The 72089-nt window shown below is 42.7% G+C and overlaps 2 protein-coding genes and 1 long non-coding RNA gene across 3 annotated transcripts; 2 read left to right on the top strand and 1 right to left on the bottom strand.

The window, feature by feature from the left end:
• Nucleotides 1-41154: 41154 nt before the first annotated feature.
• On the top strand, nucleotides 41155-41808 carry LOC121810581. The gene has a single exon (XM_042211343.1). The coding sequence runs from the start codon at nucleotides 41155-41157 to the stop codon at nucleotides 41806-41808; it is 654 nt and encodes a 217-aa protein (XP_042067277.1).
• A 5072-nt stretch (nucleotides 41809-46880) lies between these two features.
• LOC121741946 lies at nucleotides 46881-49120 on the top strand. Its single transcript, XR_006037949.1, has 2 exons — nucleotides 46881-47302; nucleotides 48449-49120. It is a non-coding gene; the product is annotated as an uncharacterized LOC121741946 (long non-coding RNA).
• Nucleotides 49121-49876: 756 nt separating this feature from the next.
• LOC121741945 (actin-7) lies at nucleotides 49877-52778 on the bottom strand. Its single transcript, XM_042134928.1, has 5 exons — nucleotides 52642-52778; nucleotides 51665-51737; nucleotides 51164-51557; nucleotides 50390-51003; nucleotides 49877-50295 (listed from the first exon to the last, which is right to left on the bottom strand). The coding sequence occupies exons 2-5, from the start codon at nucleotides 51722-51724 to the stop codon at nucleotides 50230-50232; spliced, it is 1134 nt and encodes a 377-aa protein (XP_041990862.1). The 5' UTR covers nucleotides 51725-51737; nucleotides 52642-52778; the 3' UTR covers nucleotides 49877-50229.
• Between the last annotated feature and the right edge of the window lie 19311 nt (nucleotides 52779-72089).

The raw sequence follows: 72089 nt of genomic DNA, 5'->3' as shown, positions 1-72089 counted from the left end.
GACGTGATTTGCAATATTATCGCGACCCACCTTAGTGGGAGCTTTAATCCTAAGAAATTGCAGAGTTCAGAAGATTAAATTAACTTGTGAGATAACTGTAGAATTTTGTTTGTGGCGTGCGACCTTCCCTAGAAGGAGTATCAATACGGAAACGAAATCCTTGGGGTGAATATTCAATGGTACAGGCTTAGGCAACGTTTGGCGGCCATGCCACCTTAGTGGTCTCTGGACTATTCGTCGATGTTGTGACCAGAATTTTGTTAAATATGAATCGTTTACTTGACCTCCCTAGAGGCGTACTTAATTCTATTTAACTGTTGTGAGGATCTAAACTGTTTTAATGGTTTTTACTCTTTAGAATCTTACATAGTTTGTAACAATAAGCTATTCATTTTCTCAGCTAAATCCAAATCAACATGTCGTTCAATCCTCTTTCCGCCATTCTTAAAGAACACAAACTCGAAGGTCATAACTATATCGTATGGAAACAAAACTTGGATATCGTTCTCACTGCCGAAGAGTACAAATATGTGCTCACTACGGAATGTCCACCCGAACCTGCTGCAAATGCTTCTGCAGCAGTGAAAGAAACATACAGAAAGTGGTGTAAAGCCAATGAGATGGCGAAGTGCTACATGTTGGCTTCTATGTCAACAGTACTTCAACATCAGCATCAAGGCATGAACACTGCTACTGAGATTATGAATAATCTTAATAACCTTTTTGGTACTCAGAATCGAGCGGCTAAATCTTTAGCCTTTCGGAGCATCATGACTAAGGTTATGAAGGAGGGCACATCTGTGAGGGACCATGTCCTCGAGATGATGAGCCACCTCAATCAAATTGAGGTTTTGGGAGGGATCATTGATCCCGAGTCCCAAGTCACTATAATCCTTCAGAGTTTGCCAGCTAGCTATCAGCAGTTCAAGCTCAATTTCGAGATGAACAAGAGGGCTTACACCCTAGCTGAACTGTTGACTGAGTTGCAGTCAGCGGAGGATCTTATGGTCCAGACAAAGGCTGCTATGATGAGTTCTAGGCCGTCTTCCTCAGGCTCTAAGCCAGGTAAGGGGAAGAAGAAAGCCCAGAATGTTATAGCACCAAAGATAGCTAAGGGCAAAAAGAAACGGGTGAACACGAACAAGAAGCAAAGTGGCAAGTGTTTCAAATGCGGCGAAAAGGGGCATTGGAAGCCGGATTGTCCTAAAAACGCCAATGGCTCAGGTATGCACCAAGCTTTCGTTGTTGAATCATGTTTAGCAGTTGTATCTGCTCAGCAATGGGTGGTTGATACTGGAGCTACTGATCATGTTTGCTTTGATCCTGATTTAATGCAGGTAACAAGGCAGTTGAATGAAGCAGAGACCGAGATCCAGCTGGGCGATGCTACGAGAGTGGCAGCCGTTGCAGTGGGAGACGTTTATTTACGTTTTTCTAGTGATAGAGTTTTAGTGTTGAACAATGTTTTGTTGATACCTTCGTTTAGAAGAAATTTAATTTCAGTTTCTAAACTTGTTTCTGATGGATATTCGATTTCATTTGATGATTCATGCATTATCAAGAAATGTGGTTCTTATATCTGTCGTGGTATCATGGAAAACAACCTTTACACTATAATGTCTACACAGTATATGCAACATAAAACTGAATCTAACTCAACATCGAAAGTTTCTCGAAAAAGAAAATCTCCTTCGGTTTCAATGAACGAAACGTACTTATGGCACCTTAGACTTGGTCATGCTAACCCTACTAGAATTCAAGCGTTGGTAGACCAAGGTCTACTTAAGGATCTAGAAATAGAACCTTATACTACTTGTGAATCATGTTTGGAAGGCAAGATGACTACGAGACCATTTAAGGTCAAGGGTAATAGGGCCAAGGAAGTACTTGAGCTCGTTCATTCTGATGTGTGTGGTCCAATGACTACTCAAGCTAGAGGCGGCTTTCAGTATTTCATCACCTTCATTGATGACTACTCCAAAGTTGGATATGTCTATTTGATGCGTCACAAGTCAGAATCTTATGAAAAGTTCAAAGAATTCAGGGCACTTGTGGAGACGCGACATGGTAAGACAATCAAGTCTCTACGGTCTGACTGTGGAGGCGAGTACCTTAGGAGTGAGTTCTTGGACTACTTATCAGAGGCGGGAATTGAATCCTAATTGACTGCGCCTGGCACACCCCAGCAGAACGGCGTAGCTGAACGAAGGAATATAACCCTCTTAGAAATGGTTCGATCGATGATGAGTTATGCTAAGTTACCTATTTCGTTCTGGGGACATGCGTTGCTCACAGCAAGCTATACCTTGAACAACTTACCATCCAAATCAGTACCTACAACACCACATGAGTTGTGGACTGGACGAAAATCTAGTCTAAGACATCTCAGAGTGTGGGGTTGTCCAGCACACGTGTTGGAGAAAGATCCAACGAAGTTGGAGTCTCGTACTGAGGTATGTTTGTTTGTAGGGTATCCTAGTGGAACGAAAGGCTATGAATTCTATAGTCTACGAGATAAGAAGGTATTTGTTAGCACAAATGCTAAGTTCTTAGAAGAAGACTACGTGATGAATCATAAGCCCAGCAGTGAAGTAGCTCTTGAGGAACTAAGAGATAATTCAGTTTCCACAAGCAAAGAACCAATAACACAAGTACAATCTATACCTGAGATATCAACGTCTGTACCACAAATTGTAGAGCCTCGTCGTAGTGGGAGGGTTCCTCGTGAACCAGAAAGGTACATTGGTTTGGGTGAGTCGTCTGACTTAGACCCAGATGGCAATGTATCAGACCCATGGAACTTTAAAGAGGCGATGGCAGATTCAGATAGTCATTCCTGGAAAGAAGGGATGGATTCTGAACTACAATCAATGATAGACAAAGATGTTTATGATTTGTTAGTCCTACCTGAAGGTTGTACTGCCATTGGGAGCAAATGGATTTACAAACGCAAACGAGGACCTGACGGACGAGTTAAAGTCTTCAAAGCAAGACTATTAGCTAAGGGCTATACCCAGAGAGAAGGTATCGATTACGATGAGACCTTTTCGCCAGTAGCTATGCTCAAGTCAATCCGAATTCTTTTGTCTATCGCAGCCTACATGGATTGGGAGGTATGGCAGATGGATGTCAAGACAGCTTTCCTAAATGGAAGTCTTGAGGAGACTATCTACATGGAACAACCCGAGGGATATGTAGTCAAGGGCAAAGAACACATGGTGTGGAAGCTTAAGAAGGCCATTTATGGCCTCAAGCAAGCATCCCGATCATGGAATATGTGTTTTGACCAAACCGTTAAGTCTTTTGGCTTTGAGCAGTGCCCAGATGAGAGCTGCGTGTACAAGAAAGTTGAAGGTAAAAATGTAGTGTTTATGGTACTCTACGTAGATGACATACTGTTGATTGGAAACAGTAAGAAAATGTTGTCAGACGTGAGAGATTGGCTATCAACTCAATTTGAGATGAAAGATATGGGAGAAGCTGGACACATCCTAGGCATTAAAGTTCTAAGGAACCGCCAGAAAAGGATGTTGTGCCTATCTCAAGAATCTTACATCGATACGATAGTTAAACGTTTTAGTATGCAAGATTCCAAGAAAGGTTTTCTACCTTTTAGCCATGGAATCACCATGTCTCAGGATATGTGTCCCAAAACACATATTGAGATAGAAGCTATGAGAAGGATCCCTTATGCATCAGCTGTTGGGAGTCTCATGTATGCTATGTTATGCATAAGGCCCAATATTTGCTTTGCCGTTGGCATGGTAGCAAGGTATCAGTCAAACCTTGGTCAAGGACACTGGATTGCGGTAAAGAAAATACTCAAGTATCTGAGGAGAACTAAGGAGTATTCTCTAGTTTACCAGGCATCCGAAATGTATCCTTTGGGTTACACTGATTCAGACTTTCAGTCTAATCGGGATTCGAGAAAATCAACCTCTGGATATGTGTTTACTTTAGGAGGTGGAGCCGTAATTTGGAAGAGTGTGAAGCAGAAATGCATCGCGGACTCTACCATGGAAGCTGAATATGTGGCAGCATCAGAAGCCGCAAAGGAAGCAGTATGGTTCAGAAACTTTCTTATTGATTTGAATGTGATTCCGAGTATGCCCAAGAGCATCAGTGTTTATTGTGATAATTCTGGTGCTGTGGCAAACTCAAGGGAACCACGAGCCCACAAGGCAAGCAAACACATAGAAAGAAAATATCACATCATTCGTGATATAATGCGGAGAGGAGACATTGAAGTGGTCAAGATCGCATCAGAAAACAACTTGGCAGATCCATTCACAAAGGCACTTCCAGCCAGGACGTTTGAACGTCACGTGAAAGGATTAGGTGTTCTATTGACCTAGACCCGCTTTCAGTATAAGTGGGAGGATTTTGCAGTTTTGGTATACTCGAAAGCTGTTTTGAGTATAAGTGGGAGATTGTTAGAGTTTATTATACTGAAAGCATCTTTCGAATGCATGTATATGTAATAACTCTTTTATCCATTTATTACCATTTTATGAGAAATAATATTTTGTTACAATGTATTTTGCTTATGTATGGCTTATGTATTTATGAGATGTTGAAATGTGTTTTCCATTTAAATACATAGTTTAAGCAAAATGAGTCTAAGTCTTCTGCATAGTAGACGAGTTGTGAGCGGCGTTCACAGTAGGTAACTTGTCAGTTCATGCAAAAGAAAAACTGTTTCACAACCTAGATGGCTTTGACTACCTATCGTGAAAGGTTGCGACGTCAGTCTGAAAGTTTCCTTACCTAAGGAAATGAACGACGTCGGTGTGGTATAGCACTGAAAGGATCAAACAGTGAGATAAGTCTTTCTTGACTATTTACTGAAAGACGAGGTCTCGGTGATTGTCGTTTCTTAATCATTGCTGACATAACATTGAGCATACGGTATTAATTGAAAACTCCTTTGACTTATCAAATGGTGAGGGAATTTCGTTGCCCAAGAATCCTGATAGATTGGGTAATGAACATTAATGTCTAAGTGGTGCTAGTATTGTTATTTCAATGAATCGTGTGCTAGGAGAGGCCAGTATGATAATATCCTCAAGAGGTGTTTAGAAAAAGGTTTTATTATTCAGAAAACTGGCCAGTTGGAATTTATTCCATGAATAATAAATAATGTTTCTAAACTAGACCACTCTTGGAAAAAGAAATTAATTAATAATAGTCAGATAGCAAACTTGATATTAATTAATGGATATTTATATCTTTAACACGGGAAATGATTTAATTAAAGAGGAAGTCCCGGAATACTCGTAATTTCAGTTTGGACGGGCAGTCAATATTATATCTATAGTGGATGATAATAATATTTAAGTTTGGGCTTGAATTAAATTGATTTTAATTTAATTAGTGAAAGCCTGAACTGTGGCCCAATCCAATCCTCCACAGATCCCTGGTCTGGCCCAAAATAATTAACTTATTATAAAAGGGAGAAGAAGAGAAGGCAGAAGAACAGAATTGAAGCGTAAAAATTCGTTCTCTGCGTTTTTTTTTCGTAGAGATTTCTGTCTTCAAATTCATCTCCAGCTTTTGAGGGTTTGACAAGCTTTGCCCACACAAAGGTCAATTCCGAGTTAAAGGGAACATATCAGAAGATCCGTGGTAGAGACGGTTGAAGAAGGAGTTCGAATTCAATTACTTGAATTCATACGGTAAATCGTTGTATTTAATTGCATATACATTCAGTATGATCTGTGATTATATGCTTGTTTGAACATGTTTCTAGTTTAGAATCGGATGAAAGCATGTTTAGATGTAAATCGTTCAATCAAACTAAATTGATTTCCGCTGCAATACCAACACGGCTACCCCAAAATATGCATGCCAAATCCACAGCCGATAATCAGCTACGACCTCGAGGATCATCGTGGGATTCTTTCCTTTGTTTCGCCCCGTGCAACTGCATCAGCAGGGCAGTTCTTCCACTCCCAATGCATACAATCTATGCTGCCTAACATACCCGGGAACCCATGTTTCGCCCCGTGCAACTGCATCAGCTCCTGGCAGTCTTCGGGGGTAGGGCTTCGAAGGTACTGATCACCGAATATTTCAACCACGCCCTTACAGAAATACTTCATACATGCAAGGGCAGTTGACTCGCCGATGTGGAGGTACTCGTCCCACATGTCTGTCGCGCCTCCGTATGCCAACTGCCTGATTGCCGCAGTGCACTTTTGAATAGGTGTGTGGCCGGGTCTGCCAGCCTCATCGTGCCTGAAGCGGAAACACAGATATCGATGCTCCAAAGCGTCAACAATACGCATAAACAGGGCCCTGCTCATCCTAAAACGCCGCCTGAAAATGTTGGCGTTAAACAGCGGCTCCGGTGCGAAGTAGTCGTCAAATAGCTGCTGATGTGCAACTACGTGATCCCGATCAATCACTGCTCAACAGTGGACAATGGGTCGAGTTCGAGGTACCGCCGTCTGCAAGGCCCGTTGTATCAGTGATAAGTCGAATTCTAGGCCTTGGTTACTAGTCAGTATAACGTGCATAATTGGAATATATCTGCCAAACAGTTGCTAAAGTGTGCAGGGAAAGGGTTTCAGTCAGAAGGAAAGGCTCGAGATGGAGAAGAAGGATTGCTGGGAAGATCAGCCACAAGTAAGGGTAAAAGGGTCATTTCACGAAGAGAGTCTACCCTAAAAATCAAGGGCATGCCTCCCTATAAAAGGAAGCCACTTGGAGAGAGGAAATAAAAAATCATCATCGAGAATCATCAATTTTTAGGAAAAACACTCTTAGTTAGAGTAGTTCTCTCTCGGCAGATCAGTCCTTCAGCCTAGTCTTTCATATTCTCGTTCCTCGCCACAGCCATGGTCACCTGAGGGTTTCATCAGTTCGTCGGAGTTCCGCCTTCTCTCATTCCAGTCAGCGAGTTGTGTAGTGTCAGCAGTTTCGTCGCCCGGAGTGGAAAAACAATCTTTATTTGCTTTCTTAGTTAATCGCACTTTGTTTTCTTACGTTGGATCGGTTACATTTTCAATATTTGTTACTTTGAAGTCTTAGTTGTGAAACGTTTTTATGATATGAAGTCGTTTTTGTGCATCGGTTCCTGTTTGATTCCGTTTCTTTCTGCCTAGATAGCTTAGATGTAGTTGTTACGGTAATTTTCAAGTGTTGCGAGCATGTTTTCATTTCCGAATTGATAGATCTGAGTTCATGAGTTTAGATAGCTGTTAGATTTTAGATCTGAAATGGTTAAGTATGAAAGCCTAGTTTACGTGATTTCTGCCACCTTGCATGTCACCCAGTAAGCTTAATTTCAGTTCCAATAGTTAATCTTTAGATTTGGAGTTTTAATCGTAGATATGTTTTTGTGAAGTTGTTAATCTGCAATTCTCGTTCCTAAATTGTGAGTTTGTTGATCTGATTTAATTCATGTTGAAGAAGATAACATCTACATCCAAGTTTGGGACCACTTTTGCTTTTTAACTACTTTTTACTTTTGTCCTTTACTTTCAGCTGGTACCTTACAGGACAGAATAGCCACCCAACTACCACTTATTCTCTGATATTCCGTTTAGCCATTAATAGTAACCCAGTACCTTCCACATATTTCCTGAAACCCATGTTCCCTACTCTCACGTACACAGCTACATGTCGATCATCTTTCACCCCTCCTAGTCAATAGAGTACCATCTTTAATTCTTGTCTAGGTAGAATCTCAACCCAAGCGTGGTAGCTAACCAATCCTTCCAGAATATCACCACAATTTCCAAAGTACATTCATCTCTGTGGAATTCGACCCTTACATCCACTATACTAGGCAGTAAAAGTGGGTTGAGGAATTATTGATACCAGGTTCAGGCATAGCTGGGATTTCCATCCTGATCAGTAGGATCCATCCTTGGCTTGACACGACACCTGCACACAAACCTGCTCTATCAAAATGGTGCCGTTGCCGGAGATGAATGGCGTTATTTACTGTTCTTGTGTGTGATACTTTGGCGTACATATTGTGTATAACTTTTCTATTTTCTTTTTCTTTCAGTTTATGAGAAGCAGTTCGGCTCCTGACCAGTGGAGACCGAAGATACTTCAACAAGGAACTATACTCGTGACCACTCGTTCTGGCCTGTCGACAGCCTTGTCTGACCTAGGCACGAGTAGTGACGAAGAGCAAGACACCATAGAAGGACCAATACCGGAAGAGATACCACTATTGGAAGGCAACCCAAAGAGAATGGCTGCCCAAGGAGATGATGATCCAGAGATCGGAACGCTGAACGCGCATACTGAAGGAGAACCACCCCGGAGCAGATGGCTTGTGATGTGAAGCCCCATGTTATTGCAATCCTGCCCACGTACTGTGGGAAAAGCTATGAAGGCCATTACGAATTCCTTCATGAGTTCTGTAAAATTTGTAGGGCACAGAGAAGGCCAGCGGGGGCAACCGAGGATGACTACAGATTGAAAGCTTTGCCGTTCGTCCTAAAAGGGGAGGCCAACACATGGTTCATGCGCCTGCCACCCGACTCCATTGAGAGTTGGGCCGATTTCATGTCAGCCTTCTTAGGCGAATTTTTTCCGTCACCTAAGACGAGTGCGCTGAAAAGAGAGATAACAAGTGTGAAGCAAGAGTACGATGAACCCTTGAGTGATTATTGGGCGAAGTATATGAGCCTCTTGGATGCGTGTCCCAACCATCGTATGGCGGATATAGAGATACATCATACGTTTTATGAGGGGATGAATAAAGCAACAAAGGATTTGGCAAACTCCTCGTTAGGAGGAAGCTTCACACAATTAAGGGTCAGTGAAGCGAAAAGGGTCCTAGGCAAACTCTTGAGCGCAAAGAAGGAGTACGACAATTCAAGAGATTGGTACAACAGAGAAAGGATTGCGAGTGCCTCGTCTACTGATCAGGAGCAGAAGATAGAGCAGAAAATGGACTAGAAAATGGAAGAGCTGAAGAAGACGCTCCTAAGTGCTATCGAGAAGAACGCACCACCATCTTCTCCAACTGGGAGCTACAAGGGTGCAAAGCAGGGAAATCAAGGACCGGGCTATGATCAGCCTAATGACTTCGTCAACATGGAGCAAGTCAATGCTGCAGGGTACTATAACTCTAGTGAGAATTGGATCTAAGGGAGACAGTGGGACGCACCATGGAGGGACCATCCAAATTTTTGATGGGGAGATGGGAACCAAAATCAGGGCCATGGTCAAGGCCAAAACCATTACAACTCCCACCCGAACCAGAATCCCAACTGTTGCCCAGCAAATCCAGACCACCAATTCAACTGGTCAGGAAGAAACCAACAACCCCACAACCAACAACACCACAACCAACCCACAAAACCAGAACTCGAACCCTATTTATATACCACCCCACCAAAGAAACTTCTAAAATTACCAGAATCAACCCAACCAGGGTCCACAACATCAGCAGAACCAGAACTAGTTCCAAAACCAGAACCAGTTCCAAAGCCAGAACCAGTTCCAAAACCAGTTCCAAAGCAGAACCAGAATCAATATCACCAAGACCAGTACAACCCTCCTGGCCAGTATAACCAATATCCACCTAACCAGAACCAGCAAAACTTCCAAAATTTCCAACCCAATCAAAACCCCTAGTATAACCAGCACCAAGGGCCAAGTCAGTCCCAATACCCTAATAGGTCGATGCGATCTATGGAGGACATGATGGGAGAACTGCTCACTTCGAAGCAAAGTATCAAGGGTGAGTTGCAATCCAACAATGAAGTAGTGCAGGGGATGCAGAATGCCCAGAAGGAGCATAAGGCGAACATTGATATGATGAATAGGCAGTTGGCCCAGCTGGCAAGTTAGATGGGTGAAATGAAAGGGAATTCAGGGAAACTCCCGTCTACAGTCCATGTACCTGAAAAGGCAAACGTAAGCAAGGTCACATTGCGTTCCTGTACTACCTATGAAGGACCCCAACCGAGGAAGCCCAGTGGGGAGCCTAGTGGGACAAAGATACTGAGAGACGTTGTCTCGGAAGAGGAGCTACACAGACCTCTGCCTCAAGTGCAGGATCTATTTTTCTTGGATGAAGAACCATCGGGAAAAGGTGAAACCAAGGGCATGCAACCCAAGGTAGACTCGCCTAAGGAAAAAGTACCAACGAAGGAGACTCCAGCCCAGAATGTACCCAAGGAAAACTCCGGGAAGGCTGTTGAAGGACCGATGGACTAGGCGAAAGGAAAGAAACCGTTCCCTTACCGTTTCGTGACTAAGAGAAAGAAGGAGAACCCAGTGGATTACTTGTCAATTTTTGAGAAGCTGGATGTTACCATACCATTTCTCCAGGCCGTGAAACTACCCCCACTTGGGAAATTCATAAAGGAATTCATAGCCGGAAAAGCCCAGGAGGATGGAAAGATCTTGGTGGAAGGGATAGCGTCAGCAATTATGCAGGAAAAGCTACCGCCCAAGAGAGCCGATCCAGGTATGTTCACTTTGCCTATAACTATAGGAGATGTAAAAATCGAGCATGCAATGTGTGACCTGGGAGATTCTATAAATGTTATGCCATTGTCAGTTAATAATCATTTGAAGGGAGTAACGTTATCAAGCACTAGGGCATTAATCTAACTGGCTGATAGGTCATGCATAAATCCTGAGGGTGTGTTAGAAAATGTGTTGGTGAGAGTGCATGATTTTACTTATCCTGCTGACTTTTATGTGATCAAGATAAGTGAGTCTGAAGCTAGGGAGTCTAGCGGTATATTGTTAGGGAGACCGTTTTTTAGGACAACAAAGACAATCGTGGACATGGCTGAGGGGACGATTTGCATAGATTTCCATGGGGAGAAATTTACCTTTGATATCAATGAGGCCATGAAAAAGCCTATCGATTCTGAAAATCTATGCTACGTTGATGTAATTGACACCCTAGTCCAAGATTTTCTTAAGACCAATTATTGCAGGAAAAGCTACAAGCATTGGATGTGTATGGACAGGCTGATGTAGAGGCAGCTGCATGGTGTGATCTGATCACTAGCCAAGGGTTAACCGACGAAGAGATAGAAGGAGCAATTAAGGACTTTTGCTAGAAATCAGAATTTATTGGAGCCGCAGGGGCTAAACTACCAGTCAGTACATGTGAATTTTCAGATGGAGAGTTAGAGAAGCAAGGGGATGCTGCAAGGAACCCTCTACCAGCAGACACACTTCCCCCACAAATTGAGTTGAAGAAATTACCAGCAACACTGAAGTATGCTTTCTTAGGGAACGAAAACTCATACCTAGTGATTATCAGCAGCAGCTTGACGAAAGAAAAAGAGGCAAGGCTACTAACCGTTCTAGGCAAGAACAAAAAAACAATTGGATGGAGCCTTACAGATTTGGTGGGAATAAGCCCCGACGTCTGCATGCATCATATCAGGCTAGAAGAGGGGGCGAAAGCACATCGAGACTCGCAGAGGAAGGTGAACCCCAACATGCGGGAGGAAATATTGAAGGAAATCTTAAAGTTGTTGTCATTAGGGATTATCTACTCGGTGCCCGATAGCGAGTGGGTCAGCCCTGTTCAAATGGTTCCCAAGAAGTCCGGGATTCAGGTGGTTCAAAATGAGAGGAATGAGCTGATACCAACAAGGCTAGTCACTGGTTAGCGGATGTGCATAGACTACCGCAAGCTGAACGCCGCAACCAGGAAAGACCACTTCCCCCTACCGTTCATTGATCACCCTAGCCCCCATTTTTCTGCCTACCCTAGCCATCCACCCCCTCTCCCTCTCTCTCACACGCCTCTCATCTCCCTCTCCATATTATCTCCAAAAATCCACCATTCATCCTTGTTCTTGCATCCGTTGGAGTTGATTTTTCAAGAGTATCTGACGAATCCATCAATTCTTGTTTCTACCGATTCATTTTTATCAAGAAAGGTATATTTGATTCATTCTCCCTCTTTGTTTTCATTTAATCCTTGTTCTTGAACCCTATATGCATATAGTGAGTGTAGGAATCATAGATCGCAAAGTTTTATTGGTGGGAATTTGTGTTTGCATGAGAACTTGGATGAATATGCGATTTTGAATAAGTTTATGTGGAGTTTGTTTTGAATCCTTGGTGAATAATGTGAGTTTATGTGAGAGCATGATTGTGATAAACTTTTAAGCATGATTGTGTGTTATAAGCATTGAAAAAAATGTGTTTGGATGATTGAGGAAGAAACCTATTTTCGAAATTCTTAAGCCTGAAATCTGTGATGTTCGGACAGTGGATTCCGATGTGTGTTTGACCAACCAAACGATTGAATTTTGATACGAAATTTTAACTGAATAAAATTTAAGGTGTTTTCTGTGTTGTGTGTGAATTTCAGCCCTTGTTGATGAAAGATGAATGTTTAATAAATATTTGAAGTTGACTACGCAAATCTGCCAGAAACTTGTATTCACATCCAGAAAGTTTCGTTTTCTATTTGACCCACCAAATGGCCTCATTTTGATGTGAATTTTGAACTAGATGAAATATGAAATGTCTTCTGAGTTTTGTGAAAATTTCAGCCTCATTGAACATCGGATGAATGTTTGGTAAATTTTTCAATGGAACAGCACAGTGCTGCCAGAATTTTTGTGTTCCGACCAGAGAGTTACATTATTGTTTTGACTGACCAAATGATGTGATTTTGGTGTGGAATTTTAACTGGATGAACTTGAATGTGTCTTCTGTGTTGTGACCAAATCTTAGTCTCATATGAGGTCGTGTGGATGTTTGGTGATTTTTACAAACCATCCGCGCAGTTCTGCCAGATTTGTTGTTATGTGGAATATCACTTGTTGCCAAGTTTGAGTGAATTATATGATGCATGTATGATTTAGGAATGTATCCTATGACGTGATTATGTGTGACACGTTGAGAAATATTATGACATGTTCTCCTTATGTTGATGAATGTTTGGGATGGGTAAATTTAAGAGAATGATAAAAGGAACGATAGGACATGCATGATAATGTGAATCGATGGGAGGCTGATTTGTATTGTTGTTTGGCAAGGGTTATTGTGAGTATGTGAGCACAAGGAACGAGGGTTGCCTTAAGTGGATATTGAATTGTTTAAGCAAACGAGGTGGGCTTTCTTTTTCAAATCTCTTTATTTTCCGAAAATACGATGTGGTGTTATAAGGGTGGTTTAACTTGTTATGTCATGCCATGTTATTTTGTTTGTGAGATTGTTGCCTGATGCCTAGTTCATCTGAGCTTGCTCCGTTAGGCTATATGGTTGTGTTGTGAAACGAATTCGGGTCTTAGTAGGGCCGCAAACCCTATCAGGCTGTGTACACTGGTGGGATCGTGAGGCGTCCTTGCTAGTCGGCCGGTCTCGTGGGCGAATAGTGTGGCCACACTTTCGTCGCACTGTGATATGATGACTGTGATTGATGGATTGATGAGAAAAGTGGAGAGATAAATTGTCTGGCCAGACTTTGAAATATTTTTGTGTTCTCGTGATATTTCTTACTACATGTAAAACTCGAGATCACTGGTATGGATGACATAACTATATTAAAATATTTTCGGCATGAGCCCATTGAGTACAACAAGTACTCAGCCCTGCATATTCTTTTTCTTTATGTGCAGGTTGAGCGGGATGTTGCGGAGGATGTTGAGTTGTCCCAAGAACTTAGGATGCGTTGTGTCTTCATACATAGGCGTTATCCTCGACTCTCTTTAAACCTTAGTTCCACTGCTATATTTTTTTTAAACCATGCCTCAAGACTTTATTCCATTTCGTACTGTGTTTGAGAATGTTTAATTGTGTTAGGCTTTAATCTGATGTTTACCTTGATTCTCTAAAATGGTTTCTCGTGAACTAAACCAAATGTTTTCTTTTGGAAGTTAATTTTTTTTATTTTCTCCGCTGCTTATTTTGAAAAACCTTTTTGTCTTAAGTCGTTACTAATTAATAATAAATTTATGTCTAAGCTTTTAATGAACCAAAAATATTATTCCTTTAAGCTAATTAAGCTTTCATAAACTGTTATCCTTGTAAGTTGTCGTTTTTGTTGTCCCTTGGTCACGATCACTTCGTTTGTAGTACCCCTAGTATGGGCGTTCTTGACAGAGTGGTATCAGAGCTTCGTTCTTTCGCTCTGGTCCGAGAGTCTTCTTTTACTTTAAGTCTAATTAGTGAACCTTAGACTAGAATTGTCACGAAGGCTCAACATCCACAGCATCACGCTCAACCAAGGAAAGTGAGGTATGTTTTAAGTTATTGATGAAATGAGGGAACGATGTATAAAGTTGAGAATGATATGATGATGATGTTTTGGGCAAAAGTATGCATGAGCATGTAACTACGTGATGATGTGACGTTATTAACATGTTGAAATTTGAGAGTATAAATGATGTGAGGACATAAATAAGTTGAATGTGAGCATGATTGGCATGATGATCTAAACACGTATTACATGTGTGAAAGCGATATTGTGATAGTATGAGTATGTGGAATATGAGCATGAATTGACAAGATGATTTAAGCACGTGTTGTATGTACGGACATGATATTGATATGGTATGATTATGTGTGACATGAACAAGATCTGTATAATGACCCAAGTATATGTCAAATGGGTGAAAGTGATAAGACGTGAGCATGAATTTTGTGATGTTGTGAATGTGTATCACGTGCGAAAATACTACGACGTTAGCATGTGAAGGTATGAAGCCTTAAGATAATATTAAACTTGAAAATACGCGACGAGCTTAGGAACCATCACAAACAACAATGAGATAAAAGATGTTTTGAGAAAATTTTGAGAAAGAGGAGAAAAATGTTTACACGAGCAATGAAGTAAAATCTTTCCATGAGGGATTGTTTTCAAATTAAGAAGTATTTTCTGATGTTTGTAAAGAGAGTGAGTTGTGAAGAGGAATGATAGAGTGTTTTACATGAAAGATGAAAAATTGATAAGTTGCTTGAGAATGTTGAAAATGTTTGAGTGAAAAAGGATGGGTCATCTGAAAATGATTGTTTCAAACATAGATGTGAAGTGCATGGTGTCTGAGTATGTGGAAAAAAAAAACTTCGAGGTTGATGTTTTACAATGGTAAGGACTAGTTGTTCATAGTAGAATTTGATTGACAAAACTATAACATGTTATGGAAAATTGTTGAAAATTTCGGAAAATCTTTGAACCTTGAACGAAAGCTAGTTCGTTTCTTTTGGGAAAATTTAGATCTGGAAGTGAATGAGACATGTTGAATCATTTGGTATGTGAATCATGTTTTAAGTGATGAATTATGAACGTAAAAGTGTGAGGTACTTTATGAAGTGTTGATAGAAGAAAGTATGATGCTATGAACTTTGTTGCAAACATAGAATGCCCAAGATGTCTGCTTGATCGAACGATATCGAACTTAGTTGTTACAACTACAATATCACTTTTTTGAGGGATAAGATAAATGGAAATATGTAGTGCGAATTCAAACTCCATTAGATAATTACAAATTCACCATCGTTTTCCTGAACGATAAGAATAAAGAGAATATGAAGAGACATTACGTACAAAAAGAACTTCAAGAGGAGATGCTAAATGATTTAATCCTACAACGGGGAGAGCTCATACTTGTGATCCAATATATAAACTCATTCTTGCGTCAAAAGTGGTGATGCGACGAGGACGACTGTTATAGCACGTTGGGAGCGCGAGTATAATTACGATGTTTTAAGAGAATGGTTTTTATGAGGTGCAAAGAATATTACGAAGATATGGATTCCGACTATAATTATTAGTGGCAACGATACGAAGAATCTCAGCGTGGAATCCACAGTTCCTAGAGTGATGTTACCAGTTTCGGCTCGCGAAAGATGAATAAGGAGGTGCGACTTTAATAGCTAGAACAAACTATTCTAATCAACAGTTTTTACTTGGATTCTAAGAAGTTATCTTTCAGGACCTTTCAAATAGCCGTGAGCCCTTGTCTATTTAACAACTTGTTTCATTCACCCCTTGCGAGTGATGCATATTATTTCTTTTCCTCCATTGAGTCATAACTCACTTTCAGTTCTTGGAAAGTGGTGTTCCCTTCATAACTTTGGACACTTGGATTGATTGTAGTCTTCTTTGACTTATTATTTATACGAACAACATTTTGACTTTGTGAGCCTTTGTTATTGAACTTCATTCCTAAGGCTGCTTGCAGTTACGTCGTTCAATATAATAACGTTTCGCAGACATGTTTTCTATGGGATATTCTTCTTTGAACTTTTGTTCAGCTTTTCATTTTGTCACCCTGTCTGTGTCATTCTTTCTTACAGAGTGATATTCTTTTTGATTCAGTTCCACTATATGTATCCTTTCCATAATAGAACCTTTGTTTCTACAAAACGAAGTTAAGGCCTACATTTTGTACCTTGCCTTAACAAACTTAATCCACTTGATTTTTTTTTGTTCAAAAGCCCCTTTGACTTTGGTTGCCTTTTTCAAACCTATGAACCCACTGATGTGATTCTATCATTCCATATTATGATTTTTGTTGAACCATGATCAGTACCGCTTTGTGACAACTGCCTACATTTCTCAATCCTCATGCAACTGATCATTTTTTTCCTCAACCCTTTAAGTCATTATCCATTGATGTGTTGACCTTTCAAATTTAGTTGAACAACTGAATTATCTTGTTTGGTAGCCTACTATGAGAATTGACATTAATTAGATTCCATCCCATATTCATGACCTACCTTATGTTCTTTCAAGCTCCACGGGGATGATCATAACCAATTGTTACAATTCGAAATCGGTTCATATCCAAGTTAAGACTGTTTAATTAAAGTTTGCGTTCTTGATACATATTCTGAGTTCTTGATGCAACATTGCCAAGGAGAGGCAAATTTTTTTCTTTTCGAGCCTCTAGCAAAGAGTCGAGTAGCTTGTAGGGGATTTCCATGAACCGACGAACCTCCATAATCTCTGCTGTACAAGCAACCATGATGATAAGAAAAGGGCGTCCGGTATATCTTGTGTACTTGAACGGAGAGGAAAATAAGGACTTGAAAGTGGAAGACGTGGCAGTAGTACGAGACTTTCCCGATGTGTTCCCTGAAACTTTGCCTGGACCGCCGCCCGATAGACAAGTGGAGTTTACAATCGACTTGGAACCCGGATCTGCGCCAGTATCGAAAGCACCATACCGAATGGCTCCTAAAGAGTTGGCTGAATTGAAGATTCAGTTGCAAGAACTGCTAGATTTGGGATTTATCCGACCTAGTGTATCACCGTAGGGAGCGCCAGTGTTGTTCGTTAAGAAAAATGATGGAACGATGAGGATGTGCATCGACTATCGTGAACTCAACAAGATGACCTTGAAGAATAAGTACCCACTGCCGAGGATTGATGATTTGTTCGACCAACTTTGAGGAGCGGGCGTATTTTCGAAAATGGACTTGAGGTCGGGATATCATCAACTAAAGGTCCGACGCGAGGATGTGCCTAAGACCGCGTTTCGCACTCGTTATGGCCATTATGAATTCGTCGTGATGCCATTTGGGCTGACCAACGCCCCGGCCGTCTTCATGGACTTAATGAACTGAGTATTCCACGAATATCTCGACAAGTTCGTGTTAGTCTTCATCGACGATGTTTTAGTATACTCGAAGAACGAGGAGGAACATGGAGGGCATTTGCAAACTGTGTTGGAAACGTTACGAATGGGAGAAACTTTATGCCAAGTTTAGTAAGTGTGAGTTTTGGTTGACACGAGTGAACTTTCTTGGTCATATTGTGATGGCAAATGGGATTCAAGTAGACCCAGCGAAGGTCGAGGCTGTGCAAAATTGGAAATCGCCGAAAACACTGAGTGAAATCCGCAGTTTCTTGGGATTGGCGGGATACTATCGACGCTTCATCAAGGGATTCTCTAAAATCGCGAGACCAATGACACAACTGTTGAAGAAAGGAGTCAAAGTGGTTTGGACGCCGGAGTGCGAGGCGAGTTTCCAACTTTTGACAGAGAAATTGACTACAGCACCTGTTCTAGTCGTACCGGCAGCCGACAAGGACTTCGCCGTCTATACTGATGCATCAAAGGTAGGACTTGGTTGTGTGTTGATGCAAGATGGGAAAGTGATAGCATACACTTCCCGACAGTTGAGACCAAATGAGCTGAACTTTCCGACCCATGACTTGGAGCTAGCAGCAGTAGTGCATGCACTAAAAATTTGGAGACATCATCTCTACAGAGTGAGATGCGAAATATATACGGATCACAAGATTCTCAAGTTTTGTTCGAGCAGAAGGAGCTAAACATGCGACAGCGACGTTGGTTAGAGATCGTGAAAGATTATGACTGTGGTATTCACTATCATCCGGGCAAGGCGAACGTAGTAGCCGATGCTTTGAGTAGGAAGAACCAACCTCAAATGGCTTCTTTCCTAACGCAAGAGAAAGCGTTGATTTGTGATTTCGACAGAATGCAATTGGAGATAGTGAAAACACCCGAGACAGTAGGAGGAAGAATAGCGACGCTAGTGATTGAGCTAGATTTGAGAACCAAGCTCATAGAAGCCCAACAACGTGATGAGAAGTTGGAAGAATTACGTGTGAAGGTGAGAGCCGAGAAGCTCGATCATTACTGTGAGGAGGCGGATAATGCTTTGACGTATGATGGACGATTGTGTGTGCCGAGCGATGAGGCACTAAAAGATGAGATTTTAAGTAAAGCGCACGACCCGCCTTACACTGCTCACCCCGGAAGCACGAAGATGTATCGAGATTTGAAGCAACGTTTTTGGTGGAATGGAATGAAAGGAGACGTGGCATCGTATGTAGAGCGATGTCTAGCATGCCAACAAGTGAAGGCCTTACACCAACGGCCATATGGGAAATTGCATCCACTTGAAATTCCCGAATGGAAATGGGAGATTCTAACTATGAATTTCGTGACGGGTTTGCCAAAGTCACAGAAGGGCAACACTGCGATTTTGGGTGATCATCGATCGACTAACTGCAAGCGCGCACTTTTTACCAATTCGAATTACTTATGGCGTGGACAAGTTAGCAAAGCTCTACGTGAATGAGATTGTGCGTTTGCATGGGTGCCAAAGACCATTGTGTCTGACCGTGATACGAAGTTCACATCAAAGTTTTGGATGAGTTTGGAATTGGAATTGGGCACACAACTGATCTTCAGCACTGCTTATCACCCGCAATCGGACGGACAGTCAGAGAGTACGATTCAAAAGCTTGAGGATATGCTGCGAGCCATTGTCTTAGATCGAGGGGAAAGTTGGGAAACTGTTCTACCGTTGGTTGAGTTCGCCTACAACAATAGCTACCAAGCAACGATCGATATGGCTCCGTATGAAGCCTTGTATAGCAGGAAGTGTCAATCCCCACTTTATTGGGATGAAGTTGGCGAGAGGAAGATGTTAGGACCCGACGCTATAAAGGAAATGACCGAAATTGTGCATCAAATCCGCGCAATGATCAAGGAAGCTCAAGATAGGCAGAAGTCGTATGCTGACGTGCGTCGAACGGAAATCAAATTCGACGTTGGTGACAAAGTATTCTTGAAAGTATCCCCGACGAAAGGAGTTGTGAGGTTTGGAGTGAAGGGCAAGCTGAAACCGCGCTTTGTAGGACCGTACGAAATTATCGATGAAGTAGGTCCTGAAGCGTATCGTTTGGCGTTATCTCCCAGTTTTGGGAATGTGCACAATGTGTTCCATGTGTCACAGTTGCGCAAGTACGTGTTCGACCCCAAGCATGTGATTCATCAAGAGGAAGTGATCCTAACCCCCGACATGAGCTACGAGGAAAGGCCCGAGGCAATCCTAGATCGGAAGGTGCAAGAGTTGCGAAACAAGTCGATAGCATCCGTGAAAGTGTTGTGGAAACACCATGGTCCCGAGGAAGCTACGTGGGAGTTAGAAGATAGAATGAAAGAAAAGTACCCCGAGTTGTTTATGTAAGACGATCAATTTTCGGAATGAAATTTCTGTTAAGAGGGGAAGGATATAACAACCCAAAATTTTGTGAGTTTTATTTAATATGTTGATTGGAAATTTCATTTATGAAATTAAATTGTTGCTATGTGAGTGAGTTAGACCATGTGGAATAAATGGTTATGAGTGATTTGGAATGAATTGCTATTTATATTTTTATGTGGGGAATCAATTTAATTAAGTGAGATCATGCATTCTTGTCCTAGCCAAAATAATTGAGAAATTTTGGCCCCTTCAATTATTGGAATTTATATTTTCTTCTTGGATTTAATTAATTGCTTTGGGATATTCATCCAAATTAAATCCAAATCAAATTATCTTTAAATTGTGCTACATGAAATTCGAACTCTAGCCTATTATTTTGTGAGTTTCGAATATTCTCTATTTTAATTAGGAGAATGAATTAATTTCTTTGATTTAATTGGTACCTTGTTGATTCCCTTTATTTATTTTAAATCCAATTAAATCTTGCCACATTTTATTTCCTCACCCTAATTAAATTAAGAGTTGAATTATTTTCTTGTGGCTATTTAAGCCAAATTTTCGCCTCTCCTTATTGTAGAGGAGAATATAATTGTTTCCTATTTTGTGGAACCCTCTTTATTCAAATAAATACCCAATTTAATACATATGTCTAATTAATTGGGGATGTGAATATCTTCCTTCTATTGTGTTTCCATCCCACACACGCCTACATGCTCATTATTTTGCCTTTGAGAATTTATTAAATTGTTACCTATTTTATGGGAGTATTTTCCTATAAAGAAATTACCAAATTTAAATCATATTCTAATTAATAGAGGATTTAAATAATTTCCTTATGCATTCCTCTTCAAATTTTCGCCCTCCCTCATTATTTTCCTACTTGGAGATTTAATTGATTTTGTTCTCTTGTTTATGGAATATTCATTGCTTTATTTCCTAAATTGTGGATCTATTTCTCTCCAAATAATTCCTTGTTAATTCCCAGCCATAATTTTTAAAATTATGCTTCTTTTAATTGTGGGATTTTAATTATTGGCCCTTATTTTATTCCCCCACAATTAATTAAATTTTGGATTTAACCTAGAACTATAAAATCACCTAAACTAAACCCTAACCCCCATTTTTCTTCCTACCTAGCCGTCCACCCCCTCTCTCCCTCTCTCTCACACGCCTCTCCTCTCCCTCTCCACATTCTCTCCAAAAATCCACCATTCATCCTTGTTCTTGCATCCGTTGGAGTTGATTTTTCAAGAGTATCCGACGAATCCATCAATTCTTGTTTCTACCGATTCATTTTTATCAAGAAAGGATTTGATTCATTCTCCCTCTTTCTTTTCATTTAATCCTTGTTCTTGAACCCTACATGCATATAGTGAGTGTAGGAATCATAGATCGCAAAGTTTTATTGGTGGGAATTTGTGTTTGCATGAGAACTTGGATGAATATGCGATTTTGAATGAGTTTATGTGGAGTTTGTTTTGAATCCTTAGTGAATAATGTGAGTTTATGTGAGAGCATGATTGTGATAAACTTTTAAGCATGATTGTGTATTATTAGCATGAAAAAAAATGTGTTTGGATGATTGAGGAAGAAACCTATTTTCGAAATTCTTAAGCTTGAAATCTGTGATGTTCGGTCAGTGGATTCCGACGTGTGTTTGACCAACCAAACGATGGAATTTTAACACGAAATTTTAACTGAGTAAAATTTAAGGTGTTTTCTGCTAGAAACTTGTATTCACACCCAGAAAGTTTAATAAATATTTGAAGTTGACTACGCAAATCTGCTAGAAACTTGTATTCACACCCAGAAAGTTTCGTTTTCTATTTGACCGACCAAATGGCCTCCTTTTGATGTGAATTTTGAACTAAATGAAATTTAAGTGTCTTCTGAGTTTTGTGAAAATTTCAGCCTCATTGGACATCGGATGAATTTTTGGTAAATTTTTCAATGGAACTGCACAGTGCTGCTAGAATTTTTGTGTTCCGACCAGAGAGTTACATTATTGTTTTGACTGACCAAATGACGTGATTTTGGTGTGGAATTTTAACTGGATGAACTTGAATGCGTCTTCTGTGTTGTGACCAAATCTTAGTCTCATATGAGGTCGTATGGATGTTTGGTGATTTTTACAAACCAACCGCGCAGTTCTGCCAGATTTGTTGTTATGTGGAAATATCACTTGTTTCCAAGCTTGAGTGAATTGTATGATGCATGTATGATTTAGGAATGTATCCTATGACGTGATTATGTGTGACACGTTGAGAAATATTATGACATGTTTTCCTTATGTTGATGAATGTTTGGGATGGGTAACTTTAAGAGAATGATAAAAGGAACGATAGGACATGCATGATAATGTGAATTGATGGGAGGCTGATTTGTATTGTGGTTTGGCAAGGGCTATTGTGAGTACGTGACCACAAGGAACGAGGGTTGCCTTAAGTGGATATTGAATTGTTTGAGCAAACGAGGTGGGCTTTATTTTTCAAATCTCTTTATTTTCCGAAAATACGATGTGGTGTTATAATGGTGGTTTAACTTGTTATGTCATGCCATGTTATTTTATTTGTGAGATTGTTGCCTGATGCCTAGTTCATCTAAGCTTGCTACGTTAGGCTATATGGTTGTGTTGTGAAACGAATTCGGGTCAGAGTAGGGCCGCAAACCCTATCAGGCTGTGTATCAGGCTGTGTACACTGTTGGGATCATGAGCCGTCCTTGCTAGTCGGCCGGTCTCGTGGGCGAATAGTGTGGCCACACTTTCGTCGCACTGTGATTGATGGATTGATCAGAAAAGTGGGGAGATAAATTGTCTGGCCAGACTTTGAAATAATTTTGTGTTCTCGTGATATTTCTTACTACATGTAAAACTCGAGATTACTGGTATGGATGACATAACTATATTAAAATATTTTCGGCATGAGCCCATTGAGTCCAACAAGTACTCAGCCCTGCATATTCTTTTTCTTTATGTGCAGGTTGAGCGGGTGTGGCGGAGGATGTTGAGTTGGCCCAAGAACTTAGGATGCGTTGTGTCTTCAAACATAGGCGTTATCCTCGACTCTCTTTAAACCTTAGTTCCGCTGCTATATTTTTTTTAAACCATGCCTCAAGACTTTATTCCATTTTGTACTGTGTTTGAGCATGTTTAATTGTGTTAGGCTTTAATCTGATGTTTACCTTAATTCTCTAAAATGGTTTCTCGTGAATTAAACCAAATGTTTTCTTTTGGAAGTTAATTGTTTTTTTTTTCTCCGCTGCTTATTTTGAAAAACTTTTTTGTCTTAAGTCGTTGCTAATTAATAATAAATTTATAACATTAAGTTCTTTAAACTAAAAATTTGTTGTCTAAGCTTTTAATGAACCAAAAATATTATTCCTTTAAGCTAATTAAGCTTTCATAAACTGTTATCCTTTTAAGTTGTCGTTTTTGTTGTTCCTTGGTCACGATCGCCTCGTTTGTAGTACCCCTAGTATGGGCGTTCGTGACACCTTCACTTGCCCATTTGGAACCTACGCGTACAGACGCATGCCGTTTGGTCTTTGCAACGCTCCGGGAACATTTCATCGATGCATGATTAGCATATTTTCCGATCTAATTGAGGAATGCATAGAGATATTCATGGATGACTTCACAGTCTACGGAGACTCTTTCGACTCATGCCTTCATCATTTGGATATAGTCTTGGAGAGATGTCAAGCGAAGAGCCTAGTCTTGAATTTTGAGAAGTGTCATTTCATGGTCACAGAAGATATCGTCCTAGGGCATGTGGTGTCAGAGAGAGGTATCCAGGTGGATCAAGCCAAAGTGGACGTCATTTCCAAACTACCTTTCCCTACTGACCAGAAGGAAATAAGGGGTTTTCTGGGGCATGCAGGATTTTATCGACAAATTTATAAAGGACTTCGCCAAAATCGCCCAACCTTTTACCAGACTTCTTCAAAACGAGATGGAGTTCAATTTTGATGAACAGTGTGCTGGGGTTTGGAGCCCCTTGCACAGCGGAAGTCATGCATTCACAAATAAATCAGATCTACGGATCTATTTGACCGATTATGGGATTAATTAACTACATGTTAAACACAGAATTGCATCCAAGAACGCACATAATTCGTGTAAAAGGAATTAAAACCTAAAACATGAATTCCTACGGTTTAGGATTACCGATCTGATTCTCCAAAGAATCGACGATTGCTTGCGCCTTCTCCACGTGATGTTCTTCGTACTCAACCACGAGATGTTCTTCGTACTCAACCACGAATCTTCTAATCTGTATCCCGAACTCAGATAATGACCTTTGGGTGGGCAAATCTTGTCATAATCGAAAAAGGCTTGACTAGAAAGAAGACAGAATATCAGTTTTCTCAAAAACCGATTTTTCGTCCACTCCCACTGGGGAGCACGAAAATTAAGAGTAAAATCACCACCTTTTTGTCTTCTATTTAGTCTCCTTTATATAGAGTTATGATGGGCCAGATTAGGGATCCATGGAGGTTGGACTTGGGCCAAACCTGTTGGACTTTTACTAATTAAATTGAGCCCCAATTTAATACAAGTCCAATAGAATATTATTATCATCCACTATAGAATAATAATATTGACTGCCCGTCCAATCCCAAATTACGAGTAATCCGGGCTTTACCTCTTTAATTTATTATTTCCCGTGTTTAAGATATAAATATCCATTAATTAATTTAAGTCTGCTATTTGACTTTAATTAATTAATATCTTTTTCCAAGAGTTGTCTAGTTCAAAATCTTTATTTATTATTCTGGAATAAATTCCAACCGGCCGGGTTTCTGAATAATAAAACCTTTTTCGAACACCTCTTGAGGATATTATCAAACTGGACTCACCCAGCACACGATGCATTGCAATAACAACACTAGCACCTCTAGACATTGATCACCACTACCCAAGATACCAGGATTCTTGGATTGCGAAAAATCCGCACCATTTGATAAATCAAAGTAGTGCATAATCAATATCGTATGCTCAATGTTATGTCAACAATGATTAAGAAATAACAATCACCGAGACCTCGTCTTTCAGTAAATAGCAAAAAAGACTTATCTCAACTGTTAGATCCTTCAGTGCTATACCACACCAGTGTCGTTTATTTCCTAAGGTATGACACTGCAACCTTTCACGATAGGTAGCCAAAGCCTATCTAGGTTGTGAAATTCTATTTCTCTTCTACAAAGGACCGACTGAGTCACCTTCTGTGAACGTCGTTCACGACCTGTCTACTATGCAGAAGAATTAGACTTATTTGCTTCTTATACATTTAAATGTTTGAGAAACATCTTATAAATGCATAAGCAAACACTAATGCGATAAAATTATTTCTTCTCGCCTTGGGTTAAAAGTGGATTGTAGAGTTTATTGTATACAAGCAATTCTATCCGTGCATCATGCTCGAAATATGCTTTTCAGTATACCAATCCTAACACAGTGCAAGGCTGCTTTCAACCTTCTCAAAGAAAAGTTGGTATCTGCACCAATTATCCTGGCTCCTGACTAGGAGCATCCTTTCGAAATTATGTGCGACGTCAGTGATTACGCAGTGGGCGCTGTTCTAGGCCACAAGATCGAAGGGAAAAGGTATGTGATTTTTTATGCATCTAAGATATTGAATCAGGCCCAAAGGAATTATGACACCACGGAGAAGGAGATGTTGGCTGTGGTGTATTCATTCGAGAAGTTTCGACAGTACTTGTTGGGATCCAAGGTCATTGTCTATACTGACCATGCAGCCATTAAGTATCTGGTTGCCAAGAAAGAATCCAAACCCCGCTTGATCTGATGGGTACTCCTATTACAAGAGTTCGATTGGGAGGTGGAGGACAAGAAAGGGGTCGAGAACAAGGTTGCGGACCATTTGAGCATAATAGTGCAAGATGGAAACAGCAAGGAGGTACACGACAGGTTTCCAGAGGAACACTTGTGTGAGGTGATTTTTGCTGTTAGAAAGATAGATTGGGATGAAGTGATGAAGCTTACTGGCCAGGATAGTACAGCAAAAGGAAAGGAAAAGGTGGGGCAGGAGCCATGGTATGTGGACCTAGCAAACTGCCTAGTTTCAGGAGAACTTCCAGAAGTGTCAAACATCACCAAGGCTCAAAGAATGTAGATCAAAAGTGAAGCAAAGTACTACTTTTGGGACGACCCATACCTTTGGAAAGTAGGAGCAGATTATGTGATAAGAAGATGCGTTCCTGACTGGGAGCAAAGGGGCGTGCTAATACATTGCCACTCCGTGGCCTGTGGAGGACACTTCGGTCCCAAGAAGACGACAAGAAAGATTTTGGGTAGCGGTTTTTATTGGCCAACCCTCAACAGAGATGCCTATGAATTCTGTAGAAGTTGTGAGCGTTGTCAACTGACAGGTGGGATCTCCGCACGAGATGAAATGCCACAAGTACCGGTAATTGTTTGTGAGTTGTTCGACATATGGGGGATGGACTTCATGGGTCCATTTCCTTCATCTTATGAAAACTTTTATATCCTAGTTGCAGTTCACTACGTCTCCAAGTGGGTAGAAGCCAAGGCCACAAGTACGTGTGAAGCAAGGGAGGTAGCCAAGTTCCTCAAAAGTAACATTTTCAGTCGGTTCGGAGTACCAAGGGCCATCATATCCGATCAGGGAACCCACTTCTGTAACCGCACTATCGAATCCTTGATGAAGAAGTACGGTGTGCACCACAGGTTCTCTAGCCCCTACCACCCGCAAGCAAACGGTCAAGCGGAGATCTCTAATCGAGAGATAAAAAACATTCTGGAGAAAACAGTCAACCCTTCTAGGAAGGACTGGAGCATGAGGTTAGAGGATGCTCTATGGGCATATCGGACAGCCTACAAAACTCCCACAGGAATGTCCCCGTACCGAATCGTTTTCGGAAAGATGTGCCACTTACCCGTTGGGATCGAGCACCGAGCATACTGGGCAGTACAACAATTAAATATGGATGCTAAGGCCTGTGAAGAGGAAAGGAAGCTGAAGCTACAGGAGTTAGAAGAACTTAGATTGGAATCGTTTGATTCCGCCATGTGGTATAAGGAGAGAACTAAATTATGGCACGACAGAAATCTACGGACCAAAGACCTCCATGTTGGCCAGAAAGTACTACTCTTCCAGTCGAGATTGAAGCTAATGCCTGGGAAGCTCAAGTCGAAGTGTACAGGACCCTGTGTCATAACCGCACTCCGTTCAAATGGAGCAGTGGAGATTTCAGGGAGTATTCCTAACTCTAAACCTTTTATCGTAAATGGACATAGGCTGAAAGTGTTTAGGGAGAATAGTGATGTGGGTGTAGTGGATGAGATCCCACTGCAACCACATACTAAGGTTGCATACTGACCGGAAGGATAGGGATTTGGAGTTCCACTGGCTAGTCTCTTTTGAGCGAAGTTTGCACATACTGGCCAAGTAGAATTCTAAATTTGCTAAGGGAAATGTAAATATTGTAAATACGTGGTAGTTAATTAAATCTCTGCATGCAATTAAAATTAAAATCCGAAAATATTTTCGGTCCTTAAATTAAATTTGGAGTACGTACTGACCACCAGAATGCCATTATGGTGAAACTCTTAATTTTATTTAAGTGTCCTTTTTACTTTGTTACTAATCTGGGAAAATATAGGGGGAAATCATTGAGGGATGAAATTTGAATTGGGGTTGTTGCAGCTTTGCAGGCAGACAGCGACTGGGAGGGCGCGTGTGCAGAGAAGGACAGGCGACGTCCAATCAGGAGGCAGCGCTCTCAACCGTCTCCCACACGAATCGACGCCAACCTGGAAACGGCTCATAGCCGGTTACAAACCCTCAACTACACATTCTACTCTCGTATCCAAACCATTTCCCCCCTTCATCTCACAAACCCTCACCTGCAATTCCTCTCTTCCAAAATTTTCGCCGTCATCCATCGAAACCAACACCCATATTACCACCCGAAATCGTCGATTTTAGCCATGGGAAAAAAGAAATGGGCAAAGAAATCACCGGTGAGAAACCTACTTCAAACCGCAGGGAAGAAACCCCAGAATCGCAACCACCACTGGAAGAGCGGTCGCCGAACCCGCAACCACTGCAGCCGACTCCTCAGGCTCCGAAGATGGTTTCTTTGGACGTATTGACAGAGTTCCTTCGACAGCAGGACCCGAATCGAGATTGGGCGGCTGAGTTGGCTGGTTTTAGCCGAGTCGAGGGCAAATGGAGCATAACCGGAGAAGCCCCGACAGTACCTGGAGCAGAACCGATTGTGCAGCCCACAGTACAACCACCCACTTCCATTCTGATTTCCTCAGCAATTCCACCAGAAAGGGAATCTCCCTCGGCGATCACACCGCCAGAGCCCTCGGAACCCTCTCAAACTCAACAACAAAGCGACTCGATGGATATTAACCCCATCTCCGCCTACTACGATTCTGACCCAGGGGAAAGGGAAGCGAGAAGAAGAGAGGAGCAAAAGAGTCAAGAGGGAGGAGATGAACTAGAAAGGACGCCGGTATCAGAGTCTACTCCTCAAGAAATGGCGAGGAAGAGATAGATCTAAATGAAACCGCTAGGAAGCAAGGCCTCATGACTGATGAGGAGTTTGAAGCGCTGTTGAAGGAGGTAACCCGTAAGGAAGACGGAGATGCATCGGAGGCAGCAAGAGAGGGTAGAGAAGCTAGTACAAGGAACGACCTAGAAGGCCCAGCCCATCAGCCAGAAGAAGAGGTGGAAGAGAGGAAAATCGGAGGAGGAGTACCACAGTCAGTGACTCCCCAGCCAGACGCAGGGGAGAGTGATGCGCATATTGATCAGAAGGAGACAGTAGCAAGAACAGAGGTACCAGGATCAGTGCCACCTCTAGTGTTGAAACCGAAAGCGGTCAAAAGGAAATTAGTGTTGAGGGATGATCCCAAGGCAGTACGACCAAAACCGAAGATAGTATCGCAGAGATGCCTAGGAAAATGGGCATCCAGCAAGACAAAGGCGAATACAGCAGCAGATCCAATTGAAGTTTTAAGTGAAGAGGACAGGACTAATCCTACAAAACCTGGGGATGAGTCCTTACCGGCTACTAACCTGAAGGATGCTCATAGGGAAACTGAAGTGGTCTCACCAACGCCGAGTGACCAGAGAGATGAGACTGAGCAGATGGCTGAGGGTCTGGACCTCGCATCTGAGTCAGTAGGTCACATCGAGCCAAGAGATTATAGTACACATACCCGCGTGGAGACCCACCATACTGCCCAGGACAAGCCTTCAACACAAGCAGATAAGAAACCGGAAGAGAATGAAGATAGAGATGAGGAAAGGTACCAAGAAGAGAGAAAAAGGAAGGGGAAAGCCCTTGTTACAAGGAAACCAAGCCACAAGAAGCAACGCACAGTGAACATAGGCATCGTCATCACAGACCCAGCTCAGAGTACCCCACCGCACCGTCAGGAGACAAACGACAGCGACTATGCTCCTAGTGAAGAGTCGGGATCCGACAACGACGTCTCCCTGGGGGATGAAGTGTATAGTGAACAGCAGCTTCCACTGAACCATCGGGAACTAGTACATCCCTAGGTGGAGAGATTGAAGTATAGACGGTTGACAGTGGAGCTCACTGATGAGCTGGTGGAGGAGATGAAGCTGTTCGACTCCAAAAAGCTACAAGATGCTTTCGATAATAAGGATGACGGGAGCAAGCAAGTTAAGTGTGGAAAGGTACTCCATTTCCCTTCCCTCGATGAGTTGGATGCCCGTGAACCTTTTCTATCTTATGTGCGTGCGTTAGGATTTGATTGGTTATTGGAGAATAGGGATCCGAATATCCCTATTAGACTAGCGAAGGAGTTTTTTACTACATTCAGATTTAGGGTCACCTCAGACTTGGACGAGGAGTCAATAAGCTTTAGGTTGTTTGGAGGAGATATAAGCATGAGTTTGATTGAGCGGACAGTCCGTTTGGAGATGTGTAGCTTGGAGGAGGCCATAGGGCCAGAGTGGAGAAGCAGGGAGCGGGGAATTCCCCGCAGGCACGTCGATTTTGAGCCACAGGAGGCAGGGAAGAATTAACTCACCCGGCTGCTGGGCAGTTTTCATCCACTATCTCCCGCTCTATCCACTTCAACAACCCAATCTTACGCCTGGTACAACTCCACCTAGATTTCAACTTGCTGGGGCAATCGAATTCAGCCGTCCGAACATCAATGACAGAGCTATACCTCCTTTGGTGCGCCAAGCGCGGGAGGAAAATACATCTGGGATTCTGGACAGCTTACCAGTGTCATCTCATTGCCACCCATCATGCGAGAAACCTCTCCCTCTGCCATATCTTGGGAGCATTCATAAGAAACAACATCATCATCTCGGAGGCTGAAGGCTTATCCCCCTAATCATGGTCGACCCTCCTGGTCTGTTTGATATACCATTCTTCGTCCGAACGAATACTGTTTACATGAGGCAGGGAGTACCGCGTTTCTACGCTATGGGAGAAGAAGCTATTCCAGCTGGAAGAGCTGCAGCAAGCCAGGGAACACAAGCTCAAGCCCAGAGGCAAGAGAGATTGGAGAAAACAGTGGAAGAGCCAGCGGAGGAAAATCGGCAAGCTAGGGCTGAGTTGACCAGCCTGACAAGTGTAATGGAAGGAATTCTGAAGGAGTTAGCGGTAAAGAAGTTAGTACGAGAAGTTGGAACGAGTGGCCACGGAGGCCAGACTGATGAACCTAGGGTAGCCGAGACAGAAGAAGAATCAGCAGAGGAGGAAGGTGCCGGGGAACAGGCAGAATCCGAGGGAAGCGAATCCGAATCCGAGAGAGAGGAGTCAGAAGAACCACTTGCACTAGCCCCTGCCTCGCGGAGGAGCAGGAGAAACATGTGACCACCACCCCACCTGACCAGTTAGTTTTCTTTTTCTTTTCAGTTTTAGTTTTCGTATTTTATTTGTTTTTCTAGTGCTTTTAGGTAGTATAAGCTGTGTAGTATGTGAGCAAACCCCATTCATAAAACTTAGCCTATTCAATAGTCTAAGTGTGAGAAGTTAAGGGTTTGCTATTTTGGCGCATGTGTTTTTGTTTATGTGTTTTATTTTTGAGTGCATGTTAGCTCACACTTAGCCTACTGCGTAGCCTAAGTGTGAGAAGTTTTTGTACATATGTGTTTGTGTGTTGTTGGGTTCTGTTAGGTTTTAAACTCTCCCACTTAGCCTATTATATAATCTAAGTGTGAGAAGTTTTTAGAAACAGCATGTGTTTTCTTGTTTGGTATGTCTGTGTGTCAGTCATACTAGCCATTACCTTTTCCACTTCACAGCCTTATCTGAAGGCAGGCACTTGTGAAGTGGAAGAGGGGATGCAATGGCCAGTATGACATATGTATATATTGTGTTTAGTGTTTGTGTTAGTATCTTTCTAGGTCTGTTATACGTGTTGATTGGGCTTAAAACTCAACTGTCTCGAGCTGACGGTGAGGGGAATTGAAGGAGATAAGACATGCTGGAAAATGGAAACCACCCTCTTAGTATCTCCTAGTCAGTATAGATTATGCGAGTATGAGAGAAAAATCCATCTTTAGAGCCAAACACAAAAGCCCTCTTAAAATGTGAGTTAAAAGCCTAAAGTGGAACCACTTTCCACCAATTCAGAAAAGAAAAGAGTGGCTACCACAAGATGCCTAGGGAAAAGTGACCGCGTGTAGCAAGACTAAAGGCAGTAGGGAACCCCCCCCTCCAAAAAAAAAACCCCTACCCTTAGAACCCACTTTCTAGCCTTATATACCCAGATATAACCCACTAGCAATTGGGACTGTGTGTGCGCAAGGCATAAAGCAAGGAGGCGACTGGCTAGAAGGACATACAAGAAAGAAACCAACTGGAGAAAGAAATTTAGAGGCAAGGAGAAAATCGACCAGAGAGTCATTCCAGGTCCAAAAAAATAAATAAGAAGGAATAAGGGTGGCGAAACCACAAAAAGAAAGGAGACAAATGGAAAGAAAATGGCCGAAAATACTTGACCACAAAATTTTTTTGAAGGAATAAGAGTGGCAAAGCCACAAGACGCTACTGGCCAGTGGAGACCAATATCAGAAAATGTCCATCCGTGAGAAGTATCAGCCGAAGGCTCAAATGCACACAGTTCTCCCACATCAAAATAAGTAGTAGTTTTGAACCTTAGAGCCTTAGGAACAACCACCCCAAACACTATAAACCAATAGCCCCGTTACAAGCCTTGAAGACCTTCAGTAGCCACACGTGAAAACTAAGTCCGAAGCATCCGTGGCTCAGCGCTATGAGAGAATACAGTCCTAACATCCCCGGTGAGGAATGAGTGACTGCGAGAATCTGGTGTTAGGCCGCGAGTTTGGGTGATCTTGACAAGCAGATGTACTGACTGGGAAGGAAAAGGGGGGCGGCGGAAGTTCAAGGCTGTCTAAGGCCGGATTGCACCTGATCTCAAGGGAGGGATGGTTGAAAATATAGCCCGATTAACGTGTTTAAATGTTCCTTGTGTCTGTTTTGTGTGTTTGTGTTGTTTTTGTGTTTTTCTTTACGTCATAGTTAGAGTCCAGTTTAGGATAGGGTCGGTCAGGGGAGTAACCAGGCTAGAATTCGACTTATTTCTTTTTGTTTGTTCTTCACGCTTGAGAATAAGCATGTGGTAAGTGTGAGCAGTTAGATAAGTCGTATTCTAGGCCTTGGTTACTGGTCAGTATAACGTGCATAATTGGAATATATCTGTAAAACAGTTGCTAAAGTGTGCAGGGAAAGGGTTCCAGTCAGAAGGAAAGGTATCGGATAACTCAGGTAGATCAGTCCTTCAGCCTAGTCTTTCATATTCTCGTTCCTCGCCACAGCCATGGTCACCTGAGGGTTTCATCAGTTCGTCGGAGTTCCGCCTTCTCTCATTCCAGTCAGTGAGTTGTGTAGTGTCAGCAGTTCCATCGCTCCGAGTGGCAAAACAATCTTTATTTGCTTTCTTAGTTAATCGCACTTTGTTTTCTTACGTTGGATCTATTACATTTTCAATATTTGCTTACTTTGAAGTCTTAGTTCTGATCCAAACGTTTTTATGATAAGATGTCGTTTTTGTGCATCGGTTCCTGTTTGATTCTATTTCTTTCTGTCTAGATAGCTTAGATCTAGTTGTTACGGTAATTTTCAAGTGTTGCGAGCATGTTTTCATTTCCGAATTGATAGATCTGAGTTCATGAGTTTAGATAGTTGTTAGATTTTAGATCTGAAAAGGTTAAGTGTGAAAGCCTAGTTTATGTGATTTCTGCCACCTTGCATGTCACCCAGTAAGCTTAATTTCAGTTCCGATAGTTAATCTTTAGATTTGGAGTTTTAATCGTAGATCTGTTTTTGTGAAGTTGTTAATCTGCAATTCTCGTTCCTGAATTGTGAGTTTGTTGATCTAATTTAATTCATGTTGAAGAAGATAACATCTACATCCAAGTTTGGGACCACTTTTGCTTTTTAACTACTTTTTACTTTTGTCCTTTACTTTTCAGCTGGTACCTTATAGATCTGACAGAAAAGCCACCCAACTACCACTTATTCTCTGATATTCCGTTTAGCCATTAATAGTAACCCAGTACCTTCCACATATTTCCTGAAACCCATGTTCCCTACTCTCACGTACACAGCTACATGTCGATCATCTTTCACCTCTCCTAGTCAGTAGAGTATCATCTTTAATTCTTGTCTAGGTAGAATCTCAACCCAAGCGTGGTAGCTAACCAACCCTACCAGAATATCACCACAATTTCCAAAGCGCATTCATCTCTGTGGGATTCGACCCTTACATCCACTATACTAGTCAGTAAAAGTGGGTTGAGAAATTATTGATACCAGGTTCAGGCATAGCTGGGATTTCCATCCTAATCAGTAGGATCCATCCTTGGCTTGACACGACCTGTACACAAACCTGCTCTATCAATCAGCCGGTCGATCTCTCGGGACGTATAGGCCTCCAACTGTTTGTTCAAACGTCGTTCGAACTCCTCAGCATCACCACCACTACAACCACTACTACCACCCGCGTTACTCATTTCGCGTTGTTGATCTTGTACAGAAATTAAGATAGAGAGAAAACTCGTTAAAACAAGTGGTGCAAATGAAATGACGTGCAGATCGCGTATATATAGTGTTTCGAAAATTAAATAATAATAAAAAAATCCCGCTCGCCGATCGCTCGCCGATTGGAGCCTGCAATGGCGGCCAGGAGATCGGCGAACGCATCGCCGAGCACTCGGGAATCGGCGTGCGCTCGCCATTTTTCTCGCCGATTTGGCACTCGCCGGCTGCAATGGTTCGGCGAGCGGACCGGCGAGCGCCAAGAATCGGCTAGCCGGTGCGCTCGCCGCTATTGGAGATGCTCTAACAAAAAGAAGTAAATTGCAAACACAAACCCTCTTTTAGCTATTATCCGAGAACTCAACCATCTCTCTCTATATGAAGAATCTCTTCGAACGAGAGAAGAAGTGGGTGGTGTACTTTTATACAGTATAATTAATGTCCAACTCATTCCTATCTTGCGCCACTTCCGAATTTGAAAATTAAACTCATCCATCCCATAAAAAATAAAAATGTGACAAACTTACTTTACTACAGAGGACCTAGAGCCTCCCAAAAAGGACAGGTCAGCCCTGCATTTCTCTCCCAATTCCCAGAGCCTCATTTCTCTCCACTTGTACCCTGCAATAACCCAACAAGATGGTTTTATTAGTAGTGTACATACCTCTCCAAGTAAAACCAAATTTCTTAATTTAAAAGTGCTGCAAACGAATCACATAAGGGATATGCTGCAAGGTGGAGACAAAACTGCAGTGGCAGCCAGTTATTTCTCATTAGTACACTACACTCTTGCCTATAAGAATCTGTTAAGGAGAAACTCCCCAACGACGATTAATTCCTTCGAGAAGTCACGGGAACCTTTGCCCGACGATCAACTACGAGAAGAATAGGGTTTAACGTGAAGCGAGAAAGATAGCGTAAAAATATTTTATTCCTTGATGGTGAAATAAAATACACGCCTATTTATATCTAAGGACCCTAGTGTTGATTCGACCTATGATCCGGGAAAGAATCAACGAAGAAAACCCGGATAGGAGCTTAAAGCCCGCTCGACTCAAAATATTCAATAATTAAATAATTGTCATCAAAATAAAGCAACGAAAATAAAAATACTAACTAAGCTAAAATAATGCTAGACTACTCTTCTTCACTTCCGGCCGGTGAAGAAGTCAGCCAGGCGATCCGACGGTCGTTTCAGGCGGCGCGGGCGATCCCTCCCGATCGTTCTATCCGACTCCTTGTCGACCTTCCCTGATGTATCGAAATCCAGCTGTTCCACCAGTTGCTCTGGCATCGTCTTCTTAAGCCTCGCCGAGGGTTGTACCGTATCAACTCCCCCCCTAACAACCTCTTTGTCCTCAAGGAGCAGCCCAGGGAACCTTCTTTGCACCATCGTCACAGGCTCCCAGGTCGGTGCGGCTCCCCTATCATCATCCCATACCAGTAACATCTCCTCAACGGCAGCTCCGTCGCTCAACACCACTCGCCGATCCAAGATCCTCTTAGGCTGGACCACGGGTCTGCCATGTGCGAACACAGGTGGAAAAGCTGCTATGCTGCGGAGCGCACTCTCGACAAACGGTTTCAACAAGCTTACATGGAAGACGTTATGTACCCGACTCCCTTCCATACCATGCATTAAGCGATATGCCACCTTCCCGATTCGCTCGAGTATCACAAACGGGCCAGAAAAATGCCTCGCCAACTTAGTAGATAACGGACGTGCCACGGAGTGTTGCCTGTATAACTGTAACTTCAACAACACTTGGTCCCCAACTTCGAACTCCACGTCTCTGCGATGCTTATTCACAGCCGCCCTCATCCTTTGTTGAGCACGCTCCAAGTTTTTTCTCAACATCACAATTAACTCCCCACGTTGTCTTATCATCACTGCGACATCAGGGGGGTGGCACTCGATGGAGGCGCAGCAATCAACGATGGTGGATCCCTGCCATAGAGGGCGGTAAACGGCGACGTCCCCAACCCTTCGTGATAGAAGCAATTCAAGGCCAGCTCCGCCCACGGGAGGAAATTCGCCTACTTGGACGGTTTGTCCATAGTAAAAGCCCTCAAGTACTGTTCTAGGCCACGGTTACGCACCTCTGTTTGCCCATCGGACTGCGGGTGGTAAGCGGTTGAAAATGGAGCTTCGTGCCGCTCAAACGCAACATATCCTCCCTAACCGCATTCAAGAACACCGGGTCGCAGTCAGATACCAGAGTTTTCAGAAATCCGTGATGCTTCACCACTGTATCTATGAAGATGGATGTCGTCTTCATTGCGTTATAAGTACTCGGTAGCGGTGCAAAGTGTGCATGCTTGGTGAGGCGGTCTACCGCCACTAAAATAGCTGCGTACCCCCGAGATTGCGGTAGTCCGGTGATAAAGTCCATCGACACATCCTCCCAAACTCGAGACGGAATCGGTAGGGGCTGCAATAACCCTGCAGGCTTCTGTGTAGAATATTTCGTCGTTTGACAATCATAACAGGCATTCACAAAATTCTTCACATCCTTCCGCATACCCTTCCAATAAAAGATCGTTGCTATCCGTTTAAATGTGCGATCCACCCCTGGGTGACCCGCGGTCGGCGCCGCGTGTTACTCCTGCAAAAGCAGATCCTTCACCGTCGAATCTCGGCTAATATAGATGCGCCGCTTGAAATAGATCAGCCCCCCGACATAGACACGCCCGGGTCTGCTATTTCCGATTCCCATGCTGCTTGGAGCGCTATCATATCCGCAGTATTCTGCACCTCCTCGTGCAAAATCTCCAACAGATCGGGAACCAGGCTAGAGATCACAACCAGCAGGTGCACATCCTCCGCGGGGTCGCCGTCCAGCGGCTGTTCCGGGTTCCTATCCCGCGACGCTGGCTTCTCCTCCACATCTCTCCTGGATAACGCATCATCCACCCTGTTTGAGACTCCCGTCTTGTACTCAATTCAGAACTTATACCCCATCAACTTCCGGGCATAGAACTGTTGATCCGGCGTCTGAATTATTTGTTGCAATAATTTCTTCAAACTTTTTTGATCACTCCGAATCACAAATTCCCAGCCCAACAAATATTGACGCCATTTCTGAACCGCCTCTACAATAGCGTAGAGCTCCTTATGATATGTGGAGGAAATGCGGCGCTTTGGACCCAATTTTTTACTGAAAAAGGCCAAGGGGTGTCCATCCTGTAGTAACACCGCCCCTATACCGAAGTCCGACGCATCTGTTTCCAAGTAGAAAGTCCTCGAGAAATTTGGGAGGTGGAGGACAGGTGCCGATGACATTGCTGCTTTTAATGCCCGAAAACTCGCTTTTGCTGTCGTAGACCACACAAAAGCATCCTTCTTTAACAGTTCAGTAAGCGGACCAGCGATGGACGCATAATGCTCCACAAAACGCCTGTAATACCCCGTCAGACCCAGGAAACCCCGCAATTGCTTGACAGTCGTAGGGACCGGCCATGACATCATAGCTTCAATTTTGGTCGAATCTGCCTTGAGATGGCCATCAGCAATGATATGGCCCAAGTACTCGACTGTAGTACACGCAAAGGTGCACTTCGAGAGCTTCACAAAAAAATGATTCGCCGCAAGAATAGACAAAACCTCGTTCAGATAGCGCACATGAGCCGGCAACGTCGGGCTGTAAATCAGGATGTCGTCAAAAAACGATGACAAATTGACGCAAGAAGGGCCTAAAGAGGGCGTTCATTGCCACCTGGAACGTAGATGGGGCGTTCGTCAGCCCAAACGGCATAACTAAGAACTCAAAGTGCCTGTCGTGGGTCCGAAATGTCATTTTATATACATCACCTTCGCACATTCGGATCTTGTGGTATCCGGATCTCAGATCCAATTTTGAGAAAAATCTCACCGATCCCAATTCATCGAATAACTCATCTATGGTCGGAATCGGAAAGTTATCCCGCACTGTAGCTGCATTCAACGCTCTGTAATCAATGCAAAATCGGAATGCCCCGTCCTTCTTTCGTATAAGCAATACCGGCGACGAGAAAGGGCTCTGGCTTGGGTGAATGATACCCGAATCAAGCATTTCTTTGACCTGGCGTTCGATCTCTGTTTTCTGGAAGTACGGATACCTGTACGGTCGGACGTTTACCGGCTTGGTCTGTGGAAGTAAATGAATCTTATGATCAAAGATGCGCTTTGGAGGCATCCCCGAGGGTAACCCAAACACCCCGCTGTGCGACCCCAACACTGCCAAAATTTCATCCGGGAGGTCCTTCGGGAAAGAGGGCGACTCCGCCGTTGCCGCGTCGTGCGGCTGCTGATGTGGCAGGTGCACCATCTCAAAAACTTCTCCGACGCCCTGCAATGTGAGTAAGGTTGAAAACTGCCGCAACGAGACAGACTGGGCGATAGGCGGCACCAAATTCAGGCGAATATGCTCCCCATTCCTCACAAACTCCAACGTATCTGTGTCGAAGTCGTTGGTCACACGACGGAGAGACTTCAGCCATGCTCTTCCCAGAATAATATCCGGCCCATGCACCGGCAGAATGTGCAGATCCACTAGAAACACATGCTTCTAAATGACGATTCTCGTTTGCTTACTAACCCATGAACATAGAAGAGATTCGCCATTGCCAACATAGACTCTGAAAGGGCGAACTTTCAGCAGCGTGAGGGCGAGTCGCTCAGCCACCTGAGGATGGAGAAAGTCGTGTGAGCTCCCTATGTCTACCACAATACGAACTTCCATCGATCCACAGACCCGACTAGCTCAATCGCATCCTCCTTCTAACGACCCTCCAATGCGAAGATATGAGATATGTCTGTTGTTACAATCTGCGTATCCTGAGGGACCTCGTCCTCTTCACTCTCATCTTCTGAATCTTCATTTGCGCCCATGTACACCAAGTTTTAATCAAAGTTGCTTTCATTTTCATCGTGGTGTTTACTGTTTCACGTAGTTAACTTTTCATTGTAGTTTGAAATTCACTTGACCCAGTAGTTAAAATTTTCTTAACCAAGTTAGTATGTTAAATTTTGTCTAGAGTAAAATCAGTAGGTAAAAACTCTCAAAGTTAAAGCGTGGCAGTAGCCAACCCCCTGTTCACTACTCACACACTTGATACACTAGCTTCTCTGAGGGATCGACCCCAAACTTGCCGTTTTACTGTTAAAGTAGTGCAAAATTGAGAATTTATAAATTACTTTGGTAGGAAACGAGTGAGAGCGAGACTGCATTGACCTAGTGGCAACGACATTTGCTAACTGATCCAACCGATTCGGTTATCTTCCATATAACTTGATCCATACTCTATTCGCGCCCATTCTCGAGGCCCTTCCAAAATGGCTCCGTTGTCGGGGAAGCATGGTGTTATTTTATGTTTGTGTGTAGCGCATAGGTGTATATAATTTTGTTTCTTTCTTTTCTCATTTATTTTTTCTTCTGTTGATGAGAAGGTACCACCGCGGCAGCCACTGGAATCACCCTTTTATATACAGAGGCACTAACGCTCATTGGAGAGTCCAGGAAGTCTGCTTCGTTACCACTCGTTACAGAGCCGCACTAGCAGCAGCAGCAGCCGTTGACCAACTGACTAGCGAAGATGAAGGAGAGCAGAACGCGCAACCTAAACCACCACCACTTGAACAAGCAAAAGCAGAGATGGCCCTCGTCGCCGACGACTCAGGAATTGGCTCTCTGCACGCTCATGATGAGAAGGAGCCCACACATGCCATTGCCGTTACTCCTGGGATACGGAGCATCGCGATCAAGTCCGGAGTACTGGCCGTTTTGTCCGATTTTTACGGTCTTTCAAACGAGTGTCTGTACGCCTTCCTGGAGGAATTTTACCGATACTGTGATATCCAGCCTGTACCGGCTGGATCTCCGTCTGAGGAATATAGGTTGAAAGCTATCCCCTTCGTCCTGAAGGGTGATGCTGGAGTATGGCTGTCAAGACTGCCAGAAGGGTCCATCAAAACATGGGCAGAGTTCCGAATGATCTTCCTAGATCGTTTCTTCCCCGCGTCAAAGACAAGTGCCCTCAAGAGGGAGATTATAGAAGCCAGACAGGAGTACGGTGAGTCCCTCGGCCAGTATTGGGATATATTCCAAGGGCTGCTTCAAGCATGCCCCAACAGAGACACAGTATGCGCCGCCGCCGCCACCTCCTCCGCCAGAAGAGCATCACTACTACTATTGTGAATTCCCCCCTAAGGTAGAGCCGCTGCCCCAAGTAAATGTCGTTGGCCACTGGAACGCAAATGGCAACTGGATCCAGGGAAAGCAAAGAGACGCCCCATGGAGAGATCACCCAAACTTTCGATGGACTGACCCGAACCAAAGCCAGCCACCACAACCCTCGACACAACAGATGCAACCTTCTGAAGGGCAGCCCAACTGGCCTGCTCGGATCCAGGATAAACCAAACACTGGAGGGAACAGAATACAAAGCGGAACTCAAGGGAACTGGTCTAATGGAGGACAACGCAACTGGTCAAGCAGACAATCAGGGGGAAACTGGGGATACAGACTTCAGGGCCCACAGTCAAGCAACCAGGGAAGACAGCCAAACAACCAGATGGTCAGCTACGTTCCACCACACCAACGGGGAAATCTGTACCTTGGAAATCAACAGCACAATCAGTCGCAATACCAGCAAGAGCATTATGGGCAATATGACTACCCGCAGTCCAACTACAGTGGGGGACCGCCGAATCAAAGATACAACCTATACCCCAACGATAGTCAGGGAGATATGATAGTACTGCACCATCCTAACAATACAATGCGGGAAATCCAAAAGGCTCAGAAGGAGCAGCGGGCGGCGTTGGAGATGCTGACAAATCAACTTTCTCAAGTTGCGATGTCATTGGGTGAGTTGAGGGGAAATGAAGGAAGGATTCTAGCCACTGTGCAGCCACCTGGTCCAGAAAACAATAGCGAAGTAACCCTGAGATCAGGAAAAGCCTACCAGGGCCCTACTCCACCTACGGAATCTCCAGCATCTATGCCTGGGCCGAGCCATGAAGGAGAAGGAGAATCCGGTGGTGCAGAGCAAGCAAAAGGGAGTGAAAAGGGCAAGGCAAAAGTGAGAGGTGAATCCTTAGAGGAAAGTCGGAGAGGGGAAACTGAGAAAGTTAAGTCATATCCGTACCGTGGAATGGTGACATGAAAAAGGGATGCCACAATCGATGTGGCAAGTATGTTCAAGGACGTGGAGATAAAGGTGCCACTGTTGACGGCGTTAAAGATGCCCCCGATCAGCAAATTTATTAAAGACTACCTGGCAGGGAAGGTCAATGAGGATGGTAGAATGATTGCAGATGAGAATATCTCTGCCGTGATCCAGCGGAGTGATCTTCCTTCAAAAAAGACCGACCCAGGGATGTTCACTCTCCCGATTTCAATCGGAGATATTCAAGTAGAGCACGCGATGTGCGATCTCGGGGCATCCATCAATGTGCTGCCATATATTATCTATGAGAAGCTGGGAGCGGCCAAGCTCATTGACACTGACATAATGATCCAGTTGGCCGACAGATCGTGTATTCACCCAGAAGGAATTCTGGAAGACATTATTGTGAAGGTGAATAACTTTCTATACCCAGCCGATTTTTTCGTAATCAAGATGACGGAGCCAGCAGCAAGGGAGTCGAGTGGAGTCCTACTGGGACGGTCGTTCCTGTCTACGGCCAGCACCATTATAGACGTCCGTAATGGGACGATAAGGTTGGACTTCAATGGAGAACAGTCCACGTTCAATATAGATGAAGCCATGAAGAGGTCGGCCGACAACGAGAACATATACTCGGTAGATGTAACAGAACCCTTAGTACGGGAATTTTTGGAGGAATAATTCCTAAAGAGGCAGTTTACTGACTCCGCTGTAGACGAGGTCGAGAAAGAAGTAGAAGAGTGGTATGATACCATGAAGGTCGGAGAGATGGACGACCTGGCCATTGCGAAAGCAATAACGAATTTCTGCGTGCGCCCGAAGCCAGCTGGGTCAAGTGGGACAGCTCAAGTATCTAGCCTAACGAAGCGGTTTGATCAAGGCAAGCCACTGGAAAAAGAAGTGGCAGAAAATCCTCTGCCTACTGAAGAGTCAAAGCCCGCGAAGGAGTTGAAACCCCTTCCAGCACATCTTAAGTACGCCTACATGGGGGAGGAAGAAACAATGCCCGTTATCATTAACAATCAGTTGACTCAGGGGTAGGAAGACAGATTGCTGGAAGTGTTGAGAAAGAATCAGAAGGCTATCAGCTGGAAGCTGACAGATTTGGTGGGCATCAGCCCAGACTTGTGTATGCACCACATCCGACTGGAAGAAGGAGCCAAGCCACACCGCGACCAACAACGGAAACTCAACCCCAACATGAGGGAAGAAATGCTCAAGGAAATTGTCAAGTTGGTATCGATCGGAATTATCTACTCCATTCCAGATAGTAACTGGGTCAGCCCAGTACACATGGTGCCCAAGAAAGAAGGAATCTAAGTCGTGAAAAATGAAAAAAATGAGTTGATTCCGACTAGGCCGGTCACGGGGTGGAGGATGTGCATAGATTACAGGAAGTTGAACCAAGCTACAAAGAAGGATCATTTGCCTCTGCCATTCATTGATCAAATGTTGGAGAAATTGGTAGGGAATCAGTACTTCAGCTTTTTGGATGGTTATAGTGGCTACTTTCAGATCGCTGTAAATCCAGATGACCAAGAGAAGATGACGTTTACCTGCCCCTTTGGCACTTACGCTTACAGGAGGATGTCGTTTGGCCTCTGTAATGCCCCGAGCACTTTCCAAAGATGCATGATGAGTATCATCTCTGACTTGTTGGAAGACTGCATTGAGATCTTCATGGACGACTTTACTGTCTATGGGGATGACTTTGATCAAGGGCTACGTAGCCTGAACTGGGTATTGGAAAGATGCTGCCAGAAGGACTTGGTACTGAATTTTGAGAAATGTCATTTTATGGTTACTGAAGGAATAGTCCTGGGCCATGTAGTGCCGAGCAGGGGAATAGAGGTCAACCCAGCAAAGGTAGTCGTCATTGCAAACCTGCAGTATCCTACCAATCAGAAGGAGATCAGAGCCTTTTAGGCCACGATGGGTTCTATAGAAGGTTTATCAAGGATTTCGCAAAGATAACCCAGCCTCTGACTAAGCTTCTCCAAAACGATGTGGAGTTTGAATTCTCTGATGCCTGCAAGGCCGCGTTCCAATTTCTTACCTGGAAGGTGCTCGGCTGTTGTAGGTGGCGGCGGCGGCGGCGCGAAGGTGGCGGCGGCGCGGGGGTGGCGGCGTCAAGTGGCTGGGCGGTGGCTGAGTCACTGAGTGGGGATGATTGTGAATAGGAGGGGTTGTAGGGTGCAGATTGTGAATAGGAGGGGTTGTATGGCTAGGCGGTGGCTGAGTCAATGAGTGGGGCTGGAGGGTGCTGGCGGGTGCTGGCTAGGCTGCAACAAGCGGCGGCAGCGGCGGCGCGACGGTGGGTGGCAGATTGTGGAAGGACTGAAGGAGTAGAGATGAAAAGCGGCAGATTGGGGTTGTGGAATTAGGGTTTAGAATTATTAGGGTTAGAATTATTGGGGTGGGCTGATTGGCCTAAGCAAAATTAAATTAAAAAATAAAAAGCCCAACAAAAGTCAAAATTAGCACCAAAAAGTCAAAATTGGGCTAAAATACAGCTATTGCGGGATATGGTAGCGCTACGGTGCCACGACAGCCACGGGTATGGCGGCCGCCATAGAAAAATGCTACGTATCGGTGTGGTGATAGCGTTTTCATTAAAAACTGATATGCTATAGCGCAATATCCCCGCTATAGCCGCTATTTGACAACATTGGTGTGTTTTTATTTCGAGTTTTGTTTTCTTTTTCGTTTTCTTTTAATTTCTTGAAATGAGTAACCATGCCTGAAATTTGCCTTATCTTTTTCTTTTCTTTTTCTTTATACTTGGGAACAAGTATGTTTTAAGTGTAAGCAGTTTGATAAGACTCATTTCATGCATCGGTTTAGGGGAAAAATGTACGCTACTTGATCGGTTTATCGCGCAAAGGAAGTGTTAAATGTGCAGGAATGCCGCTTGACCAAGGCAACAAAGCCAAACTGATCAAAAGCAAGTACAATAGGCGAAAAGAGGCCGAAAATCGGGGGAGTTGATCAAAGAGAGTAACCAAGCAGGCAAGGAGGGGACCACAGGCTTCCAGAAGAAGGACTCGCGAGGCAATGAGCTGGATGATGCGCATCATTCTATTAGCAAAGACAACGTTCTAGAAGGGGACACGTGCTGATATATGAGATGCAAGGACGGAGCTGAGTCATGAATATGTTACTGAAAAGCATCGTTATTCTAGAAGGAGAGCACGTAGCAATCGATGAGTCGCTCACACTCAGCGTGAGCGAATATTCCCTGCCAAAATCGTTATCCAGCTGGAGGTCGTGCCGAGTGTTAGGAGTAAAGGCTCGAGACTAATGAACAAGAAGATAAACAAAAAAGGGAAGGAACTCAATATAACTAATCAAACTGGAACAAGAAATAATCCTCACGAAGGAGGCCAATCCTCACGAAGGAGGCCACGGCTACGCCGTCTAAATTCTGATCTCTCCAAAAGATCGTTTTCACCACTTAAAGAGCCTCAATATATAGACTTACAAAATGAGAGAAATCTGCAACAACTTAATTCAAAATTCAAATCTGCTAACAACTAACTAATTAAAAAAGTAAATTAATAAATAAAATCTAATCAAATCCTAACTAACACTGACTAAGTACGCATCTCTTCTTTATCAATTGCCTCACTCTCAAAACAGTCTTGCCCTCAAGGCTGAGCTCAAAATTGAAACCAATTACATTGTTCGGTGGAGGCTCCCATTCATGCTTCTGGCCAGGAGGTGAAAAGCTGAACCAAGGAATGTGCCCATGAACAAGAAGAGGTAGATACATGATTGTGGCCAGCCCGGCAGCAGCTGCAGGAACTGTACATCGCAGCAAAGGGAAGAAGGGCTGAAACAGTGAAATATCAGCACTCGAGAACCACAGCGGTGTTGTCACCACTGTTGGTGTAGGCGGATTGGTAGGAGATGGCAGGGGCACTAAAACAGAAATATGAATAGGTTGTTGTACTACCAAGGGTAGGGGTGTTTTATTGTCCGCTTTGGTATCGATATCAGGGTGGATTGTTGACGTGGTAATAGGCGGTATCTCCTGCGGGGCTGTTGTAGACAGGCTAGAGGACAGCAATGGTGTTGTCACGGTGGGTAGAATAGCTGCAGAATTATTGCTGGTTCTGGGTGGAATTTTTGGCTGGTTTTTTGCAACATAGACAGTAGAAAAAGGATCCTTACTACTGTACTTGGATGAATTGCCAGCGACGCAGCTTTCTAATGTGATGGTATCACCAAAACGTTGCAAGAGCTGTTGAACAAACTTGTCCCACGATAAGGAGGGGCAGCGATGAACGAGCAATTGCTTCCAAGGCTTGGCTGGTCCGTCTATGGCGAGCATGGCAACGTCGACACGTCTATCCGATGATGTTTTGTTGACGAGGAAATATTGGTTTGCCCTCGCGAGCCACGCGAGAGGCTCAGATCCATCAAAAGTTGGCATTGGCGACGTTGATTTGTTTCCGGCTGACACCGAATTAGATTCCCGATTTTCAGAGGACGCACCGTCCTCCGGCGTTGCTCTGAACTTGTGGTTGAGGACCGCAAAACCCGCACGCATTTCCTCTATCATGGAGTCGAGTTTTGACCCTAATGTCGAGACCCGTTCGTTCGTCTGCTGGAGCTGGGCGTTGAGTTTTTCAATAGCCTTCTCCAAACCGTCTAGGCGTGAATCTCCCCGAGAGTTGACTATCGTTCACCGCACCAATTGTTAGGAGTAAAGGCTCGAGACTAATGAACAAGAAGATAAACAAAAAAGGGAAGGAACTCAATATAACTAATCAAACTGGAACAAGAAATAATCCTCACGAAGGAGGCCACGGCTACGCCGTCTAAATTCTGATCTCTCCAAAAGATCATTTTCACCACTTAAAGAGCCTCAATATATAGACTTACAAAATGAGAGAAATCTGCAACAACTTAATTCAAAATTCAAATCTGCTAACAACTAACTAATTAAAGAAGTAAATTAATAAATAAAATCTAATCAAATCCTAACTAACACTGACTAAGTACGCATCTCTTCTTTATCACCGAGCCTATAAATAGAGGATGTGTCATCTCATTCAAGGAGATCTGATCCTTTACTTTCTGTCTTTAGTTTAATTTAGCCTAGCTCTCTAGTTTAGTTCAGTTCTCTAGGTAGCTTAGATAAAATAATGCTTAGTTAGAAAGGGTGATCGAAGGAGCGCTGCAGAATACTTTATATCTGTCGGCGTATTCTTAAGTTTCCCGCCGAGAATCTCCTCGGTTTTACTTGCTTTCATATTTTTCGAAGTGTTAGCTTAGTTTAAATTTCACGCTGTACTGTTCTGAGTTTAGTTTTAATCAAAGTTGTTTTCGTTTTTATCGTGGTGTTTACTGTTTCACGTAGTTAATTTTTCATTCAAGTCTGAAATTCACTTAACCCAGTAATTAAAATTTCCTTGATCAAGTTAGTAAGTTAAATTCTGTCAAGAGTAAATTCAGTAGGTAAAAACTCCCAAAGTTAAAGCGTGGCAGCAGCCAACCCCTGTTCACTACTCACACACTTGATACACTAGCTTCTCTGTGTGATCGACCCCGAACTTGCCGGTTTACTGTTAAAATAGTGCAAAATTGGGAGCTTATAAATTACTTTGGTAGGAAACGAGTGAGGGCGAGATTGCATTGATCAAGTGGCAACGACATTTGCTAACTGATCCAACCGGTTCGGTTATCTTCCATATAACTTGATCCATACTCTATTCGCACCCATTCTCGAGGCCCTTCCACTTTCCTTACTAGAGAGGACTTAGAACCTCTCAAAAAGGGCAGGTCAGTCCTGCATTTCTCTCCCCATTCCCAGAGCCTGATTTCTCTTTACTTGTACCGTGCAGTAACCCAACAAGATGGTTTTATTAGTAGTGTACCTACTTTCCAAGTAAAACCAAATTTCTTAATTTAAAAGTGCTGCAAACGAATCACATAAGGGATATGCTGCAAGGTGGAGACAAAACTGCAGTGGCATCCAGTTATTTCTCATTAGTACACTACACTCTTGCCTATAAGAATCCCCACACTCTTGCCTATAAGAATCCCCACACCACCTCCAAAGACTTCCCTCCACATACTTTAATTTTTCAGCCAGATAGCAAGTTTGAGAGTGAGTGTTTGGGAGAATAGTTTCTGCAGAGTGCATGTAGGCAGTTTCTACTCTCCATAGGTAACACACGTCTCCTTTCAAGCTCAAACCGAATTTCATATCATCATGTAGTCTAAATGCACCATAGAACACAAAAGCATGAAAATCTCTTATGTACAAAAATGCCTAGGTAATCTAATGATAAGATCAGTAGCTGTAGAAATAGCTCAACCACTCCAGTTTTATATCTACTCATGTTTACAACGTCAAATAGTTCTTAATCCAGTAGTTGTTGAATGGAAACATCATATTGATGGCGACAACGGTTGCGGGAGAGAGATAGAGAGTCAATTCCACGGATATGCCTCCTCCTCTGTTCCGACGACGGCTCAAATACGCCGAGCTCTAGTGATGGCGACAACGGTTGCGACACAGGGTCAATTCCACAGTGAAGTGAGCCATTTCCGGTGATGATTCAGAGAGGAAGGGAGATAGAGTTGAAATCTAAGGCTTCCTCCTCTAAATAGAAGAAGAGGTGGGAGGCGGTGTTCTACCGCCGGATCTCCCAACTGACGGCGAGAATCCGAGAATGGGAGAAGGAGGAAGAAGAAACGAACTCCGGCGTCGCAGAGGAGGCGCCGACCGGAGTAGTGACTGGCGACGGCGAGAAGGGCAGCGGTGCTGCGCCGCCCAGAGGAGCCGAGAATGAGAGAGAGAAAGGGGGATTTAGGGTTTTTCTCCCCAAATTGATTTTTGGGATTTTGAAGAAAAGAGAGAGACCGATGGATATGGGGAGTGTTTAGTTTGGGCCAGATTTTGTGGGCTCATATCTAAGTTGGTTAAATTGTTGTGGGGAGCTGGCCTAAATTAATTAGAAGGAGGAATGGCCTGGAACTATTAAAATGGTTGGGCCTATAGTTGGATGCTAAATTAAATCTTGGACTCGTCAATGTTAAACGACCAAATAAATTATTTCATGAGAGGGTTGCTAATTAAATCCTCACATGATAATTTAATCTCGAACAAGATACATGGAAAAATAATACTCCTAAAGTTAGTGGAATTATTTTTCTTAAACCTCCACATAATTAATGTTCAAGGTTCCTAGAACATTTTTTTTCCTAGAAGACTAAGAAAAAGAATAAAATGACCACGTACTTAGAATGCGTTCACGTTTAAGTTTATTTGACTTCTTAAGTCTAATTAAGTATTATTCTTATTTCTAAGGGACGCCTTCGCACGTCATTTCAGACCAAATCAAGGAAACTTTTCGACTAAGGAAATAGCTTTTGAGGTGGGCATTTTTTTCAAAACGTGATTTTAGTATGAATATGTGAATCTTTTCTAAATATGTTTGTCATGTCATGTTTTGCTTTTACGATTACCTATCTGCTTGGTTATGCCAATTATGTTAAATCAAATTCGGATCCCAGTAGGGCCGCAAACCCTACTCGGACTAGTGTACACATATGGGGATTGTGAGCTAGCTTTCGAGTTGGTCGGTCCAGTGACCGTCGTGGAATGTGCCACATTCCCGGTTCACATACGTTCAAATATGGTATCTATGTTTATGTGATTGAGCAATCAATTTTATGAAATGAAAGGAATTTAGTGACTCGGATTTTTTAAATGAAAACCCTGTGTTCACTCAATTATGGCTGACAAATTAAAAGGAACTTATTTTTGGCACTATGCTCACTCAGTATATCAAGTACTCAGCCCTGCATGTTTCTTTTCTAACGTGCGGGTTGAACGTGAACGAGGAAGCGAAGGTGTTGGGAAATGACTATTAATAAGTAGTTAGGTAGCCCAAAGTAGTATGTCTTCGTACATACTATTTTGTCTTGGACTCTTCCGCTGCAATAGAACTATGTTCTAAGAATTTATGAATTTAGTCTCGATACTCTGATTCTCTTTTGACTATGTACCCGTTCGCCTTCGAAACCATTATCCTTGAGTTGAATTGTTCACTTATGTTAAATCCATGGTTTATGAGATTATTTTTAGTTACGAAATAGCAACGCTCATTAATACTAGGGAGTTGTGGTCGTGACAATTATTAGTTATAATATGAAATTAATAAAAATTTAAAAGAGATAAATAAAAGCAATAGGTCTATTATTAATTAAAAAATAAGGCTAATCTCATTTTAAAAAATCTTACTTTAAATAAAATTAATTTTAATGGACGGACTAAAATAACAAAATTAAACGAATATGAACTATTTGTATAGGACTAACAAAAAGGAAATATGGTCTATTCCTATGGACAGATGGGGTATTTTTAAACTATGCCTATATATTCAAGTATGGATCATGAGATAAAATATTCTATTAACCGATTGTAATTTGAAATTCAAAACCAAAAACGGGTATACATAGATGTTCAAGAAAGGATCAACGATGACGATGGCGATGTCGTTAACCAATTCAGGATTTGATCTGTTTAAGAGTTATTAATACATTCCTCTTCCAAAACCTGGGTATACAAAATTCACGAATATGTTTAAAACTTTAAATACTCTACTATTACAAAACATATGACCTGTTCAAAGTCGAAATATCACTAATTTGGGCTTGGTTATGGACCTTATGGTTAACCTTGACTTGTGATATATTCGAAAACTACAAATAAAAAATGAGCTGACACGATCAATTTCCAAGTACACATATAAAATTGTGAAATCAAAGTGTAGCAAAAATCCCAAGTTTCAGTCTGGCATTACAAACTTATAAAAATTACAGCAGTAGATTACTACTAATCAACAAACACATATGATAATTACTAATATGAAACATCTGCCAACTCAAACCATAATACCATTGAGTGATAATACACAACCCTTCTACAAAGTAATATTAGAAGAGGGAAAAATTGAAAATGATTTAGTAAATTTTTTTCAAATCTTAATAATAGTAAAGACTCGGATGAAAGGCAAAGGAATAAGGGAAAAAAATAGCAAAGCATCAACAATCTTACGAATCCTCTTTCACGGTAGCTTGTGTGGTTTAGAAGCATTTTCTGTGCACGATTGATGGGCCGGACTCATCATACTCAGACTTGGAAATCCACATCTGCAATCACAAAAACATGATTTAATCAACGAAGCTGAAATCTAAACAAGTTAATGGCACATTCGGGGAATATGTTCAAACGTTGTAACCATACCTGCTGGAAGGTGCTGAGAGATGCCAGGATGGACCCTCCGATCCAGACACTGTACTTCCTCTCTGGTGGAGCCACCACCTTGATCTTCATGCTGCTCGGGGCAAGGGCTGTGATCTCCTTGCTCATACGGTCAGCAATGCCTGGGAACATGGTGGAGCCACCACTGAGGACGATGTTTCCATACAGATCCTTCCTGATATCAACATCACACTTCATGATGGAGTTGTACGTGGTTTCATGAATACCAGCAGCTTCCATTCCGATCATTGAGGGCTGGAAGAGGACCTCGGGGCATCTGAACCTTTCTGCTCCGATGGTGATCACCTGTCCATCAGGCAGCTCGTAGTTCTTCTCCACAGCAGAGCTCGTCTTCGCAGTCTCAAGCTCTTGTTCATAGTCGAGAGCAATGTAGGCAAGTTTCTCCTTAATGTCCCTCACAATTTCCCGCTCTGCTGTAGTAGTGAACATATAGCCACGTTCTGTGAGGATCTTCATGAGGCTGTCGGTGAGATCACGTCCAGCCAAATCAAGACGCAGGATTGCGTGGGGGAGAGCATAACCTTCGTAGATCGGAACTGTGTGGCTGACACCATCCCCAGAGTCCAGAACAATACCTTCCATAGAGCATGTCAATCAGCAGCAAGCAGACAAATGTAGCATGATAGATATAAGTTCCTTGCATCATAATATACAACATTATTGATGTACAGACCATTAAAATTTATTATAATGGCATTTTTATCATTTAGAAAGCAATCAGAATTACTGCCTTACCAGTTGTACGACCGCTGGCATAAAGGGAGAGAACAGCCTGAATGGCAACATACATAGCAGGAGTGTTGAAGGTCTCAAACATGATCTGGGTCATCTTTTCACGATTGGCCTTTGGGTTGAGAGGGGCCTCAGTCAAGAGGATTGGGTGCTCTTCTGGTGCAACACGAAGCTCGTTGTAGAAGGTATGATGCCAAATCTTCTCCATATCATCCCAGTTGCTGACAATTCCATGCTCAATTGGGTATTTCAGTGTCAAAATACCTCTCTTGGATTGAGCCTCGTCACCCACATAGGCATCCTTTTGGCCCATCCCAACCATCACCCCAGTGTGACGAGGGCGCCCCACTATACTAGGGAAGACAGCTCTTGGAGCATCATCACCAGCAAATCCAGCCTGATATATTTAGATCAACAACATAATTAGTTAAGACAATCAAACCACAAAAAGATTGAAATGGTAATCATCAAACAGGTTTGTTAGGTCAAGGAAATTGAGATTACCTTGACCATTCCGGTTCCATTGTCGCAAACGAGGGGCTGGATATCCTCTGCTTCTGCCATCGCTTATTGTTATCTGAAGACAAGAAAGAATCACAAGATCATCAACATCGCCATACATATGAAATCATGAATACCAAAAGCCCAAATTCAAGAGCAAAATTTCACTTTAAACATACGAGAAATTGAAAAGCAATTAACAGACTGCATCCAAACTCTAAATGTCAAAGCCTTGCACTAAAATACGATCAAGCGAACCTCATAAAAGATATTCGGATGTGATCAAGATCGAATCCAGATAATGCAATATCATACTTAGGAATAGATGAAAATTGGATCTCAGATGATGCTTCAGCATTTGGAATAAGCTACCAAATATTACCACAAATCTACAAAAATCATATATTCCTATCACTTATGATACAAAATTTCATTGGACTTTAGCATTCAAAGAAATAATACTCCAATTTTTAGCAGTTTTCAACAGGCAAATGGCTCCTATTAGTAGATATGATCAACCAAAAAGTGATCTGAGTGTATATTTGTAAAGTTCAGTAGATATGATCAACCAAAAAGTGATCTGAGTGTATATTTGTAAACTGCAGTAGAATAAACAAGCCACAAATTTTATTGGTTCAATTAAGATCTAATTAAATTGAAAACACAAGTACACAAATCTTGGACCAGATGATAAGAAGTGAACTTTGGTTAATCCATACTTAGCAAATCAAGAAACATCGCTTGACTACTCTTATAAGCATAATTGAAAAAGCGATTTGCAGATCCATGTATCAAAATTAATGGGAAGCTTAAATTGCCAGATCTTCACCTTGCTACAAGAACCAAACTAAAAAGGAAACTTGTTGCACAGATCAATAGAGTCTCGAACAAAATTCAACCTTTTCATCTCAAACGAAATAAAAACCGAATCTTTGGGCAAAATATGGATCAAAAATCGAATCTTTGAGATATAGGAGTACCTTTGAAGCCTTGAAGTAGAGGAAAATGTGTGTTGCTCTTTTCCTGCTCTGTTCTCTCTCTCTTGACGATAGTGTGTGTCAAGTGCCCGCCCTCGTGTTTTAAACACCAAATTCATGATTGTGAAGATCAGAGCCGTTGGATTGTGATGATTTCAATCGGTGGGTTGTGGTGCCCACGACACCGTCAGACCGATGGTGGATTTAGCTGGCTGCTTTTACTGTAACTGTACCGTCAGACAGATATTCCCTTCACTTTTAGCTCATTCCCTTCTGGCTTCAACTTTTACATGGATAATTTTGCACATTTAGAGCATCCGCAACATCGGATTTCCCTAAAACACCTTCTGCAAATCATAAGGATCTCTCACTGCACTGCCACATCATAAGAACGTCCCACCGCACAATGCTGGATATCCACAAAAAAAATCAAAAATTGGGACATCCGTCGGGACGTCCGTCATGGCACCGCAATGGCGGACGTCACGATGGACGTCCCGGAAAGCCGCGGATGTGCGGTGTCCGCAGCCGACGTCCGCGTCCGCCCCTCCCTCGCCTAATGGCGGACGTCCCGAGCAGATGTCTGGCACGCCGGTCCAACGTCCAACGGAACATCCTCCATTGTGGATACTCTTAACATTAGTCTCTATCAGATTAAAAATATGAGCTTCATTAGTGATTTGCTAATTACAAACTAAGATTGATTTAAAATTTTTAAAACATTAAGAAATTGCCTTAAAAAATTACATGAATAAAGTAGGAAAGATAAAAAAAATAGTGAAGTAGATGATGGAATAAAGTAATAGCGATTAGATATTTTATTTTTTATCAAAAAGAATTCAACTTAGTTGGAACCTCCAGAAAATGAATACAGCTCAACTTAGTTAAGACAGAGGAGTATTATAAGGCAATCCGCAATGGGGCGAACGATGGCACGCCCGATGGCGCGCATCGTCCGCGCCCGCCATCGTCCGCCCCATTGCGGGTGCGTGACATAGGCCGCGGACGATCGTCGCGCCCTATACTAAGGGCGCGGAGTATAGCGCGGACGATGCCCATCGTCCGCTCCATTGCGGCCTACGCGGACGATAGGCCATCGTCCGGCCCACTGTGGGCTACGCGGACGATCGACGCGGACGATGGCACGCGGTTTCGTTTTTTTATAAATAGAGTTCATTTGTAATTTCATTTCACGATTTCACTTTCGAAACTTATTACATTTACATAATTACTACGAAATGGATTCAAGTCCCAATAGTCCTATGTTTAGCGGAGAGGCGCGTTGGCCGGGTACAGAACCCGGCGAATATCGTTCGTTCGACGCCGACACCCAGTACGATCCCGATTTCAGTACGGAATCGTACGAGTTGTCTGACATGGAGCCTTCACCAAACCGACGAAGCGCTCCCTCCCGCCGTGACGCCGCAGAAGTTCTAAGGTGGAATTCTGCACACTGGTGCGCCGAAGAGGACGAAGACCACCGAAGCTGGTGATTACACGAGCAGCGGCAGCGGCAATCGCCCGGTTGACCTCAATCGGACGTACGTGGATGAAGGGAGTTCCGGCACACCGGTGTCCTCCCGACATCCTCCCGGCGTCAAGGCTGCGAAGGCCAAGGGGAAGGCGGCCGCGACCTCATCCTCGACTGCTGCAAACCCATCTCCGTTCCCGGAAACGCTCCCGACCCAGACGGCCACCCCGTTTGAGTCGTTGGCAACAACGTCGATGGCGATGACGTTATTGCAGACGCACAAGGCCCTCAAGAAGTGTACCGACCCCGACGAAGCCGAATATCTCCGGGCGTTAATCGATGAGCTGCGTCGGAAGTTGGGAATTGCACCGACTTAGTTGTTTTTTTTTGTAAGTTGAATGGTGTAACTTTTTTTTATTAATGCGTCGCCATTTGTTATTTAGACATTTTTTATTTACTCGTTACTTGTTATTTGAAAACATTTAAATTAATTAAACAAAACAATAAAATGATGATGTGGCGCGCCTTAGGGCGCCCCACTGCAGGTGGGGGGGAAGGAGGATAAAACTGATGACGTGGCGCGCCATAGGGCGCGCCTTAGGGCCCCCACTGCTGATGCCCTAATCAAAATTTGATACTCCATCCGTCCCCTAAAAATAGAATCTCTTTCTTATTTAGTCCGTCTAAAAAGTTGAAACTTTTAATTTTAGAAAAAAAAATTCTCTTTATATGACTCGTTTTTCACTAACACACTTTTCTTTTTATCTCTTTTACTTTTCTAATTTCACATTAAAACCCGTGCATTTCAAAAGTTTCTATTTTTAGGAGACGAGGAGTATAAGTAATATGTTTTTCGTCCTAAGGTAGTTGAAGCATTTATTTTGAGCATGAGATTTAAGAAATTAATGTATCATAAGTTAAAGTGGAAAGAGTAAAATTAGACGGGAATAAAGTAGGGGAGATAAAAAGAAAATAAAATATTAAAAAATATAAAATTTTTGCTAAAAAAAATAAATCTATTATTTTAATATAATCCAAAAAATACGACTTAATTATCTTGAGTTTGAGACGGAGGGAGTATAAACTTTGAATTTTTTTTTGTCAATTTTCCCCAATTCAGAATTCTGAAATTCATACAGACAGAGTAGAACATTAGAATCTATCCAAACGAAGTCATTTTGATATTAATAATTTTTCTTAAAAATATCTAACTCGCGCCTCTGTATCACTAATCTGCCTTCTATTTAAGACTCAAGGAAAAATTCAACAATTGCTGGCCACTAATAGCAAATTTGATTGGAAAAATATTTCTGAAATCCTTATGTTATGTGGGAACCAAGCATCTTGTTTCTGTTGAGAAAAGGAAACATCAATATGTTGGAATCGTGCTTGGTTAAATGATTTTTGACTAATAATAAATATTACAAGACATTTAATTTTGTGAAATTAAATGCAATAACGTCAATCTACGTTCCGAGTAGATGACCGCAGTATATTCATTTTCTCAAATCCGATTCCCGGTGAGTGAGAAATAATATATTAAAGTTGGTCACAATAAAGCTAGAAATGAGCTATGTGAAAAGACTACGGGATTAATTAACTAGGTGTTAATTATCCCACATCGGGGATGATAAACTTCTTTGATGAAGTATTTAATCAGATGAATTATTATGTGTAATAATTATTGTGGAATAAGACGGGTGACAGAGCCCACACGCGGCACACGCGCGCGCGCCGCCGCCCACCCGCCCGCGACCCGCGAGCCGCGCACTGTGACCCGTGCCCCGTGCCCCGGGTGCCGGGTGCCTTGGATCTTGGCAATTGGTCTTTGGGTGGTCTTTGGGCTGTTGAGCGTGGTTCGAGCCCCGCTTGTTCCTTTTAGAACACCCCAAACTCCACGATATCCCCGACGGGTCCTAGTCCACGTTATGGTCCCGTTGGACCTCGACGCATGACGGGAGACAAAAGGTTCCCGCTGGACCCCGACGCACAACGGGAGACAAAAGGTCCCCGCTGGACCCCGACTCACAACGGGAGTCAAAAGGTCCCCGCTGGACCCTGACGCATAACGGGAGACTAAAGGTCCCCGATGGACCTCGACGGTCCATGGTGTATCCCGTCGTGTAGCATGTCCAGGTGCGTCGTGTCTCTTCAGCTCCCACTGGCTACTGCACCAGTATGTAACCCCCGGCGGTTACAGTCAAACCATGATGGCACACATTATGGCTGTTGACTCCATCAATGCTCCTGCGGGTGGACTTGGTATATAAATATGCAGTCACTTCATGCATTGCACAACTATTAGACACACAACACATTTGCATAGCTCTCTCCCTCTCTCTGCATTGTCTTCCTGTCGAAGCTCTGCCTTCGCCATCATCTAGTTCGCCGGAGAGCACTACCGGGGCGTATCTCGTCTTGCGGAAAGAGGACTCCTCGACTCGGCTTACATCTTTACGGTTTATTGTTTCGAATTCTTCTTTGTAATTTCAATTTAGTTTATTCCGTTTAATTTCTCCATTCTTCATTGGGTTGTATTGCCCGGTTAGTGTATCTTTGTATCACAGTTAACAATCATTTTCGACGACAATCGCAAGACGAGATATACTTGCCATTGAAGAAGGAGATTGAACTTTAAATTGAATCTAAAACTTTTGAAACTAATACCTTAGCGTGGAGATTGAACCCGTTGCTGAGTTCCCCGTCGCCGCTTTCCCGACTCCAACACCGACATGCCAACTGTTCCCCGCTGGGTCCCCGCCATGACCACGCCTCCCGTCGAGTCCACATCATCACACTTGATTACCCAAGCGCCTTGAGCGCTTACTAACCCATTTGGGTCGACTGGTGCATCCACCTTTAGTGGCACCGATGGTTTCACATTAAGTGGTTCCATGGGATCCTTGATAGGATCGAGTGTTGGACCTTTCGAGGTCAACACGGGTGTTGGGGCCTACGGGACCAACACGAAGAAAGACGGTTCCGGTTTTTGTGGTTCCGCGAGATCCTCCAATGGATCGTGTGTTGAGTCCTTTGGGATCAACACGAGTGTTGGGGCCTTCGGGGCCAACACTCAAACTGACGATTCCATTATTAGTGGTTCCTTTAGATCCTCTAACAAATCAAGTGTTGAGTCCTTCGGGGCCAACACGAGAACTAGTGGTTCCACGTTTAGTGGCTCCATAGAATCCTGTGATGTATTGAGTGTTGGGACCGTAGGATCCAACACGAGAGTTGATGTCGTTGGAATCAACACGACTGACTCCAATGTGGGGGAGAGACCTCATGAATGGCTAATGACAGGGAAGTCCTACGGAACGTCTCCCGTCGTTCCCATTGATAGGGACATAGGGTCGTTGGGCATGTCCCATTGGTCTCAAGGGACGTCTCCCGTTCGTCGGGAGACATGAGAGACATTTTGCTCCCGTCCGTGCCTTAGAAAATGTTGGAAGACATTTGGCACACGTTAGGTCCCAAGGGACGTCTCCCGTTCGTCGGGAGACATGACAGACATTCGACTCCCGTCCGTGGCATGGGAAATGTCAGGAGACATTTCTCACCCGTCCATGCCTTCAAAACGTCAGGAGACATGGGAAGACATTTCGCTCCCGTTAGTGCATTAGAATATGTCGGGAGACGTATGGCACACATCTGTGACGTGGGAAATGTCGGGAGCAAATTTTGCACCCGTCGGTCTCCTGATCGTCGGGAGACATGGGATCCCATCCGTGCCTGAGGAAATGTCAGTAGACGTGTTGCACCCATACATCCCATGTGAGATGTCGGGAGAAATTTTGCACCCGTCGGTCTCCCGGTCGTCGGGAGATATAGGAAGACATTTGGTTCCCGTTCGTGCCTTAGCAAATGTCGGGAGACATAAGGCACACGTCGGTCCCTTAGAAAATATCGGGAGACGTTCGACACCCGTCCGTGTCTTGAAAAAATGTCGGGAGACTTTTGGCCCCGCCCATTCCATGGGAGATGTCGGGAGACATTTGGCACCCGTCCAGATGTCGGGAAAAAGATGAAGCCTCCAACCAAGAAGCTTGGTGGAGCCAAATTTACCAAACATGCCAAAGGCAACATAGCCGTCGTGGTAACTGAAGAAGTCAACCACGTCGAGAACAAATATGGTTGGTATATCGACACGGGCGTCACTGCCTACTGTGTGCCGATAGAAGTAAGTTCTACACTTACAAGACTGTTGAGGGGAGGAAGCTCAACATGGGGAACCAAGCCTCGTCCAAATGTGTCGACTTAGGAGATATGGTCCTCAAGATGACGTCCGACGTGACAATCACTCTAAGAAAGTGCTACATGTCTCGGATATACGCAAGAACATAGTTTCTGGATCAATACTTGTAAATAGGGGTGTTTACCTTGTATTTGAATCCGATAAGTTCTTTGTATATAAGTTTGGAAAATCCATCGGAAAATGTTATGTAACCGAGGGTCCTTTTTAAAACTAAGTGTATCGGCTATTTTCCGTGTTTGAAAGGCCATTGGCTAATAATGAAAATGCAAATACTTCCTCATATTTGTAGCATTATAGATTAGGACATGTGAATCCTAATGCTATAAAAGTTTAGTAAACTTGAATTTACTAAAGACAAAAGAAGTCTATACCCAAAATAAATGTGAGATTTGTCTTGAGGTGAAAAGTGACTAGATTACCGTTTCATTCTGTTGAATGGAACACGAAACCCCTTGAATTAATTCACACCAATGTATGTGATTTAAAATTCGTGCAAACTAGAAGTGGTATAGAATACTTTATCACGTTCATAGATGATTGCACAAGATGTTGCTATCTTTATTTTTTAAGAAGTAAAGATGAAGCAATTGAAGTGTTCAGAAATTATAAGAACTAAGTCGAGAATCAACTTGGATTGTAAATAAAAATGATTCGAAGTGATAGAGGAGGCGAATACGTAGCCCTGTTTGGGGAATTATGCAACACAAGTGGTATAATTCTTCAAACGGTTGCACCATATTTACCACAATCTATTGGTGCTACAGAACGCGAGAAACTGAACTCTTAAAGAGATGATAAATGCGTTACTGATTAGTCCAAGGATGCCCCATAACATGTGGGGGAAAGCTGTCTTGACAGCTAACTACATCCTAAACAAAATCCCACTCAAAAGTAAGGATGTCACTCCTTATGAGTTGTGAAAGGGAATGAAGTCTTCCTACAAATACCTCAAAGTGTGGGGGGTGTTTGACAAAGGTGATGGCTCCTCTGCCGAAAGAAGTTACAATCGGTCCTAACTCGGTTGATTGCATCTTTATTGGGTATGCACTTAATAGTAGTGCATATCGATTTGTTGTCCACAAGTCTGAAATACCAACTGTGACCGTGGGGACAACAATCGAGTCAAGAAATGTTATATTTCTAGAAAAATATATTTCCTCGCAAAGATAAGGAAAATATTGCACCCAATTCTGAGACGAGAATTGAGGATGAAGCCATTAGTTCTTAATCAGCGGATGAAGAGCCAGAATTGCACAAGCGAACAAGGCCCGATCCAAACAATACAATACTAAGACGTGGTAGTAGGGTCAGTACACCAAAAACATTTGGTCCTGACTATAATGCTTTTATGTTGGATGAAGAACTAACATTAATAAAAGTAGCCTTTGCTGGCCCAGATAGGCTGCATTAAAGACAAACTGTTCAAAGCGAAATTGATTCAATTTTACTAAACCACACTTGGGTGTTGGTTGATCTACCTGAAGGTGCTAAATCTTTAGGATGCAAATGAGTCTTTAAAAGCAAGTTTAAGGCCGTTGGAACAGTTGACAAGTTTAAATGGTGATTTAATATGAAATCTATATGGAATAACCTAACAGTTTTGTAGTACCTGAACAAGAGAGAAAGGTTTGCAAACCGGTTAAATCCCTCTATGGATTGAAACAAGCATCGTTGCAATGACACTTGAAATTTGATAATGTGATGTTATCAAATGAATTTAAAATCAACGAATGTAATAAATGTGTCTACATTAAGAACACTGATAATGGATATGTTATAGTGTGTCTCTACGTTGACGATATGTTAATCATGGGTAGTAACACCTAAGTGATTAACTATACGAAAACCATGTTGAAGAGAAACTTTGACATGAAGGATATGGGTCTAGCCGATGTGATTTTTGGAATGAAAAATTCTAATCCAAAGGAATCATCTTAACACGATCTCATTATATTGAGAAAGTACTAAAGAGATTCAACGCCTATGATGGCATCCCGGCTAAGACACCTATAAAGCTCAAAGTTCACTTGAGCAAGAACAATGGCAAGCCCGCTGCATAAAAAGATTATGCACTGGGCATTGAGTGCATTATGCATTTGACTAATTGCACTAGACTTGACATTGCTTGCATTGTGAACAAGTTGAGTCGGTATACGAGCAATCCAAGCAAAGAGCATTGGAAAGCTCTTGTAAGAGTTTTGAGATATCTCAAGTATACTCAAAATCATGGGCTACACTTTTAGAGATACCCCCCGGTACTTGAAGGGTACTGCGATGCAAATTGGATATCCGATAACAAAGACTCACTTTCAACAAGTGGATATGTCTTTACTATTGGGGGTGGTGTTGTCTCATGGAAATCCACGAAACAGACATGTATAGCCCGATCTACTACGGAATCTGAATTCATAGCTTTAGATAAAGCCGCGAAAGAAGCCGAATGGCTTAAAAAACTTCCTTGAAGATATTCCATATTGGTCAAAGCTCGTGCCTCTAGTGTTAATTCACTGTGATAGCCAAGCCGCTATTGGGAGGGCAAACAGTGGCTTGTACAATGGTAAGTCTCGACACATTCGTCGACGACATAATACCGTGAGACATTTGATCACAACAAGGGTGATTACAATTGACTACGTAAAGTCATTGGATAATCTAGTGGATCCGCTAACCAAAAGGTTAAATCGTGATCAAATGAATAAATTGCTAGAGGGAATGAGTTTGAAATCCACAAACTAAAGAATTGTCATAGTGGTAACCCAACCATGATGACTGAAGATCCCAAGAACTTGGTTCAATGGGAAAACTAAGCTATGAGAGTTCGTTTGAAACACTCATCTATATCTATTCCCTAGAGAGCAATAGAGTGTTGAAAAAACTTGCCTAGTGGTGAGGTAAAGTCTATGACTTTTAATGATCCCTAAAAGGATCTCGTTGAGATGAAGTTCTCAAGGAGACAAAGTATGGCAAGATACTTAACGAGGAATCACCTATGTAAGTGTGAAGTGTGGCCGCTTCAAACAATACACTTATGAATCCAAAGTGGTGTCCAAGGCCTGAAATGGACACAAAACGTGAGAACGGATGAGGTTGAGGTGTTTAAGTGTTAACATCATTGTCTCGGTGCACGCCGTGGAGCTTGTGTCTGCATCGCCCTACTAGTCCGCCTGTGTATCCGATGGTTTTGACTATGGATGGTTCAAAGCCAAAAACTACCTATCCTTATGCTTACATACCTCTTGAGGGTTGAGCTTGTGTCTGCATACATATGCATTTGGCAATTTCCACTCATGTGGGGGATTGTTGGAATCGTGCTTGGTCAAATGATTTTTGACTAATAATAAATGTTACAAGACATTTAATTTTGTGAAATTAAATGCAATAACGTCAATCTACGTTCCGAGTAGATGACCGTAGTATATTCATTTTCTCAAATCCGATTCCCGGTGAGTGAGAAATAATATATTAAAGTTGGTCACAATAAAGCTAGAAATGAGCTATGTGAAAAGACTAAGGGATTAATTAACTAGGTGTTAATTATCCCACATCAGGGATGATAAACTTCTTTGATGAAGTATTTAATCAGATGAATTATTATGTGTAATAATTATCGTGGAATAAGACGAGTGACAGAGCCCACACGCGCGCGTGTCGCCGCCCGCCCGCGAGTCGCGAGCCGCGCACCGTGACCCGTGCCCCGTGCCCCGGGTGCCGGGTGCCTTGGATCTTGGCAATTGGTCTTTGGGTGGTCTTTGGACTGTTCTTTGGAGATAGTCGTTGAGCGTGGTTCGAGCCCCGCTTGTTCTTTTTAGAACACCCCAAACTCCACGATATCCCCGACGGGTCCTAGTCCACGTCATGGTCCCGTTGGACCTCGACGCATGACGGGAGACAAAAGGTTCCCGCTGGACCCCGACGCACAACGGGAGATAAAAGGTCCCCTCTGGACCCTGACTCACAACGGGAGTCAAAAGGTCCCCGCTGGACCCTGACGCATAACGGGAGATGAAAGGTCCCCGATGGACCTTGACGGTCCATGGTGTATCCCGTCGTGTAGCATGTCCAGGTGCGTCGTGTCTCTTCAGCTCCCACTGGCTAGTGCACCAGTCAGTAACCCCCGGCGGATACAGTCAAACCGTCATGGCACACATGATGGCTGTTGACTCCATCAATGCTCCTGCGGGTGGACTTGGCCTATAAATAGGCAGTCACTTCATGCATTGCACAACTATTAGACACACAACACATTTGCATAGCTCTCTCCCTCTCTCTGCATTGTCTTCCCGTCGAAGCTCTGCCTTCGCCATCATCTAGTTCGCCGGAGCTTGTTCCGTCTGCGGTGCTGCAACGAACAAGACGAAGCCGTTTTATCTTTGGGGACGACACGCCAAACCGAGAGCACTACCGGGGCGTATCTCGTCTTGCAGAAAGAGGACTCCTCGACTCGGCTTACATCTTTACGGTTTATTGTTTCGAATTCTTCTTTGTAATTTCAATTTAGTTTATTCCGTTTAATTTCTCCATTCTTCATTGGGTTGTATTTCCCGGTTAGTGTGTCTTTGTATCACAGTTAACAATCATTTTCGACGACACAATAAACATTAAAGGAGAATGAAGTTCCAAGAATAGAGTTCCAAGAATAGAGTTCCAAGAAGGATTGAAGATCTGCATGCCTTGTTCCAATAATAGTGTAGTTCCATGAATATACATTTACTGTAGGATCTCAAAGGTCACCAACATCCCTATAAACATATGGGTGTTGAGTACCATTTCATTATTAAATCAAATACAATAATCTTCTCTCATTGCTTTCTTCTCTAAATATGTTGCTTATACCATTTAACATGGAATCAGAGCGGGTTTGGACTCAGATAAGGTATCATCATCGTCCTTGATACCTTTCTCGGCCCCTTCCCATTTTTTGTTTGTTTTCCTTTTTCCGTTGTACCTGTAACCATAAGCTAAAATGTCAAATGACAACTATATAGTAACCGAAACCTCAGATTCATCTATGGCAGATGAATTTGCCTGGCAGTTTGCCAATTTTATGCGCAATAACTTTGCGATGAACCAACCAAATCCACCAGAAACAGCTGCTGTGCCATTCAGAATTGACACGCAGCCCCTCCACATTGGTGGGAACAAGTTGAATGGAGAAAATTACGCCCTTTGGTCCGTATTGATGAAGACGACAATAAGCGGTCGGGGAATGGTCTCTCACGTCACCGGAGTGCCTCCCCCCTCACCGCAAACCGATCCAGCCTTCATACAGTGGCAACAAGCCGATCACTGTGTGATCACTTGGTTAATACAAAACATCGAGCATCGACTGGTCAGTCGAGTTTCACAATATCCGACGGCGAAGCATATCTGGGATGCGTTGGCCGTCACATATGGGAGCGGAAAAGATAAAATCCAGGTGTATGATATTCAGTTCAAAGCAACCACACTAACACAAGGAAGCAGTTCATTAGAAGAAATATGGAGCCGGTTGGGAGAGATCTGGATTTCAATCGACCAAAAATAGACAAACCCCACCCAATGAAATGTCCAGAGGATATGGAGATTCACAACAAATTCATACAAGATCAGAGAGTATGTCAGTTTCTCTATGCAATTGATAGCAAATATGAAACAACCAAGAGGGAGATACTGAAAATGGATCTGCTTCCCTCCGTCGACTATGCGTACAACCTGATTCAGCAGGAGGAGACACGACTCTGAGTGTTTCAACAGGCAAACACCGGCGGAGCAGCTGCCACGGATGGAATCGGAACAGGCCTCGCCATCCGAGGGTGGCAGAACCCTACCGACGGCTCTCGGGGTGGCGGTCGCGGCAGCAACGGTGGTGGTCGCGGCGGCGGCAATGGCAGAAATCGGCGAAGTGATGAAGAAGACAAGTCAAAATTGGTGTGTTCCTACTGCAAAAGGAAAAGACACACAAAAGATTCATGCTTTGAACTAATTGGGTATCCAGATTGGTGGGAAGAGAAGCACGGCAAGCCGCCGCAAGCGCAAACAACCTGGAACCGTGGCGGGCACGCCGCCGCAGCAGTTGGAGGCGACGGAGGCAACGCCGTGCAGGGGGTCGCGCAAACCATCGGTGATGTCCACCCAGGAGGAAGGACCGGAAATGAAGCTGCTCAGTCGACGAACACAACCGGGGCAGCAAACTTTGTCTCCGGTGTAAGTGGGAGTGTAATTCACGATTGGAGTGAAGAATTGACGAGGGAAGAGGCCGGCCGATTCAGGTAGATTAGGGTTAAGGGGCTCTTTTATTAGAAGCCCCCAAATCTTTGGGAAATTGCAGGTTTTACCCCACCAAAATTCTCAGTCATAATTAGCCCCCAAATCTCCTAAAAATTCCATAATTTCCCAAACTACTTGCCAAAATCGATTTCAGCCCCTCGAGAAGCTTGGAGTTGTGTGTGCAGTATCTAATGGCCATGAAAAAAAATGATAAATGGAATTTTGACTGTGGGGCAACCGATACCATAACATATGATGCCTCAGGCCTTACCAACCTTCAGAAACCTCTAAAATCTCATATCCAAACTGCCAAGGAGAATTTACTGTGGTTGAGGGTGCTGGAACTGTTAACATTTCCCCAAGTTTGCAGTTATCAAATTGTCTCTATATTCCTTCGATGTCTCATAAGTTATTATCCATTAGTCATGTCACAAAGGAATTGAATTGTACGTTACTAATGCAGCCACAATTTTGTCTGTTGCAGGATATCCGAACCGGGGAGATAATTGGGCGTGGCACTGAACGTGATGGGCTTTACTATGTGGATGAGATAGCTCAAAAAGGGACTGCCATATTAACTCACGGATCAGCTGACCGGAATGCTTGGCTCTGGCATGAGCGCTTGGGTCATCCATCTATCGGTTACTTAAAATTGTTATTTCCTAGTATTATTCCTAAGCATGACATGTACTGTGAAACTTGCCTTTTATCCAAAAGTCATCGGAACTCTTACCCATTAAGTAATACTCGCGTTGAAACCCCGTTTGCCTTAGTACACTGTTATGTTTGGGGGCCCGCACCAGTTATTGGGCTACAAGGTTTTCGATATTACTTAGTTTTTGTGGATGATTGCACTCGCATGACCTGGATATATTTCATGAAACAAAAATCTGAAGTTTTGTCACACTTTACCCATTTCTATAACCTTATCCAAACTCAGTTTCACAAAACCATTCAGGTCCTTCGGTCAGATAATGGGGGGGGGAGTTCGTTAATTCTAACATGAAACAATTCTTCCAAACCAAAGGCCTTATACACCAAACCACATGTACTCATACTCCCGAACAAAACGGTGTGGCTAAAAGGAAAAATCGATCTCTCCTTGAAATGACTCGTTCAATGCTTATAGAGTCAAAATCCCCGAAACACTTCTGGCCAGATGTCATTGCCACCTCAGCCTATCTCTTAAACCAATTGCCCACAAGTATTCTCAAACACAAAACTCCCCTACAAGTCTTGTCCACCTTCACAAAAATTCCTCCGCCCTTGACTCTTGAACCTCGCGTCTTCGGATGCTCCGTTTTTATCCACATTCCTAAAGATGAAAGAACTAAACTATCCACATGCGCTATTACATGCGTATTTGTAGGATATGGGGTAAATCAAAAGGGGTATAGGTGTTTTGATCCAAAGTCCAACCTGATGTTTGTTACAATGAACTGCAACTTTCTTGAAACTGAGTACTTCTTTACCCATCTTAGCGGTCAGGGGGAGAGTAATGTTAGGGATAACAATGATATGGACCTGCTAAGTTGGATCTCAATGCCACTGCCAACGGCAAGCAATCCTGATGCGGATCTATCAGAGAAAACAGTAAGCAATTCCGCTGAGCAAGTCTCTGATGTGGTAGAGTCCATTGTGGAAGGTGACATCGCCTCAAATATTTCTCCGTTAAGGTTATCCAATGTAAGTACTCCTGTGGATATAGATAATTGTTTGGCTAACACTGTAAGTGCAAAAGAAAATTCAATTGAGGCCGAAGAAAGGGAAATCAAGGAAGTCGAGGTCGAAGGAGTTGACCCTGACACTGGGAGATACATACTTCCACCAAGGTCAAACAGAGGAGTTCCACCCAAAAGGTATACACCAGAGAGGATTGACAGGAAAAAGCGATACTCTATTGTGAACCTAGCCAAAGGCCATTTATCAGAGATGGCTCGGGCTTTCGAGAATGCACTATATGAAGAAGAAGAAATACCACAGACATGGGAAGAAGCTATGAAATACAAGCATTGGAGGTAAGCAATGAAGAAAGAGATTGATGCACTGATTCGAAACCACACATGGGAAAAATGTGCTCTACCAGAAGGGAAGCGACCAGTGGGTTGTCGATGGGTCTTCACTATGAAAAGAAGACCTGATGGCTCGATAGAAAGGTACAAGGCACGACTTGTCGCAAAAGGCTATACTCAGACATATGAAGTTGACTATTCTGAGACCTTCTCTCCAGTAGCTAAGATGAACATTGTTCGGGTGTTGCTATCTATTGCTGCTAATAGGGACTGGCCATTACACCAGTTTGATGTGATGAATGCCTTCCTACATGGAGAGTTGAAGAAGAAAGAAGAAGTTTACATGGAGGCACTGCCAGGATTTGCAACAGATTTTAAAGCAGATGAAGGGTGCCGATTGAGAAAGACCTTGTATGGATTGAAGCAATCCCCAAGAGTATGGTTTGGGAAGTTTGCTGGGCTAATGATTAGCTACGGATATACACATAGCAATTCAGACCATACGCTATTTTTTAAGAAGCAGGGTGATAAGATAACATGTTTAATCATATATGTTGATGACATGATTATTACAGGTGACGACCTAGAAGAGATTGAGGAATTAAAGAAGAATCTTTTTCAGGAATTTGAGATGAAGGACTTGGGGAATCTCAAGTACTTTCTTGGGATTGAAGTGCTAAGGTCAACCAAAGGGATTTTTCTACGACAAAGGAAGTATATCTTGGACATCATAGCAGAGACTGGCCTACTGGAATGTAAACCAGCAGACACTCCTCTGGCAGTTAATCACGGATTACGAATCAGAGAAGGAGCCAAGTTGGCTGACCGTAGCCGATATCAGCGACTAGTCGGAAAACTCATATATCTCTCGCACACTAGGCCAGATATTGCCTATGCAGTTGGGGTCGTAAGTCACTTCATGCATAAGCCGCAGACAGATCACATGGAGGCAGCACTTAGGATTTGTCGGTATTTGAAGGGAACTCCAGGGCATGGAGTATTGTTCGCCAAAAAAGGGCATCTTGAGATTCATGGTTATACAGATGCTGACTGGGCAGGAAACCCAAATGATAGAAAGTCTACAACAAGCTACTTTACCTTTGTTGGAGGTAACTTGGTAACATGGAGAAGCAAGAAACAAAAGGTGGTGGCTCTTTCGAGTGCTGAAGCAGAATTTCGTGGGATTAAAAGTGGGTTGACCGAGATTTTATGGTTAAGGAGATTGTTGAAAGAAACTAATCTCGCTCCGAGCAAGTGCCAGTTGTACTGTGATAACAAAGCCGCTATAAGCATCTCACAAAATCCAGTACAACATGATCGAACGAAGCATGTGGAGGTGGACAGACACTTCATCAAAGAAAACATTGAGAATGGGATTGTTGAACTCCCTTTTGTTCGCTCTGAGGATCAACTTGCCGACATCCTAACTAAAGCAGTCAACTCAAGGAGCTTTGAAGATGTGCTTTCCAAATTGAGTTTTGGAGATCCCACCACTCAATTTGAGGGGGAGTGTTGAGAAAAGGAAGCATCAATAAACATTAAAAGAGAATGAAGTTCCAAGAATAGAGTTCCTAGAAGCATTGAAGATGTGCATGCCTTGTTCCAATAATAGTGTAGTTCCATGAATATACATTTACTGTAGGATCTCAAAGGTCACCAACATCCCTATAAATATATGGGTGTTGAGTACCATTTCATTATTCAATCAAATACAATAATCTTCGCCTATTGCTTTCTTCTCTAAATATGTTGCCTATACCATTTAACAGTTTCACACGTGGAAAAAGTCGTTAATTTACATAGATGTGATTCAAATATACAATCTTTATTCCCCTTAATTTTGAGTGGTTACATATGGTTTTAGATTTACAAAAGTGTACTTCATTTGGTCACGTTTCTTTTGGCATATTATTTTCTCTTTTATTTTACTCTCTTTCCATTTTAACTATTTATTGCTCTCTGTCTCTGGTTAAGTGATTCATATTCTTTTTGGGACGTCCTAAGCTAAGTGAGTCATTTCCTTTTTTGACATTCTCTCTTTTACTTTTTTATCTGTACTTTTTCATCCTTCATAGTTTATTTCTTCCACTTAACTAATAAAACCTCATTTTCTTAAATCATGTGTCGAAAAGAAATGCATCACTTAGTGAGGGGAGGAGGGAGTATAATTTTTTCCAAAATGAGTGCGAAAAAGAAATGTACCAACACTAATGGAACGAAGGGAGTATTATTTTCATTGTAGGGTGTGAAAAGGTACATAAAATGGATTTAGCTGAAATAAGATCAGAAAAAGTCTTCTCGCAAGCTCCACACGCCCTATGCGCGAGCCAAGCTTAGCACAAGGACGTGCAAAATCGACCATGGCACGTCCAGAAAACCCGAGAGCTTGGCAAAGACCTTGCACGAGCATAACCTCCGGCACAACCTGTGCCAAATTGACCATTGAGCCATTTCCCGTGAGCTCTGCTCTGCAAGAACCGTGCAAAAGGCCAACTTCTCCGCACAGCCCGTGTGTCACGACCGCCCATACTAGGGATAATAAAACGAGGAGGTCGTGACCACGGGAAAGCAATAAAGGACAACATTTAAAGGACCACAGTTCATGTGAAAGACCCAATTAACTTAAGAAGGAGAATATTTTAGTTCATTGAAAAGTTAAGCAACGGATTTTAGTTCAAAATACTTAATGTCATAATTACAATATCAAATAGTGCGGAGATTTCTAGCAAACAATTTTTCAAAGAAAACAGCGGAAAAATAAATATCAAAAATCCAATTAACTCCTAAAAGAACATTTGTTTTAGTTTACGAAAACCATTTTAGAGTAATGAAGTAAGCAGCGGGTTAAAGTCTCAAAGTATTTGACAAGACAAAAATCGTACGAAACAAAATAAATTCTTGCGACACAGTTTCAATAATAGCAGCGGAAATAGGTTATCGGGAGAATCATAGGATGGCGCCTATGTATGAGGACACAACGCATCCAAAATTCCTAGGCCGACTCAACATCCATCGCAACATCCCGCTCAACCTGCACATAGGAAAAACATATGCAAGGCTGAGTACTTGTTGTACTCAATGGGCTCATGCCGAAAATATTTTATAACAGTTATGTCATCCATACCAGTGATCTCGAGTTTTACATGTAGTTAAGAAATATCGTCGAGAACACAAAAACGTTTCATAGACAGGCCAGTCAAACAATCTCCCCATTTTCTCAACAATCCATCAATCACAATCATCATTCCACAGTGCGACGAAAGTGTGGCCACACTATTCTCCCACGAGACCGGCTGACTAGCAAGGACGGCTCACGATCCCACCAGTCTACACAGCCTGATAGGGTTTGCGGCCCTACTCAGACCCGAATTCGTTTCACAACACAGCCATATAGCCTAACGGAGCAAGCTCATACGAACTAGGCATCAGACAATAATCTCATAAACAAAAACAACATGGCATGACATAACAAGTTAAACCACCCTTATAACACCACATCATATTTTTGAAAGGTAAAGAGATTTGTAAAAGAAAGCCCACCTCGCTTGCTTAAACAATACAATACCCAACTCAAAGCAACCCTCGTTCCTTGTGCGCACGTACACACAACAACCCTTGCCAACACCACAACACAATCAGTCTTCATCAATACAAATTATCATGCATGTCTTATTGTTCCTTTCATCGATTTCTTAATTTATCCATCCCAAACGTTCATCACATAAGGAAACATACCATAATATATCTCAACGTATATCACATAACCACGCCATAAGATATGTTCCTTAATCACACATGCATCATGTATCTAAACTTGACAACAAGTACTATTTTTAACATGACAGAAAACTGGCATAACTGTGCAGTCGTTTTGTAAAATTTACCAAAACTCCATCCGACCTCATATGAAGCTAAAATTTGGTCACCACACAGTATACACATTCAAGTTCATCTAGTTAAAATTTCACACCAAAATCATGTAATTTGGTCAGTAAAAAAAAAGTGCAACTCTCTGGTCGGAACACAAAAATTCTGGCAATATTGCGTAGTTCAATTGAAATATTTGTCAAAAGTTCATCCGACGTCCAATGAGGCTGAAATTTTCATACACCACAGAAGATACTTAAAATTTCATCCAGTAAAAAATTCACATCAAAATAATTCCATTTACTCCGTCAAATCAAAAACGAAACTCTCTGGGCGAGAATACAAGTTTCTGGAAGAATTGTACAGTCAACTTAAAAAATTTATTAAAACTACATATTCGTCAAAAGAGGCTGAAATTCATACACAATGCAGAAGACATCTCAAAAGTTTCTCAGTTAAAAATTCGTGTCAAAATAAGATCGTTTGGCTGGTCAAACACACGTCGGAATCCACTGTCCGAACACCACAGTTTTCATGCTTCACAATTTTGAAATTAGGGTTTATTCATCATTCATCCAAACACATTTATTCATGCTTCCAATACATAATCATGCTTCAAAAAGCTCTCACACTCATGTTCTCATATATTCACACATCATTTACCAATGAATCATCCAAACTTCACACATACACATTCACAAACATACATCCACAAATTTCCTCACACAACACATCAATCCCCACCGATTAAATTTTCGATCTATGATTCCTACACTCACTATATGCATGAGGGAATCAAGAACAATGATTCAATGAAAAGGATGAGGAAAAGAATTCAATTATACCTTCTTTGGTCAAAAACAAACGGAAGAAACGACAATTGGTGCGATTCTTCGGTAAATCTTGAAGTTCCAACTCCAATTGACCCAAGAACAAAGGATTGAAGGAGGGTTTTTTTTGGAGAGAATGAAGAGAGGGAGGAGGGAGGCGTGTGAGGGAGAGAGAGTGAGGGAGAAGACGTGTGGGATGGGAAAAGAATGGGGGCTAGGGTTAGGTTTAGTTGATTTTATAGTCCTAGGTTTAATCCCACAAATTAATTAATTAATTAATTGTGGAGGAATAAAATAGAGGCCAATGAATAAAATCCCACAATTAAAAAAAGGAATAGGCGTGTGGAATGGGGGTGGGTTTTCGAAAATTTTGCTATTTAATTAGCCAAGAATTTATTTGGTAATTACTTGGAGAGAAATATATTCACAACTTAAGAAATAAAACAATGAGTATTTCATAAAAAAGGGAACAAAATAAATTAAATCTCCAAGTAGGAAATAAAGAGGGGGAGGGGGGCGAAAATTAATAAGAAGCACAAGGAAAATGGAAGGCATAAGGGGCGTGTGATATGGAGGAAATTAAAAGGAAAATATTCACATCCCCTATTAATTAGACATATGTATTAATTTGGTATTTATTTGAATAGAAGGAATTCCACAAAATAGGAAACAAATATATTTCCTCTACAAATAGGGAGGCCGAAAATTGGCTTTAATTGCCTCAAGGAAATAATTCAAATCCTAATTTAATTAGGGTGAGGAAACAAAGT

Source organism: Salvia splendens, chromosome 7 (genome assembly GCF_004379255.2).
Source record: "Salvia splendens isolate huo1 chromosome 7, SspV2, whole genome shotgun sequence".
Lineage (NCBI taxonomy): Eukaryota > Viridiplantae > Streptophyta > Magnoliopsida > Lamiales > Lamiaceae > Salvia > Salvia splendens.
This window is presented reverse-complemented; position numbering and strand designations above follow the sequence as displayed.

Excerpts from the sequence above, each read along its gene's own strand:
- LOC121810581 (XM_042211343.1), top strand. The coding sequence starts at position 41,155 with ATGTTCAAGGACGTGGAGATAAAGGTGCCACTGTTGACGGCGTTAAAG.
- LOC121741945 (XM_042134928.1), bottom strand. The coding sequence starts at position 51,724 with ATGGCAGAAGCAGAGGATATCCAGCCCCTCGTTTGCGACAATGGAACC. Across the intron at positions 51,558-51,664 it reads ATGGAACCGGAATGGTCAAG|GCTGGATTTGCTGGTGATGA; the intron begins GTAATCTCAATT and ends TAAATATATCAG. Across the intron at positions 50,296-50,389 it reads CTCTCAGCACCTTCCAGCAG|ATGTGGATTTCCAAGTCTGA; the intron begins GTATGGTTACAA and ends TTGTGATTGCAG.